This window comes from Mercenaria mercenaria, chromosome 7 (genome assembly GCF_021730395.1).
Source record: "Mercenaria mercenaria strain notata chromosome 7, MADL_Memer_1, whole genome shotgun sequence".
Lineage (NCBI taxonomy): Eukaryota > Metazoa > Mollusca > Bivalvia > Venerida > Veneridae > Mercenaria > Mercenaria mercenaria.
In genome coordinates, this window is record NC_069367.1 from 79,727,327 (window position 1) to 79,799,415 (window position 72,089).

The following is a 72,089-nucleotide window of genomic DNA, read 5'->3' on the forward strand; positions in this document are numbered from 1 at the left end:
AAGCGCCGAGTGTGATCCAACCTTGCAAAATTCACGAGAGCCGAATACAAAGTCCCAGATCTAGCTACTGTTATAATGACCCTTTTATTATATACCTTTACCATTTTGATTCTTTTTTTTTGTTCTTGAACGAAATCTTCAATGTTTATCGATATTAAATGGAACTTAGTGAAGTTTTTATGTGCACTATTTATAGAAATGTGCCGGGTCATGCATATTAATGAAAATAGTCCGGCAGAATACAATACGGAAGGTACAATACGGAATTTAAAAGGTACAATACGGAATTTTTGTCTGTCTGTTCATATTTAATTGTGAAATACAAGCAGATTTTTACAGAATTTATACAGGTATATAATAAATATAATGGTTGGGCAGTTAATGATGTATGTAATATATGTGCAGGAAGACAATACATTTAATATTTTGGAGCCATGTAATGCATACAATGTCTGTCCAGCTTAAAAAGGTATATTGTCTTCACAGCCAAATGATATAAACTATCAGATGAGTATTAATACTGTCTAGCTAGATTTAAGTACAATTTCTATGCAGGTAAATGATATATGTTAATTTAGTCTGTTTTGTAGTTTGGAGTGATAAGAGTCTGTAAAAGCTTTATATACTTACAGGTGTATATTTGTCTTGATTGTGCATCCATATGGTGCATACATACAATGTTTATGCAGGTGAAATATACATACAATGGTTGTACAGCTATTTATACATAAATGTTTATGCAGCTAATTTTATATATATCAGTGTCTGTGCAGCAAGTAAATCATATATTGTTTGTGCAGCTAATGTTACATATATTGTCTGTACAGCTAAAATACATGTATTGCCAGTGCAGCTAATGATAAATATAATATCAGTGCAGCTATGATGCACAAAATGTTTGTGCAGTTTAATAATAATATAATCTTTGTGAAGGTAGATGGCAAATTATAATGTCTGTGCAGCAATTGATACATATGCTTGTGCAGCTAATGATACATATAATATAAGTGCAGCTTATGATACAAACAATGTCTGTGCACCTAAATGATAACATAATGTTTGTGCAGGTTGATGACACATTATAATGTCTGTGCAGCTAATGTTACATGTAACGCATCTGAAGCTAGATGACACCAATGCTTGTGGATCTAGATGTTTCATATACTGTTTTTAAATAAAAGATACATAACAATGGTTGAACAGCGATTTATTCATACAATGATAATGCAGCTTATTTTACATATCTTTCTCTGTGCAGCAAGGTGATACATATAATATCAGTGCAGCTAATGATTCAAATAAATGTTGTGCAGTATATGATTCAAAAATGTTTGTGCAGGTAATGATTCATAATTTATAATGTTCATGTAGCTAATGAAAGGTACAGATATTGTGCAGCAAGATGATATATGTATACAATGTTTGCTCAGCTACTGAAAATAAAATACATGTGTAGTTATTGATACATATAATATTTTGGCTGGCAATTGCAATGTATGTGCAGCATGATAATACTTATAATGTTTATGGAGCTAGATGATACATATAATGTTTGAACAGTTGATGATAATCATTATTGTCTATACAGCCTGTTTGTAGTTTAATCTGAAAAGAGTTTTTCTTTATACAGTCACCTGTAAAAATAGTATTAACTAGCCAAATGACCCTCTTTGTGCACTAAATGACATTTATTATGTCTGAGAAGCTTAATGGTGCTAAACTGTCAAACTTGGAATCAAATGAGTTTGTATACAAAAAATGAACATTTGTATTTTTGACTTTTCAGCAAAATTATAAACTAAATTCCCCACTTTTTTTATTTTTTAAACTGGTTCCTGTAGATGTATTCAAGATGTATAATAATATAAGATCCTTTTTATTATTATTATTATGTGCTGGTGTGATTTACTCACTGATGATATTAAAATCATAATTATACAGTCTTACTATGTGAATGATGCACCTGCAGTCATGAGATTATAAATTTTGCATATATACTTGTAAAACATATTTGTTTTGCTAGTGCAGACTTATAATGAATTTAAATCATATATACTAAATCATGAAGATGTAATTTCCTTTATACAAACAATAGTAATATTTACTTATTCCACTGAATGTTTGTCTTTGAATACAACTGTATTTGACCATCACTCTATTCTAAAAATATCTCTGACATATTGTTCTAAAACATAACTTAGGTTTTCACAAGTCTAAATTGGTAATTAATTTGGACTGTATTAAAGAATCTCTAGACATTCTGTAATACTGCATCTGTCATAGATTACTGATTTATGAATTTTGAAACACATATATTGCTATGTACATAATCATCGAATAAGGTTCAAAACCATGTAACATGAAAGTATATTACACTTAAGGTTGCATTATATAGCAATAGGCAATATCAAAATCTTAAAGTAAACGTAGAAACATAGTAATCCTTTAGAAATGTCATTCTTCATAATCATAATATGCATCTACAAATTCTTAACCATAATTTACATCCATAAACCTAGATTGTTACAAGCCTTCTTCACGTCTTACATAATAGAACATTTTATATCCTTTACTGAATTCACTATACACACTACTTAACACTCATCCTTTTATTTCTTATCACTAATATATTAAATCATCACATCGACATTCTCTGAAATACTTTATATCCACCACAACACAAAAATTCACTTGATGAAAAGAAAATTTACATTAGATATCTTTGCAAAAATATCTTATAATCCCAATACTGCCTTTTGTTACAGAAATGGGTCAAATGGAATTACGGACCCTTAATTCCTTTGTCTAACTTAATTCCTTTGTCTAATAATTCTTTAGTTTGTCTCGTATTCCTCAAATCCATATCTCTGACTTCTTCCCTTCTCGCTCTGATTGTCACTCTAACTGTGATAATATCTCACCCGCTCAAGTTCTGGGTCCGTATTCATAAAGAATCTTAGAATCACCGCTAAGATATTTCTTATCTTATTTTTTTAGACTTAGTTAAGAGATATTCTTAAGTTCTTATTCATAAAGCGACTTAGAAAAATCTTAGCGAGGAAAAAGTATAAGAATAATTTTTTCTTAGTTTCATTTCTATGTCTATATTTGATAAGAAATTAGGAAAGCCTGTCACAAGTTAAATTAAGATTAATATTCTAATAAGTATATACAGTAAATATGCAATTCATGAATAACTGTTAATTGCGGTCATTGGCGTTCATTCTATTTTTGATTTTCTAAGATAATTCTTAAAAGTTAGATAAATGACCACCTGTCTTAAATTTTAAGAGAAAAATCACCTACTTAAGATAATTTCTAAAAACAAAGAGAAATATCAAACAGGGAATGCCACGCACCAAAAGCGCAGCCTCCTCAAAACGAACCCCCCAGCACGCAAACGCGTGCACCACACACACACACACACACACACACACACACACACTCAAAGCTTACACATCAGGACAAAACGAACAACACACACACACACACACCCAAAGCCAACACACGAGGACAAGACGAACAATAAGCATACACACACGCGCGCACACAAAGCCAACACACAAGGACAAAACGAACAAACAAAGGAATACAGTTGGGCACCGCCTTGGAACGGTCAGTGGCAAAAACACAACTGGGGAGCTTAAACCGGTTTATGGTGCGCACCCAACCTCACTCTTACCCCCACCATGTTCCAAAGACATGGGACAGTGTAAATAAAAGTAATCCCCTCCAAGTGAATCTCTAACACACGTAATGGAAACAAAAAGGCATGGCATGTAAAACACAAAAATGCTCGTGTATAAATATATAAAAAGCAAACCTTGAGAACCAAAAACGTATGTACTCAATGCCTTTTCAGAAGACAGAGCAACAAGAGAAACACCCTTAAGGGCCCGACGAATTAGGTCAGAAGACAAATATCAAAACAGTTCAGTCCTGGTAGGATTTAAAAACTGCTCATTATAGAGTCCTCCCCCTCTTCCATCAGACGCAATCAAAGAGGGAAGCGTAGTGTCCAACTGTAAACGGGTTGAACACTAAACATGCGGTATGTCTCAAAACAGTTGGGTCGTAACCTCTTTTAATAAAACGTTTGATAATCTTTCCAAATACATTTGGAAAATTACCATGACCCAAGATCTTACGAAGTTTGTAAACCAAATCCCCATAGAAAACGGGTTTAGAAATACCTTCTCGCAGAAGTGTCTTTAAATTACTATTGAATTTTAAAACTAAATCAGAATTACGATAATAAAATTTAGTAAAATATTTACGCAATTTGTAATAACTGTAGCCTTGCTGAAGAAGTTTACTTGTAATATATTGATTACGTTCATTGAAATGCTTGACATGACTACACGCTCTGGCAAACCGAATTAATTCTTAGGCAAACGTGTTTTTAAGGCAAATTTTAAGCCAAAAATGAGAAAAAGTTAGAAAACGTTGTCTTCTAAGAGATATTTCTATCTAAGATTCTTTATGAATACGAGCCCTGGACTTTGGAATAACATAATATTTGTAGATGTGAATGAATACAGGGTGAGAGTAGGCTTGTTCGTCACAAAACAGATGTGAATAAAAGGCCTACAACACTTCTCAAGTTTTGAACTAATTTGTTGGTTGTCGATGATCCTTATACTGGGCGGCGATGTCCATGAAAATCCTGGCCCCGACTCAACTTCAAGCAGTTCATGTACAGACTTTATTGACGAATTTTAAAAAAAATCACTCTTTTGTTCATTACAATGTTCAAATCTTCTATCACAAAAAGGAAATCCTTGAATGTGAATTGCTACAATTTGATATTCTTTCCTTCACAGAAACATGGCTTAGTAATACAATCGAGACCCGTTTCATAACATTTGAAAACTATTCAGTACCTTTTCGTAAAGACAGAGTCGGTGATTCTCATGGAGGAGTATTAGTTTACGCCAAGACTCACATTCCTGCAATAAGAAGATATAATTTAGAAGTACATGGAGTTGAACGCATTTGGACTGAATTAAGGTTTCGATGGAGGCCTTGAGAAACAAAAATCAAACAACACCAAATCATAGAAAGAAAGAGTTGTTTGACATGAAAATTGAACAGCATGTAAAACATGTATATTACTTTAAGAAACAAGTGTCAGTATACTGATATAAACATTGAATTCCGGAAAAGGGCTGCCTAAAGGGGTTCCACTTCCGGACAGTTAAACGCCTTTAAAAACTCACCATTTTCAAAGAACAGTTACACATGTTCGTTTTGATGCATTTGCAATAGCGTGCGAGTGGTGAAATTTCGCATAACAAGGTGGAACACAGTTTTCAGCAATTGTTTATCTTTATTTCTTTACAAATGGCATTCATTTTCAAAGGGAGACAACTCTTCCCGATTATTTTAAGTACAAATGGCATTCATTTTCAAAGGGAAACAACTTTTTCCGATTATTTTAAGTAATCTTTGAGAAAAAGTTGTCTCCCTTTGAAAATGAATGCCATTTGAAAAGAAAAAAAGATAAACAATTGCTGAAAACTATGTTCCACCTTGTTACGTGAAATTTCACCACTCGCACGCTATTGCAAATGCATCAAAACAAACATGTGTAACAGTTCTTTGAAAATGTTGAGTTTTTAAAGGCGTTTAACTGTCCGGAAGTGGAACCCCTTTAGGCAGCCCTTTTCCGGAATTCAATATTTATATCAGTATACTGACACTTGTTTCGTAAAGTAATATACATGTTTTACATGCTGTTCAATTTTCATGTCAAACAACTCTTTCTTTCTATGATTTGGTGTTGTTTGATTTTTCTTTCTCAAGGCCTCCATCGAAACCTTAAGAGTATCCAATAAAAAGTTACTTTTTGGGACATTCTATCGCCCTCGTAATTCATTACCAATAGTTCTTACTAACATAGAAAATTCAACTGGATTAGCCTACGATACTGGTATACAAGACATAGTTATAAGTGGAGAATTTAACCTAGTTATTAACAAACCCACTACTGGAAGAAAAATCAATGACATGATAATGCAATATAGTTTGTCGCAAATAATTACGCAACCAACTCACTTAACAGAATCCTCAAACTCACTTATAGATCTCTTCCTTCTTTCGTCAACATGTAAAATAGCTATTTGTGGTGTTGGGGAACCTTTCCTTGATCAAAATGTTCGTTACCATTGTCCTATCTTCTGCTTTCTTAATCACATAAAACCAAAGACTGTGAGTTTCAAAAGAACAGCTGTATGGCAATTTGATAATGCTGATTATGACGGTTTGCGGCGGGAAACTTCTCAAGTAGACTGGGACTCACTTTTTCACAATGACATTGACACATACACTGAAAATATATAAGAGAAAATTAGAAACATTTCACAACAGTTTATACCATACAAACAAATAACAGTTCGCCAGAAGGACCCACCATGGATGCATAATGAAATTCGAAAGCATATGAGGAAACGAAAACGTATGTATGATAGAGCTAAACGTACATAGAATCAAGAACACTGGAAACAGTACAAACAGATACGTAACAAAACTGTAGATCTGATTAGAAATGCCAAAACAAACATGTCTATAAAACTCTGTCACAAATTGAAATCCCAGCAACTATCACCCTCCGATTACTGGAAAACATTCAAACAATTTATCAAATCAAGTTCAGATAACTCTTAAATACCAGTCCTTAACAGAATGACATATACCATACTGACAATGTTGATAAAGGTAAGTTACTCAACACGTACTTTCAAGCACAAACTACAATTGATGACAGTAACAAACAACTTCCACCAATAAATACTAATCAAACTGCGCCACTTTTAGATTCTATCTCAATCACCCAAGAGGAGGTTGCCATTACACTTCAATCACTTACATTAGGAAAAGCTGTTGGTCCGGATAATATTAATAACAGAGTCCTTACAGAATTATCTAAGAATTAAACAAGACCCTCTGTGACCTATTCAACTACTAACTATCGATTGGCAAAGTTCCGACAGAGTGGAAGTTTGCGAATGTATGTGCTATATTTAAAAAGAATGATCCAGAGGAAGTCTCAAATTACAGACCAATATCATTACTTAGTACAATTAGCAAAGTGATGAAGAAAATCATCCACAAGCATGTATTCAACATTTTTGTTTCTAATAATGCTATAACTTTGCAATCTGGTTTCATTTCTGGTGACTCAACTGTTAATCAACTAGTATCAATATATAATACCTTCTGCAAAGCTCTAGATGAAGGAAAAGAGATCCATGCAGTGTTCTGTGACAGATCCAAAGCTTTTGACAGAGTCTGGCATCAAGGTCTTCTGCATAAACTTAATGCAAAAGGAATTTCTGGACAGCTCTTTCTGTGGTTTAATGATTACCTGTCAAATAGAAAACAAAAGGTTGTGTTTCCTGGAACTTCTTACGATACCATTTCTATCTCAGCCGGTGTCCCGCAAGGATCCATTCTTGGTCCCGTCTTATTTCTTGTATACATAAATGATATTGTCTCAGATATAAATTCCGCTATTCGCCTATTTGCAGATGGTACAAGTCTTTACATAGTCGTTGATAACCCACTAATTGCAGCTGACACTCTGAATTCGGACCTTAAGAAAATATCGAAGTGGGCTGACACTTGGCTGGTGGCTTTCAATCCAAATAAAGCTGAATCTCTTCTCATATCTAGAAAGTCAACAAAACCGTTTCATACTCCTTTAAAAATGAATAATATGACAATCTCTGAAGTAGACACACATAAACATCTTGGACTAACATTTTCTAATGATGGAACCTGGCACCAACATATTGACAACATAAAGCAGAAAGCATGGCAACGAATAAACATAATGCGGAAACTTAAATTCATTATTGACAGGAAATCCTTGGAAATTACTTATACAACTTTTATACGACCCCTACTGGAATATTCAGATGTTGTCTGGGATAATGTAACAAATTATGAAGAACTACAACTTGAAGCAATCCAGTTAGAGGCAGCTAGAATCATATCTGGTGCTACAAAATTGGTGTCTATTGCGAACTTTTATAAAGAAACTGGACTTGAACCCTTAAAATCTAGGTGACGCAAACATAAACTCATTCTTTTCTATAAAATGCAAAATAATCTCTCTCCTACTTATCTCTCAAATCTCGTTCCAATGTCGGTGACTTTTCTAATTACAATCTCAGAAATTCTCAAAATACTAGAAGCTTACCTTGCAACTCGCAGCTGTATTCAAACGCTTTCCTTCCCTCTTCTATTCTAGAATGGAATTCACTTCCACAAGACGTGCGAGATGCACCATCACTAGCTATTTTCAAAAGCAGGATCAAAGGCCCGACTCCAAACATTCCTGAATATTGCTATATTGGGGACCGGGTACTTCAAATCATGCACACACGTCTTAGAACTCAGTGTAGTTTTCTTAAAGAAGATCTCTTCCGTAAAAATATTGTCAAAAGTCCACTTTGCGAATGCGACGAAGTTGAAGACAGCAATCACTATTTCTTTGTTTGCCAACGATAACACTGAACGTACGAAACTACTTGATAGTCTTGAACGTATCACTACTGTCTCACTCCTTACACTGTTGTTTGGTGATAACAACTTAGAATCTGCCACAAACACTCTTATCTTTAAGTATGTCCAAGAATACATCGAGAAAACAAAGCGCTTCACTGATAGCTAAATTATGCCGTTCTTTTCATTTAATCTTAATTACACACAATTCAAAAATCAACAGCAACTGTCATTCTAAAATGAGTAATTCAGTTACACTGAAATATACACAAAATCGATGCAAACCTACTTTATTTTCAGTTGAAATGTGACTATCCCCTCTTCTTTTTCATGACTGATTATTCAATTGGCAATAGTAAAGTACATCACTTAATTATATCATACTAATCAATTCTAGTACAACAAATAGTACTGTTCTTTCTTCTCTAAAGCTGGCCGTTGTATATAATTATATCTATTTATGTCTGAATTTTCAAATAGATATCTCAATCTATTAACCAGTAATTATTAGAAAAGAACATCTGGTATAATATTTATATTGTTCCTAGTACAACAATAATTACCGTTCTGTTCTTTCATTCCCGTACTGATGTATATAGTTATGTATATTATTATTTCATTTTCTACATTTCGTGTTACAGTACTTTATTACCTGGTTAGAGCTACTGCTTACAACATCATGCATGCACTATCTTGCAATTAGTTTGAAACTTTTGTTTTTAATTAAATATGTATTAATCACAATACACAGGAAAGAAGTTTTTATATAAGCTTTTAGCTTACTCCTCAATCCTATTCGTCATCTATGATTGTATTATACTATATTTGGAAAATAAATATTGTTTAAACCAAACTTTGTTTGCGAATTACAATTACGCAGAAATACTACAGAACAATAAGAAACGCCGATAGTTTATAAATAAGCCACTCTCAAACAGGCGTACAGTCTTTTAACGAAACTCGCAAGCATTTGTACAGTTCTTGAGCAAGCATGCATACAGTCAGGAAATAACACGAATCTTCTTTCATTGACGGTTATAAACAAATAGGAGAATTTATCGATGATTATATTTTATTTTACCAAACTAGAATTGTTTCTTTATCCATGAAACAGTGGAATTTACATGTACGTAATTCTTCAAGGAAGAAAATATGTACTTTTGACGCCGACAATTACAATTTCTGGACAAATTCAGTGATCAATCGAGTTTTTTTTTTTTGCTATAATTCTACCTTTAATCAAACTAACACATTATATAAAGAAACAAATCATGTTCAGCTTGTAATAAAATATAAATATACATACCTTCAAAGCAAATCAGTCACTTTAAAATGCTGTTTTTTCAACTTTTAGCTGTCAGTTTATTGTTTTGATCACTCGCAAGAGGAAGACGGGTAGTACAGCCATTTATAGGCTGTGGTCTTGTATAAACGCACTCTATCAGTTAACTACCTGCACGTGAAGTTCCTGAACGAAGTCATAAATTGTTAAAGGTATTAAATATTTTAAAACTGCAAGGTAAATAAAGCTTTTTAGACATAACAAGAACAAATTATCAATTTCCACTTATAAACTGAACGGCAATGATAGCTTTATACCGCAGTCAGCATAAAACATCTGCAACAGCTGAGAATTAAAAAATAAGTGGGCCGCGCCACGTGAAAACTACGGTGTTCAGTTACGGCCAGCGCCTGCTCCCTATGAAGGCGAAGGTATGATTGTTAGATGACGAAGCGCTACAGTACGATTGCGAAGCGCGACAGTATGATGGTGAGAGTCAATCGTACTTTCGCCATCGCATCTTCGTTCTTCACCATCGCACTGTTGCTTTCCTGTCAATCATGCGCAGAACAATTCACATAGTTGGTATGATGTTAGACGGCGGTACGTGCTCTTACTTACTAATACTCTTGTGTAACGTAAATCTACAAGAAAAATCATCCAACAGAACAGAACAGTACAGAACTTTACTGAAGGAACACAGATTACAGAAACAAACCAATAAAACTTTACGGTCAGTGGTAAAAAATAGGGTCGGTCAGATTAGCGAAAACAAACAACTGTTTTCTAGACCTAATTAACACTTTTGTATAAAATTACACAAAAGCTTTGATATAAGCAACATTTAAACAAGAGTGTATTGTTTTAATATTTTATGTTGAAAATAAATATTTTTAATTTCTCACGAGCTGAGTAAACAACATTTATTCAAAAAACAATTTACTACAATTAACTACATGTAAATACACTTACTCATTTTTCCATAGAGAGGTTAACTTTAATACTATGATATTTTGTTTATGAATAACGCTCTGTCTGGTGATACAGTCCGTGTCTGATAACTTCGGAGTGACTATTTGGACGAGTCCAAGTCAGGAGGAGGTCATCGATGATTATCATTATCTAAGTGTACATTTTTATATTATACTACTAACTGGAAGGCTTACTGCGAATTGAAGATTAGTACCGGCCGAAAAGCATTAGCCTTACATGTGCAATTCTTTTTATTTCCGTTGTCGCGTTGGTTCGAATCCCACTGTGATTTATACTTTTTTTAAATCTTTGTTTTTTATTAATGTTTTAAATACATTTTTTCAAAGACAATTGAAAATATTCAAAATGCAGTAATACAACACTACGGTATACAATGACGAAATATGGAAAAATGATGTTGCTTGAAATAACCTTCAGAATATTTTGTAGTATGCATTTATCATCATTCTTACACTGAACAATGTTTTTTTTTTTTGCAACAACAGACGTGGACGCCTCTGACATGTTGACTACACTAATACTGGCAATATACCAAAGAGGACTTTAACCTGCACGAAATTTACGAGTGTTTTCGTGACTATACGATGTGTTTACACAGAGCTGATGGCTGGTCACCTTTGAACAGAAATTAATTTAATAATATTTTTTTCTAAATACATTAATATATTTCAGGAAAAATGAAAAAAAAAAAAAAAAAAAAAAAAAGACCTATCTTGATTCGATTCGAACCTACGACCCGCATAATTCGACATTTCAAGCATCAATGCTTAACCACTGAGCTACCGGAACTGACAGACGTGTTGTAATAAAATATATCTAATATTTTTGTTTATGTAAGCTGCTTTACCTATTTTGTTAGTTTTATAAGTCCAGAAAACATAAACAAACGTGACGTCACTCCGAAGTTATCAGACACGGACTGTATTCGTTTGAATATTGTGTTAGAGATACACAAAGGTTTAGTAAGGGTGACATTAGAGTGTAATCAATGTTAATGTGAACCAGGCACTCACGATCTTTAAAGAACATTATGTACTCAGGTGAACTTACTAACCATTCTTATTGTGAGCCTACTTAGCTCACTTTACCTCTTGCTACCTTTTTGGTTTAACAGGCCTTTAAAAAATATTTCAGGTAAGTGTTTTTCTAACAGGTATAATAGACACCTTTTACGAAGTCCGAGATAAAATTTACAACAAACCCCTATTAAACTGTAAAAATGTAATATATATAAACAGATAAACTATATCGTACCCCCATAACAAAACGACACACCCAGCAACAGAGCCCCAATGCCTCAATGTTAACAGTAAGGAGTGATACTAACAGGTCTAGGATTTCGTCTTGTTCGTTCGTTTCCATGTCAAAAAAAGCGTCTGCCATTTTTTTTTACAGCTTGTATATCACGCATGTACAAACACGTGTACAGCCACCCGTTTGAAATCTGAATGCACGAACAAGCTGATTATTTAGAAAGGCACACGATAAAAATTTAATGTTTATCTTTCGAAAAAAAAAATCTATTTATTCATTAATGTATTCAGTTACTTATCGTCGTAGAAGTCAGATACAGTTAACTCGTTTTTCTTCGAAAAGTGTCCCCTTACAGACGTAAGAAGCCGTTTCGCTAGGACTAACACCAATTTTATCCTCAGCTTCGCCTCGGACAATACTGATTTTCGTCCTAGCGAAACGGCTTCTTACGTCTGTAAGAGGACACTTTCGAAGAAAAACTCGTACTGTATCTATTACATAAAGTGCATTTCCTTTTTGTGATTGTAACAGTTCTATAAATACCACACTAGGTCTAACGAAATAATATTGTTTGACAAATCCTCTTCCTAAATCAAACAATTTCCTATGATTGATTTATAAATATTGTATTGACATCGCCTATGAAAAAATCAATAACCGCCAAGTGAACAGGTCTTACTTTTTATGACAAATTCATGTGGTCTGATAAACTTAATCTCAGTCGAGCTATATGGGTGTATATCATTCAGGCATAGCATATATGACGTTGTCTATATTTACAACATGGCGGTGATTAATTTTGATACAACTTAGCGGAAGTTTAATTATACTTTTTGGACAGAAATATCACATATACTTATAGGAATATTTCCACGACTATTTAACAAAATTAGATATACTTGCAGGTAAGTGTGATTTGTTTAAAATAATATATAACAGAATCGAAACAATACGAGTTGCGATATAATTTCACGAGATTCGTATTGTTGAAATATGTTAAAACATGGTATAGCTACATATTACTTCATTTCCTATATGTCTCTTATGTAAACAAGTAGATAAAACAAATAGATAAAACAAAAATGCTATATATTATTTCGATGCCAGTATGTCTTTATGTAAAAATGTAACTTAAAATTGCTGTTCTTATCAGTTTGGGTAGTTGTTTTAACAGGAGAGTAAACGTGTTCGCGCTCATCGTACCTGTATCAATATCGGTCGTAACGTTTATGACCTAGACGTTTTCGGAAACTGCATTGAAACCATAAAATCATATAGATACTTTTTTTATAACAACTTTTATTAGCAATATCGACAATTACATGTCTTTGGCTAACGAACATTAAAAATATGATAGATATGGTTTGTAAAACATGCGTAAACATAAACAAATTACTATCTCAATAAATATACTTCCTTAAGAAATTTACAAATAATATTTCTGAGTTCTTTCTGTCAGAAGAAATCAGATTAAATTTTTTTCTTAGATTTGGCCATGTTATTTTGGCAAGTGATTTGAGGGAATATTCACATATCTCGGACAAGTCAGAAGTATATGGTGTTCTGATTCCACTGCATTTAAGTGACAGTATGTACATAATCTTTGATTTCTTACTATACCACTATACCTACCAGTTTCAATAGCTTATCAATGGGAATACATTCTAAAACAACTAAACACCGTTCTCAAGTTATCGTTATCAATATTATTCAAATATGATTCAAAACTAAACGAAGTTTTAAATCTGGCGTAGTATTCTAGTTTAGGCAAACTATAGTTACCTTGTTATGCCATTCTTATAGAAATTGGTCTCGGGGTTTTTAACATAAAGAAATAATTAACTAACTAGTGATAGTAGTTGGACATATTTGAGTTTCTTTAGCTGTGTAACTATGCATTCAAGACGTGGAAACAGAAGTGAATCTTTAGGTGGATATTCTGTTAATACGGAATTAAGTAAAAAAGAAAATAAAAGTGACAGATTACGGAAGGAGAGTGAGAAAACTGACAAGCAAGCTAAAATTGATGAATTGATGTCTCTACGGACAAAAGGAGATATGAAAGCGTGTAATTCAGATGTTCAGGACAATCATGATGAAGATTCAGGGTTAAACTTTAAGGTTCTGATGAAAATAGTGACAAGATTAGAAGAGAAAGTTAATGAGCTTGCCTCAAAGGAATACATAAATACAGCTCTTGATAAACGGCTAGAAGGTCTGGGGAGTGAAAAACTCTTTAATGATAAGCTTGATGTATTAAAATCTGACATTGGCAATGACATTAAATTAGAGATCGATAAAGTATACGAACATGTCAGATCTGTCAAGTCAAGGTTGAAATCATCAGAGTCTGAAATAGAACAATTAAAAAACTCTAAAAGTGATCTGAGAGAAGAAGTAGAGAGAGTTAAAGGAGAAAATGATAAGCTTAAGGAACGGAACAAGGAATTAAATAGTAAGATAAACTATGATCACGACAGAATAAAATACAGTGAGTTCCAGTTGAACGAGTTAGAGAAGTATACCAGAAGAAATAGTGTTCGTATTTATGGTTTGGACGATGCAGACAAGAACGAAAGTCCAATTCAAACTGAGGAAAAGGTCGTGAAACTGTTAAAGAACAAACTAGACATGTCAATAGAGGTCACAGACATTGACATAGCACACAGACAAGGGAAGTTTAGTGTCGGTGGGAACCGACCAGTGCTTTGTAAATTTGTACATAGAACACACAAACTAAACGCGATAAGTGCTAGGAAAAAACTAAAAGGCTCCAGATGCGTAATCAGAGAAGATTTTACTTTGAAAAACGCTAAAATGCTAGAAAAACTGACGTCAAAAGAAGAAGTTGCCAACTGCTGGTCTGACGAGGGGAAGATAATTGCCCTGTTAACAAATGGGAAGAAAATGAAAATAGACATGTACGTTAACCTTGATAGATCATTGTTAGCATCATGATTTTGATAGTACATCTTGATTTAAAAATCAAAAGTATGACATATCTATAGAAAGTGCTAAAATGGTATGAAATGTTATTGTTTTTGACTGTCAACTAACTGTAATGTAATATATATAGGTGGTTTTTTGTTAATAGACATGTACGTTAACCTGGATAGATCATTGTTAGCATCATGATTTTGATAGTACATCTTGATTTAAAAATCAGAAGTATGACATATCTATAGAAAGTGTTAAAATGGTATGGAATGTTATTGTTTTTGACTGTCAACTAACTGTAATGTAATATATACAGGTGTTTTTTTTCTGTTTTTTTTTGTTTTTGTTTTTTTACAGCAAAGTTTTGTTTCCGACACTGAATTCGGCACATTCGGAACATGCAAAAGTTCATTGAATAAAAAATGTTATATTTAGAGTACAAATATAAAAAAAAACAGTATAAAAAGTCACTCTCTTTGCTGTTAACTGTCAAATACCGACGCCGTGTATAACACGTGCTTCTATTTATTTATTTATGCAAATTAGCTGTCTCGGTTATTGAAGTACGCACTATCGAGATAAGCGGAAGCTGATTGGTTAGTTTTTGTTTTTCGCCTTGGTTTGGTCAATGATTCTATTAATAGAGAAAAATGTTATTTTGATTTTGTATATATATTATAATATGAACTAAGGCAAAGCCTCAAAGCGAGCTCAAAGAAATCGAATTTATCTAAAAAAAATATTATGCATCATTTATTTGTCACATAGAAACTATTCACTAGTCACAAGAATTCAGGAGAACCTATTCGCTTGAGCAAAAAGTATACATTTAGTGTCACCATGCCTATAACAGTGAATATCATACGTTGCAAAATTTATGGGAGCCGGTCTCACGGTGACGTCATTACCGCGTTCCCGTTTCTTTCTGCTTATTAATGACATTTTTTCCATTTTCTGGCCGATGCTTGATCTTTTAAATGCAAATAATATTTTTTTCAAACAACTGGAAATCATTCTTTCATTCTTGTTGAGTGATGAATAATTTTTAGCAATTGAATGAAGTTCTGTATTCACTCCGGAAAGAAGTACTTCCTGTGAGCACCAATCCGCTAGGGTGCGCTTTTTTAAAACTTCCGACGAAACTTTTCAAATCCATCACTAAGTGTGAAAGTATACTTGCGTTACCGTAAAGCTCGATTCTCGAGCAGGCCCTTCGGGCCTGCTCTTCGAGCTCGCTATAAAATAAACGACGTAAGTTAGATTAATTGAAAGGTCAATTAAATCAATGTAGCCGTGATAGTAAAGAATAAAGGACATTACATCATAACTTTGTTTTAATATATCATAAAAATGTGTTTTTGGTTTAAGCGGCGTACATGTACACAACAAGTAAATTATCCAAGTCATAAGCGGCCAAACCAGGAAATAAAACGAAAGTTACATGTAAAAACACTACTACATGTTATTTGCACAATGTTTGTTTGATGTATTAACTGTATTTAAATAGTTCAATGTGCGAGATGTAATAACAATTTATTTCTTATAGTACAGTTAGCACATGCGATGAATTGAAAATGGGGTTTAATACTCATTATCTTTTTCTCTCTTACACGTTTAGATCTACATGTATTACTTTTTATAAGTGCTACTATCTTGGTAAATGTCTTTTTGTTATGTTAGAGTCTTTTTTCCTCGACTCAATACTTATGTAATTAACACAGCCTTCAACAGCTAAAGCAAACACAAATGGAAACTTTGCTTAATTGGTCATTTTTTTTTTGTTTTGTTTTTTCTTTGTAATTTTTTTTTCTCAAGTGCAGCACTGGAAAACTCAGGTTCAGATTCAAAAGAAAATGATATTATACTTTTTAATACATTTTCCATGTATATTATACTTTTTAATACATTTTCCATGTATATTATACTTTTTAATACATTTTCCATGTAAAATACATGCTTAAAACATGACTGAATCTATAACATTTGTTTCGATGAATGTACAAGGGTTAGGGGATAGTAGGAAAAGACGGGATGTTTTTAATTACTTAAAAAGGAAAAAACATAATATATATTTTATACAAGATACACATTTTACAGATAAAGAAGTGATATATATTCGTGCACAGTGGGGTTACAAATGTTATTTCAGTAACTTTAGCAGTCAGTCTAGAGGAGTTGCGATACTTATAAATAATAATTTTGAGTTTAAATTTAAGAGTATAGAAGAAGATCAAAATGATAACTTGATCATTTTACATGCATTTTTAGCAAATAGTAACTTTACCATGATTTGCCTTTATGGCCCGAATACAGATGACCCAGGTTTTTATTTTTATATAAAAGACAAAATTGCACAACTGGACAACCCATTTATAATTGTTGGTGACTGGAATTTGGTTTTAGACCCAAATATAGATTGCTTTAATTACTTGAATATTAATAACCCTAAAGCCCGTAAAGTTGTTCTCCAAATGATAGAAGAGTAAAATTTAATTGACTGTTGGAGAGAACAAAATATTGAAGAAAAACAATATACATGGTTTAAGAGGAATCCTATAAAAAAGGCTAGACTAGATGTTTTCCTTGTTTTTGGGAATTTGTTTACTGATATGAATCATGTAGAAATTACACCTGGTTATAGAACTGATCACTCAATGATTTTATTAAGTATTGAGTTTGGAAAATTTATAAATGGTAAGTCATATTGGAAATTGAATAAATCTTTACTCCGAGATGCTGAATATGTAACACAAATTAAAAACTTGATACAAGAAATTAAAGTAAGGCAGGAAAAAGAAACACAGGATTCTAATGAACCATTAGAAGAAATAAGCAATGAAATCATAAGATTGAATATTGATGATAAATTATTTTTTGAGACATTATTAATGGAGATAAGAGGCAAAACTATTTCTTATTCTGCATATAAAAAGAAACAGGACAGTAAAAGACAAGACATTTTAATAAGTGAAATAAGCCAAATAGAGAAGCAAAATAACATTGATTATAATTTACTGGAGACAAAAAAAGCTGAATTGACTGAATTAAGATCAAAAATAATGCAAGGAGTCTTTATAAGGTCAAGAGCAAAATGGGTTTCAGATGGAGAAAAGCCTACTAAATATTTCAGTAATCTAGAGAATAGGAATTATATTTCAAAAATAATGAACTGTCTGTTTTCATCATCTGGTACTTTACTATCTAGTCAAAATGAAATTATGAATGAAGCAGTTAAACACTATATAAAAATTTGTATTCATATAGACACACTGAAAACATTGATTTAAACAACATTTTGTTAAATGATAATATACCTAAGTTAAGCGAACATGAGAAAGAAAGCTTAGAAGGATATTTAAGTTACACTGAAATGTTGGTCAGTCTAAAGAAAATGTCTAATGATTTCTCACCAGAAACCAGGGGTTTTACTGCAGCTTTTTTAAATTTCTTCTGGAAAGATATAGGTCATTTTCTGGTACGGTCTATTAATCAGTCTCTGGAAACGGGAGAATTATCTGTTTCTCTTAAACAAGGGGTCATAACTTGCATACCAAAAGGTGATAAAGATAAACGATATATAAAGAATTGGCGGCCCATTTCCTTGCTAAATGTATCTTATAAAATTGCTTCAGGCAGCATTGCCCAACATTTGAAAACAGTATTAGGTAAACTCATAAGCGAAGATCAAACTGGCTTTTTATCAGGAAGGTATATGGGTGATAATATAAGGTTAGTGTATGATGTTATGCAATATACAGAAGAACACCAGTTACCAGGAATGCTCTTGCTAATTGACTTCTCAACGGCTTTTGACTCTATTTCTTGGACATTTGTACACGGTCCTAAGATTTTTCAATTTTGGAGAAAATATTATAAAATGGATTAAATTATTTATACTGATATTGTATCAAGTGTAACCATTAATGGGCATTTATCAGATTGGTTCAGGGTCCAACGTGGCTGCCGTCAGGGAGATCCCCTTTCCCCTTATATTTTTATACTTTGTGCTGAGATATTAGCAATTTTAATTAAACAAAATGAAAACATTAAAGGAATCAGATTAAACAACTTCGAATTTCTACTCTCTCAATATGCTGATGACACTACTATAATGTTAGGTGGAACTGAAAAGTCTTTGAAAAATACCATGCAAACTTTAAATGTGTATGCTAAACTTTCAGGTCTTAAAAACAATGTAGAAAAAACTAAAGCTATATGGATTGGTTCAATGAAAAAAAGCAACTTAAGCATTTGCCCTGAACTCAATTTACAGTGGGAATCAGAATCTTTTAAGTTACTTGGAGTTATTTTCACTGTTGACCTGAATAACATTATTGAAACTAATTATTTGTTGAAAATTGAAGAAATTAAGAGATTATTTATTCAGTGGTCAAAAAGAAAAATCACTCCAATTGGCAAAAATGTGGTGATTAAGACTTTAGCATTACCAAAAATAAACCACCTCATTTTGAGTCTACCAAACCCTAGTGATGAAATTGTCAAGACAATTCAAAATATGTTTTTCAAATATTTGTGGTCTGGGGGCCCAGACAAAATAAAACGTAATATCATAACTCAGTCATATGAATATGGAGGACTCCGAATGGTAAATCTGGATGTTTTCATGTCAGCTTTGAAGATAACATGGCTTAGAAGATACCTTAATTACAATACTAAATATTTTAATCTAGTGAAAGATATATACCCTTTCCTGGAAGATTTGACAAAATATGGAATGATTTTTTGAAAAATAAAATAACTACTGTCAAAAACATGTTCTGGAAAGATGTGTTCATAGGTTTCACACAATTGAGCTTACAATGCCCAAACTCATGGAGTGAATTATGCTCCTTACCTGTCTGGTATAACAGTATGTTTAAAGTTGGAAGAACAAGTATTTGTTTTCCAAGATTTGTAAGAAATGGCATTATTTTAGTTAATGATTTCTTAGATGGAAATGGAAATTTTTTGTCCTTTAATGACTTTATTAATAAGCATAATATAAACACAAATTTCCTACAATATCAAAATATTGTAGAATCTATTAGAAGTTTTCTTAACAGTCTGAGAATTCCTCATCATGCAAAAAAAGAAGACAGTCCTGTACAACCTTTGTCAGAAAGAAAGGTTGTAGATTTATTTATGACTCACTGCTAAAATCTAGTAAGTTTCCATGTTCTAATAGAAAATGGTGTGAAGAGTTAAACCTGAATGTTAACTTTAATTGGTCATCTATATATAGACTCCCATTTATTGTCACTAAGAATTCAAAGTTGCAGTGGTTCCAGTACAGAATAAACCATAGAAGACTAGGAACAAACTCTTTGTTAGAAAAAATGGGCATTAAAAACAATAATTTGTGCAGTTTTTGTAACAGACAAAGTGAAACTATAAAACATCTGCTATGGGACTGTGAATTTACTACTGCTTTTTGGAATGATGTAAAAAGATGTACCAATTTAAATACAAACTGGTCTATTGTGGATGTGATTTTGGGAAATGAAAAATTTAGTCAAGCTACAACAAATCTAATTTTATTGGCTAAATATACAATATTTAAATGTAGAATGAATAATATATTTCCAAATATAGTGATGTTCAGAGCCGAAGTGGAATTTCTATTGAAGACAGAGATGTTTAATGCCAAAAAAGATAATAAATTAAATAAATTCAGAGAAGTATGGAGTGAATATGCTTCTTTGCTTTTGAATAGAGATTAATTACATATTTAGAGTCTATTATCTTTTTCCAGCGCTGCACTGAACTTTTTCTGTTCATTTATTTTTTTCTCCCTTTTTTCACCGCCAGTACTTATAGTTTGCTTTTTGTTTTCCACCTTGTTCAAGGCTCCATTTTACTTTGTAAATGAGTCTTGCAACAGACTCTCACTGATCTTGTCTCCTTTATAACATGTTTTTTATGTGTTTTTTTTTCGCCCTTATATGTTTTTCTATATCATAAATTGACAGAAGTAGTGGTATCCTTTTACTGTTGTAGATTACTGTCTTGTTTATGTGTGTACGTATGTTGTCCGTTCTTTTTTGTGTAAAAATTGGGTAGACATTTATTCATAAAAAATTAACATTAAGATCTGTCAAAAGTAACATGGAAATTGCCTAGTTTGAAATGCTTTACTATTATCTCTTAGATAAAAGCAACTTTAATGTTTATCATTCTCCTTTCACCATTTATAACAAATTAATGTCTAATAGTAAGGAACTTATTTTATAATTTAGTATCTCCCTTACTGGTTGTTTGAAAATACATATTCTTGGTTTACATCTTAACCATTGCCTAGCTTGGCGCGGTTGGTTTTACCTTTGCTGGCTGTGTAGAGCATTGTCGGACTGCATGGATGTGCAGGCTGATTGTGATCTACACTGGTTGCGGGAGTGGAGCCAACAGCGTCCAGCATGGTGCAATCTGATGGGCGTTTGCATTGATCTCTATTCAGCCAGTACCTTTTTTTTTTGGTAAATACCCCTTAGAATATGGTGCAGTCTGATGGTTATTTGCATTGATGTCTATTCAGCCAGTACCTTTTTTGATAAATACTCCTTAGAATATGGTGCAGTCTGATGGTTATTTGCATTGATCTCTATTCAGCCAGTACCTTTTTTGGTAAATACCCCTTAGAAGATGGTGCAGTCTGATGGTTATTTGCATTCATCTCTATTCAGCTAGTACTTTTTTGGTAAATACCACTTAGAATTTGGTGCAGTCTGATGGTTATTTGCGTTGATCTCTATTCAGCTAGTACCTTTTTAGGTAAATGCCCCTTAGAATATGGTGCAGTCAGATAGTTATTTGCATTGATCTCTATTCAGCCAGTACCTTTTTTGGTAAATACCCCTTAGAATATGGTGCAGTCTGATGGGTGTTTGCATTGATCTCTATTCAGCCAGTACCTTTTTTGGTTAATTACCCATTAGAATAATTATTAATATGGTACTCCGCCCAAGATTGGAGAATTACGTCCATATAGAAATTTAGCTGTCTTTATATAAAAAATTTAATAAGAGGTAGTATGTAAGGTTATGATATTTTAAGTAGTTCCATAACAAACATTGTTAATGTAGTCTTTTCAAAACCCATAGAGCTTGTATGTTATTATATGTGTGTGATTTGTGGAATAAAATATATGCCCATAAAAAAAAGAAAAAAAAAAGAAATAATTAACAGTCAATTCAGTATTGTCCCATAGATATCCATTTCTAACTGCTCTAACAGTATTTTAACATGTTTAGCCCCAAATTTACACCCTGGCGAGTTTATATGGTTGTAGTGTTGAAAATATCTGCCATAACAGAACCCAGATTATTTATAAGTTTTAACCAATATTTCAAAACTCTCTCCTTGCATAAAATCGAAATAGGATATCTTCTTAACTCTCCAAGGACTGCCATTTAAAAAAAGTGCTTATATCATCAAACGAAGTTCATACTGCTGTATATAAAGTCGTTATTAGATTATATAAAGAGGTTACTTAATTATATATAAAGAGATTACTTAATTATATATAAAGAGGTTACTTAATTATATAATGTGATTATATCATTATGTGTAGTCGATTGTTCATTATATAGAGTCGTTATTTCTTTATATAATAGGTCCATTTATGCGGGTGTCCATCCAAGTTTTTCTTCTGTAACGTTTATGAAATTGTGTCTCTGAGATAAGTAATATTGAAGGAATGTGACCGGTACACACAATCGAAGATAAATTACCACCTTTTTAATATTTAGGTGAGAAATGCGCGATTGAAATTGGTTAGTATATTTTCCCCTTCATGACCATGGTTCTTATAGTATACCTAGGGGTAGGGTACAATGCATGTGCCCTGGCATATTCTTTCTGGTCTGGTGCCAGTGATCCATTCTCAATTTTTCAATTTTTGACCAAGCCTTACAGCTAAGGTAAGCTAAGGTACTATCAAATAGCCTTTTATTCAACGGTATTAAATAATGTTATATATTCTTTTTTCAGGGCCTAAAGGAATTGTGGACAATCTTGCTAAGGAAAACAACATGCCAACAAGGAAGAGTGCTTTTGCTTTAATATGCTGTGTAACTTCCGTTTTGATGATCATGATTAATGTGGTTATCGTGAATATAGAACCGTCAGTAAATATGCATGTCACATATGATAAAAGAAATTTTTCACAGCATATTGTTAAGCATAACACAAACTTCTGGAGAAAAAAAGACCTAAGGAAGATTGTTGTCTGGACAACGTTCTTTGATTCTTGGGACTGGGTAAAAGGTATACAGATTGAAACAGAAAATTGTCCGATGCAATGCGAAGTCACAAAAGAGAAATCTGAAGTGGATTCTGCTGATGCAGTGCTGTTTCATGTAAGTGACATGTGGAAGTATCGCGGCTTCGCTGGAACAATTTATAATCGCGTTAAACCAATGCCACACACCCGAACACACGAACAGGTTTGGGTTCTGCTAAGCTGGGAACCAATTACTAAATTCTATGGCAAAATGGAGCATACTTTTAATTGGACGATAACATATAGGAGAGATTCTACCATAAGAAGCGTATATACAGCATGGGTAAGAAACAAAACTTCCGATTTAAAAAGCAGTTCAACTAGTGATATGACAGAGAATATTTTTCAAACCAAAACAAAGTTTATAGCAACTGCAATAAGCAACTGCTTTGATAGAGCAAAGAGGTATGAAATAATACGAGAACTGGAAAAATATGTAAAAATAGATAAATTTGGGCGGTGTTATGGTGAGCGCTTTCCAAATTTGGATTTTCTGGGAGATTACAAGTTCTATATAGCAATAGAAAATACTTTATGTCGTGACTACATAACGGAAAAATATTGGAATACATTAAACCGGAAACAGATTCCAGTAATAGCGACAACGAAATACAATACTGAACTTCTCCCACCCGGCTCATTCATAAATGTCTTTGATTTTGACAGCATAGAATCGCTTGCAGACGAACTGATAAAAATTGAAAATAATGAAACACTTTATAATAGTTTTTTTGAGTGGAGAAAGGAATATACACGAAACAGCGAGGGGATAATGTGCAAGTTATGCAAAGAGCTACACGCAAATAAGTCTGCACAAAGTTACGTTGATATGGAAGAATGGGTTCGTGATGATATATGTTCCAAAAGCACGGTAAGGTTTCAAATTCGCTAGATGAAACTTTTAATCAGAAATCATCAATTTACTTTCGTATTTTAAACGCCATGGGCATCACAAATGTTCGTTAATACTGTCACAACTTTAAGCATTGTATACATTTTTATCATGAATACAGGTAAATTGTGCTTTTGTGTCGGTCGTTATGCAAACATTTATACACAACAGTCACGGGGAGTATATATAGGGTTTAGGAAAATTTTATAATACGCTTCGGTTACAGTACATGGTCTAATAATTGTTGAAACCTTTAAAACATAGTTTAGTTTGCTTATTACTTACATTCATGATATCGCATAACAACAGCTGTCCATGTACTCACATATATAAAAACAATTTCGTCGTGCAAAGAGCTGTTGCAACATCAGTAAACGTCCCATCCCAAAATATATAACACATAATACTTAGGCTGCAAGAAAACAAACAATTAATAAATAAATATAATAAGTTGTGTTATTAATAGCAGAGCTACCGAACAAGAAAACGAATAGAGAGATCTAACTGTGTATACTATCGAGATGAAAATTCGTGGTACTTTTTGGAATCGGTGTTGTTCGGATTTTTTCATGTGCTCTATGCACATAGTAATTAATCAGTAAAGACGTCAGTAGACGCTTACTGTTTACGGTTGACGAAAAGCGTCTCGCTTACTGCTTTGAATATTGTATAAAAATGTAAATGCGTGCTTGATAATAAAAAATTAGAGCTAAATACATTTTCGACGAAGAAAAAAGAAATAAAATACAATATTTTCATCTTGAAACGACTTTCGTCACGCTGCCATTACCGAACTTTATTATATGTACTTATGTTTGAAATGATGACGTCATATCTCCACAGTGATGTAGTGGTTAGTGAGTTCGCGTTGAAAACCAGAGGTCATGAGTTCGAACCTCACCTAGACCAGATTTTTTTTTCAGTTCCTTTTTTTATTCAGTTTTTCTTCTATTACTATGAGTTTCGAAAATATTGTATAACTAAAGTCATTCATGTGAAAATTAACAAGTGTTTATTTTTAATGTCTGGTTCCAATGTAGTGCCTGTGCAGTAGTCAGTAGACATAACTTTAAAAACAAAAAAACAGCTTTAGGATCAATTAGAAGTTCAGTAAATAAACAGGGTTCTTCGAGAATTTCGGCAAATACTGTTTTTCTCAGGTAAAATTCTGATCATTAACTTTTAAAAATTGTTAGTCTTTTGGGTTTAAAACAAGCTTTGTACAGTCATGTAAATGATTGTAATTTTCCCATACCAGGCTCTATTATAGCAGTATTTTTGACTGAAAGTTGGACACAATCATTCTTCCTTACAGAAAGAACCAAAATTTGACAATAATGACATTTAAAAGAATTACAGTAGTCATTTCCAGGATTACGTAAATTCTAATTTCTATTAACTTTGGAATTGAAACATTAACATTTTACATTTAGTCCTTATTGCCAAACATTCACATGCAAAGAGACAGAATTCCTTCGGCTACTGGCCTAATGAGATTCTGTTAGGTTTGAAGCTTTTCAATTTGAAGGAGTTATCATTTGTGACTGGTTTCCAGTATAATAATAATTTATGTAAAATTGTTGATGCAGTACGTTTTAATAAGAATGACAGAACTTATTCAAATACGTTTTCTTCATTATCATTCAAATACGTTTTCTTCATTATCTTGGTGCAGATTTTAATTTATATCGAACTTTCTTTTAATTATATACAGAATATCTTTCGAGTATTTCACATGTCAAGAATTAAATTTGATGCAGTCTAAAACATACATTCAGAAATCATGAATTATCATTAATACTTAATATTCTAATAGATCTAATAGAACATAAACTTCCTAAACAAATCCATAATTCCAGACAATTCCAACACCACTCCTTTAATTTTAAAGGGGCACTGTGATTTTTCAAGGGAGCTCTGCCTTTTAGGTTGCACTTAATTTCATATTATTTACAATAAAAGAAAATGTTTTGCTACGTCATTTTTGTACGGTGTTCCGTTCGGGCCAGCGCCTGCACCCTATGGACGCGAAGGGCGAAGGTACGACGGTACGATGGCGATAACACGACAGTACGATGGCGATAACACGACAGTACGATCGCGAAGCGCGACAGTACGATGGCAGAGCACGACAGTACGATGGCGGTAACATGACAGTACGATGGCAAAGCGCGACAGTGCGATGGTGACAGCCCGTCGTACTGTCACGTTTCGCAATCGTACTGTCGCGCTTTACCATCGTAATGTCGCGCTTTGCCATCGGACTTTCGTGTTATCGCCTTCGTACTGTCGTGCTTCGCCATCGTACCGTCATATCTTCGCGCTTCGAGTTCAAAGGGAGCAGGCGCTGGCCTTAATGAAACGCCGTAGTACGGTACACCGTATTTTCGTGGCCACATTCGCACAAAGAATTGTTGGAAAAGGATGGCACATTTGTGTATGCGTTATCTTATTTTTCTCTTTATATATCATTAAAGGTGGTAAATCAGATTTTGATCAAGTATTAGATTTGTTCGAAAGTATAATAAATGACAATTAACCCCTGTTCGTGTTCATCGAGTGATATATAATGTTATATTTTCACTGGATGTGTTTTCAAAATTTGATTTCCCCATCCCAACATAGGATTAATCTAGTGTAAATTTGATAAAGCAAAATTTGTCTAATGAATGATATGAATATAAGAACTGTTACAGTGACAGAAATATGGGAAAACCTGTGTTAGAGACATGATATAATAATTGCATAATAAATTGTTTAAATACTAGAAAATCATTGTTTTTCTCATATTTATACAGAAACAAATAACGATAATAATAATAATAATAATAATAATAATAATGTATCTAGTGCAAATCAAATTCTGTCATATTTTGCAAATAAATGTTATTCATGTTTAATGGCAACAGAAATTCCAAAGCACACATGCACCATGAAAATATAGAGGTGTCGTGATGAACCAAAAAGTACACGGTTACGTTATTTTTCAGTATGTTTCGAAATATTAAAAAAAGGATTATGTTTAGCTAGTGATACGCTTGATTTGTCGCAAAAATGACATTAAAAAATACACGCCATGCACGGCGACGCCATACTGCTTTTAGGACGTTCTTAGCTCTCCTGAAAAGCATTGTAAGTCTTGTAATAATAGAGGTTAAAAGTAAAAGGATATTCTTCATGCATATTTTGTTGTCTCAGTTTTGATAGTTTTGTCACTAATACAGGTTTCATCATGAAATGGCACATATAACCGAAATGCATTAGAAAAGCAAGTTTGTAAGATTATTCTTACCTTTCTTTACCTATCTAGGTTGTGCAAGATAGACTTTTAATAAATGAATTCGAAAGCTATGCCCTGTTTAAAAACTTGTCTTTTGGCTTATATTGTGTATCAAATATCAATGTTAAAGTAGAAATTACATTGACATCAAAAGGAATAGTTGACTTTCTGAAGATTTTAACAACAAAAGCAGTAATTACAAAATAAAATGAAAAACAAATAATGATAAAAAAATCATTTCTAACAGGAATCTAAGATTTATTGTTATTTCTGTTCATTGAATAAACCTGTAACAGAACATGCTAAAAATGCAAAAATGTCATAAAATGTTGCTTAAATGTACTTGAACACCTTTAAAGCTGCAACTATAAGGTGCCTATTGTGCGCGCGGACAAGAGCAAATATGCGCCATTTTTAGGGTAGCAGACCACAACTGACTGGCATTTCACTAGGAACTATTCAACCACCTATTTTCTTTTCATTTTTTCGTTGATTTATGATAGAAATTTCATGAAAAATAGGTGTAGGAAAAAGTGATGTTCTATAAAGATACGTAAAGACGACCCGAAGTTTTCGGGTTTTTTTTATATGAAACAAAGTATTTGAATTACTGAGAACCTATTCACCTGAAATAATAAGTTTACATTTAATGTCATCATACCCATTACAGCGAATATCATACTTTGCAAAATGTACGGGAAGCCGGTGTTACGGTGACGTCATTTACCGCGTTCTCGTACTGGCCAAGGATTTTCTGGGTTTGTTTTTTTGTGTTTGCACTCCGCGTAGAACTCCTTGCTGTTTAAAAGATATTTTTCAGTTGCATATACATTTTCAAATCGAAAAAGAAATAAAAGAACGTGTTGACACGGTTTACGAATTTCTGTGACTGATTTGTGGTGCTCTGTTACTCATGCAGACAACCTCTGCGACTGTACATAAAACGGAACCGGAAGACATCGAAAAAAAATGCCTCGGTATATGCAGACGAATAACTATATACGGACGTTACCGTCTCGGGGATTTTCATCCCCTGTAAAAAGTGCGTGAGCTATTAAAACAACCCAAGACATAACAAAACAATATGATGCTACAATGGATATAAAAAGGGTAATACCACAATACCCATAACGTGGAAATTATCAGATTAGTGTTTGCGTTGCTCTAGTTAATATCTTCGATTTGTTTTACGAAATCTTAATATTGTTAATAAAGGCTTACAGAAGAGGAGGTATTAAACAACATACTGAACTAAGATAAATCTAACCTCGTTATTACTGATTAAAAGAAAAGTTTAAAATTGGCTTTAAAAGATAATATTAGATAATGAGATTAAATACAACCGCTAATTCGTTAAATTATATGCTTCCTTACATGTTTTTCAGACATGGTCTTTGATAAATGAGGCCTTTCAACGTCTACTATTCAACTTGGGAATGACCTAGTGCGGTATTGACGTGATAAACTATTGTATCATTCAGGTATGTTTTATTTTGATTGAGTCGTGGAGTTAAAAGATAAAAGTTCTTTGACAGATTGTCAGGGTTCGTCACAACTGAGATCAGTAAAATGTCTTCTCATCAATGCCTTTTTCTCCAGAAAGCAAATTCGTGAGTCGTTCAAACATTATATTATTTAGATGAAAGCTTACAATTGGGATGGAATAAATTAGTATGAAAACTAATTATCATGCTGTAATGTTGGAATGTCTGATTATTTCATTACGTTAATGTAACATTTTAGCTCGAATATACGAGGTATATGGACGGCGTCCGCATCGGCGTCCATTCCACGTCCACAGCTCGGTTAAAGTTTTGGTGCACTTTCTCTTTATCTCTGTAATTACCCTATGGATTTGCTTCAAATTCAAATTTGTCGAATCTCCTAGTTGCCGCTATATTATGGATGGGAATCTCCGCCAGGACATGCATGCTGCTAAATGACATTGCTATGTTATTTACTTACATATGCGTTCTGCAACATTGAAACTGCATTTTAGTTTCTTACATTGGCCTTACAAAAAATTCATCTTTAATGCTTCTTAATGCTAAGAAAACAGTCCTTTCATGAATATCGGTTATTCTTGCATGTAATTGACAAGTGCGTTCAACCTTTCAGTTGTTTGCTTACTGCAATATTGAATTGTATACTCATGCTATTACTAACTGTATTCTATGTTTTCTTACGCGTATTTGACGTTGTTGCTACTGAATGTAACGAGCTATTAACAACGTTGTGACTTGTGAATATTCCGAAATTTTCATAACTTGATTGTTACTGCTTTTTGGATTTAACATTAGTGATGCTTGCAACCACTTGGTTCTTGTTTTTATTACAGTTTCCCGGCAAAAATAATATACTAAAACACATGGCTTTAATAGATATTTAAACTTGCAGTAAAACAAAAATTTAGGCACCGTAGTGCATTACAGCATTACAGGGAACCAACAAAAAGCAAAATTTTTAGCGCAAATTAGTATACACTGGAGACCACTCTCAACAGCAAATTTACGTGTTCGGTAGTTTCCGTAGGTTAAACGGTGAGAGAGTCTAAACTTACCCGTGTATACTTGTGTTGTTTTCGGTGGAAATTACATCGCTGGACAGCTGGAAATTATGAGTACTTTTTTACTAAAACACCATTCATGGTTCACTGATTTTACGGAAACTGCCGGAAATTCTGGTTCCCAGCTTTCTACGAATTTCATATTACAAATGTTAAAGTCGCATTTGATTAACTTCGTGCTGCTTAGTGCTTACTTAGCACTGTTTTCGCCTTGCATAAATTTCAATCATTGCAATACCAAGAATCCATGAATTTAAAGTAGGGGCCTACACAGAAAAGGTCTACAGCAGGGACCTATATATCAAAAACAAAAAACAACGGACAACAACTAAATGTTAACATGCATGTGTTAGTTTTAAATAATTGGGGAACGATTAAATCAATTTCAGAAAGTAAAACGTACAAAACACTTAGACCTTGTTCACATAAACATTTTAATATGCCACATAATGGATGCATTTGCCATTTACACACAAGAATATGCGTTTTACATACATGCAGTGACGAAAGATGCAAGGTATGTGCCACTAACGGATGGAAGGTAACACAAAGACGCATGGATGTTGCATTTAGTTTAAAACGAATAACACAAGGCAACATGCATTTGTCATTTAGCAGCATGCATGTCCTGGCGGAAATTCCCTAAAATGCAGTTGCAGTGCTGCAGAACGCATATGTAAGTAAATAACATTGCAATGTCATTTAGCAGCATGCATGTCCTGGCGGAGATTCCCTTCCATACTATTTAGCTATGAATTATGTTCCTTTTATACTTAGGAATTATCGTTTATTTTTATACAGTTTCAATCTATCCCTGTTATTATTAAGATTACTGAGATTTGAATCAATCTTAACTGATATTAATTACTCCAATGAGAGGTCTAGTGTCTTCAAGTATGCCCTTTTAACTATCAAGCACCGAAATAGTAGAGCGCGCTGTTTCCTTTTATAGCTCTTTAACTATCGGGATGCACTATTTTTGTTGATATATGTAAAGACCCACAACAACCTAGTAACCTGCCACAAGAGTAGGAGGTGTGTGTGTAGTGGTAGTGGGTGATGACAGGATATTAAAGGCCATGCAAGAAACTAAATAAAAATAGGTGTGGTGGTGGTGGTGGTGGGGGGGGATGGGTTGTGGGGAAGGATGAAGCAGGGTGGGTGACTTTGGAGGTGGTGGGGTGGGGTGGGTGGTCGGGGATATGAGAGGGAAGCAGGGTATGTGTGCGTGCGTGTGTGTGTGTGTATGTGTGTGTGTGCAATCGTGATGATGATAGCATACTAAAGGTTAAAAAACTAAATGAATCCTGTTTTTTTTTTGTGTGTGGGGAGGTGGGGAGGGGGAGTGCGGTAATGGCTGGGGTGTGTAATGTAGATTGTTGCACTGACAGGATACAAAAGGGTAATAAACAAAATGAAAACATTTTTGTGCCGGTTAATGGGTGGGAGGAGGGTGTTATGCAGATTGTTACAGTCTGCACATCGTCTCCTCATCGCTTGCCTTTAAAGTTTCAAGTCAATACCTCCAATAGTTTTTATGTTATGCCCTGGACACAAAAATATGATCGGCAGATTTGACCTTGACCTTTGACCTACCACCCTGGTTTATGCACTCTGTATATCCACTCGTCAACACCTACCTACATTCCAAGCTTAAATTGTTATCAAGTTATGCTCCGGACACTAAATATGACGGAAAAATTTATCTTTGAGCTTAGTTTGTGATCTTGACCTTAAACCTACAGACCCCGTTCATATGTTCTGCACATTGTCTTATCGCAACCTGCCTACAGACCAAGTTTGATGTCAATAACTTGCATGGTTATATAGTTATGCTCCGGACACGAACTATGGTAGCCAATATTGACCTTTTAGCTCAATTTGTGACATTGAGCTTTGACCTACAGAACCAGTTCAAGCACTCTGCACATCGTCTCATCACCACCTACTTATATCACTGGTCAGTACCTTAAATAGTTACAAAGTTATTCTCCGTACACGAATTATGCCGGCTGGACAGACGGACAGACAGACGCACGCGCTATCACATTTTACGTTTATATATTTTAAATAAAACGTAGCTTAGTAATTATTTTACCTTGTAGAAACAAAGTGTGATTTATGCTGAAATTAATACATGAAATGCCTGTACATACTGCTATATTCATTCAATAAAATCTTTAAACATTAAACGCATTGTCTTAGCCTAATATATGTCACTGTCAATTTGTGACGAGATACATATACTTGTATTTCTCTGTTTTTTTCGTGCAAATCCTGTATTATTAACATCATGGAAATACAAAAGAATATGTTAATCTGTGGCATGTCTCCTTATCATCAATAATCTATATAGATAGGCGGCCTTTATATGAAATATTGTTTTATCATCATTGATTTTAAATCTGAAATTGTGTTATTATTTTCCCCAGTGACACGATTCATACAATCTGTATACAAAAGATAGAGAAGACAGTTACACGGCGAAGTGAGGTACAAGAACGAAATATGGAAGACATGATAGATGGGTATTGGAATAGGCTTTACTTGTAACGATGTGGAAAGATACCATTGGCGTGAAGCAGATAGGAAGAAATTGTTGGGAAGTTATTAGTTTTGGCACATAACATTGTATCATTTAAAGCCAAGATATTGTTTTACAGCAAGCACAAACATACAGTGAATCTGTTAAAGACGACATGAAAGACTTAAGAGAACTTCAGAGGAAGTTAAGAGTTATAAATTAAGGAAGAGAACATTTCATATCCCATACAGCTTGGCAATAATATTTACAATAAACACGGCAAAAAAAGCGAGTACTGATTAGAAGTTTTCAATTTCAAGAAAGTAAAGAGGACAAGGAAATACTTATGATGAAACTGTCTTACAAAGTTTAGAAACAGTACATTGTTTAACAACTTGGCAATTAGTGTACCATCAAACATAGAAATAAGTATGGATATTGACAAAAACTATAATAGCAAGAATTTCAAGTAGACAAGTTAGAAATCTGGGCTGGTATTCATAAAGCTCCTAAGGGATAATTTTCCTTAAGGGACTAACTAAGAGAAAAGTTCCAAAGCATTTTATGGACAATTGTCGAGATAGTTGTAATGTCTAACAATATTGTCACATACAGTGTGGCATAGTAATGAAGATTATCAATAAATTTTATAAAGTCTACACTTTTCTTTTGTGCTATGTTGTTCATGAAATTTTAAAAGTTAAGGATTTTCTCCTTAAGGAATAAAGGAATAGTACAGCATTAGATTAGAAATAAAACAGGGACATGGGACATGAACATTTGCTTTCTACAAAAATGATTTAATGATATCGAATGTGAAACAAGAAATCGTTTTAAAATTGTTTTTCGTTCAGGTGAAACCAGTTTTAAGGGACATTAATTCGAATTTATAAATTAACATGTTTTAATTTAATACTCTCTGTTAAATTCTGTTTTATTTTACCAAAGAAGATAATGTAGCAAAATTACTCCCTTTCTGTATTTATACACATATAGTGTGTTGAATAATGATGAATGACCTTCTACTACCTTTGTAAGATACGTTTTCAATTTTCATTTACTTGGAAATTAACCGAAGACGTCAAAATACAAAGTCAGTGTAAGACACACAGTTATTTTAATATTTAATGTTAAAATGTGTGTTTTAACTTTTGAGAGCTAGATTCATTTTTATTTTCATAATATTTTGACAACAAGTATTTAACACTCAACATGACAAAAGGGGAAAGTGTTATAATGCGTAAATCTAACAGTAAGACAGAAATAAACAAGGAACATAAAAGGCACCACCTATGCATTACTGGTTCCAAAAAGTAGTAGATACTTTTAAGTATCAGTTTAAAGCATACAATAGTTATATGCTTGAAATCTTTCTTAGAGTTATTCAAAATGCGTGTTCGTCACATCGATGTTCAAGTCAACATTCTCGAAAGTAAAAATAAAAAACGCTTGGGATTGTAAAAGGGGACTTCAAAAGCTATTTGTATCAGTTTTCAGAGGGATTTTATGTGTGTAACTTAAAATATTTATTATTAGAAAGATTAAGACGTATGTATATTTTGAAGTTTTATATACATCGACAACCTCGATACAGTGATCAGTTTTCTATAGTGGTCACTTTGATAGTCGCTATAAACACGTAAAGACTGTTAGATTATTGTTTGCGAACTTCAAACAGGTACTATGTATTATAGATACGTATTTAGTTAACTGTATCAAAATTCACAATCTGAAAGATATCATTAAAGAAAGTCATTTTGGCCAAAAGCAGTGATCTTGGGGAAAATGGAAACAACCTCGTTTAAACATTATTGAAGGCTTAGGTTACCACGTGCTATCCATATCATGCAAACTATGTACGTTTTACCTTTAGACATGGAAACAGCATACATCATTCCTGCATATGTGTTTGAGTCAGATTCATAATTGGTCCATGATCAGAAATTTGAAAAAGGGAATATGTAAAGATAAGATTAAGAAATATATTGGGAAAAGTGTTACATTTTGGTAATGAAATTTATAAACAAACAGACGAGTTTGTTTTTAAAAGTTAAACCTACATAAGTTTACAAGGTAAACTATTTTGATAATGCTACTGATGTTTTGATGAAACTACTGATTGGAAAAAAAAGTCTCTGCTGTCTACATAAATGCGTCAAGAAATGCAAGAAAGGTCAAGAAATATGATAATATCAAAGAAAACAGTTTGAGAACTGCCAGATACATGACTGTGTTAACCTGCATTGTAGGTAACTTAGATAGAAACTCTTCCATTGCACTGATATAACATAAGGTAGCAGGGTACACTTAGATTCGAAAATTTTGGGCACGGACAGTCTTACATGTAGCGAGTCGCAATATTGTACTTCTCTTATGAGCAGAATCAGGATGGCCATTTTATAAATTGCGTGCACATTTTGTGCTTTCAATTAATGGCAAGATCAGGATTCTCATACAAAAATTAAGAAAGTTGTCGAAACGAAAGTTTTACACCATCCATGAAAAATAGCATGCCAAAATCATCAGTTTTGCACTTTTTGAACAGCCTGCAATGATCCCGCTGCAAGAACAATGCCCAATTTTATTGCATTTCTCAATTTAATAGTCCTTATGAACTTCAGGATATAAACGGAATGGGGTCCCATCCAGCTCGTTTTTTCACAAAATAGCGAAAATATTCCTGAGTATCAATCAACAAGCACAAAACCCTTCCGTGATTTGAATTTTTCCGCGAAAAGGTGTCTCATTGATTCATACAAAGCTACCAGCAGTTAGTTTTACAACTGACATCAGAATGAATTTTACATGTGCTTTTCTAAAGAATTAACAATCATTATCTCTCACCTTAATTTACAGACATACAAAATCACGAAGTTCTAATTATAATAAATATTGACGGGGGCCAAAATTCGAAGTGTACCCTGCTACCTAAACACAATTAAGATTGATAAGCGATGTTCACTTAACAATTTACATTCTGTGAACTTGTTTTTTCCTTGAGTAAAGATGGTTCAGGGTAAGTCTCTATACATGTTATTTAAGGCTTTATATATTTAATAAATGTATACTATTACCCACACAATACAATTATCCATTATGATTTTAAGAATCTAGCTTAGGAACTTTACTTTACAGTTTATTCTAACACGATCCGCAGCAGCTGCTATATAAACATATAGCGAATTCGCCTATACATGAATCTACGATAAAATATAGCTCTTCCATTCCGCCCTACGATTGTAACATGACTGTGAGATTCTACTCTGCTTCCATTATATACAGTATAATACCGACTAAATATTCGATTTTTCAGTGCTAGTAGTAATAAAAAGTACATCAAATTTTCTGAAACAAACAATTTCTAACTGATGAATTTATTTGTTGATATTTTTACCGTAAGAAAATGTTTCAGCCCGGTAAGTTCCAACTTCAACACCAGTGCATCTATGTCTGGTCGTGTGTGTAGTGTACAATTCCTGCGTTGTAGCTAGGCACCACAAATGTCAACTAGATTCTACTTTGACAGTAAATAAATCATAATTCATGTTCCAATCTTCCAGACTCAAGTGTTTACGTGTTTATATGCCGCCGCAATGTCCTAGCGTGTATGTTTCAGTGCCATCATGTAGGTGACGTGTACTATTTTTAGAAACTGCATATATAAACACTGCATTAAGTATTTATCTCTGATTTCTATATCCGACCTTTGATGTTATTAAAAATAACATTTTCACGGCAATAACTACTTAATAATTTAATTAAAATTTATTGAATATCGGAAAATTCCGTTTGATGTAACGCTTTCCATTCGTGGGGAGGTTTTTATAATAGCATATGGCCAACCGAATGACATATCGCGCTAAAATGTAGTGCTGTAAAATGCGAAGAATTTGCGTGGTTAGAATCGAAATAATAAATATGTTCCAATAACTTTATCAGTTGATAAAATATGGGCAGTCGTTCGGACGCGAATATTAAATCACTCGTGCTACGCACTCGTGATTTAATTATTACGCATCCGAACTCCTGCCCATATTTTATTAACTGATAAAATATAGGCACATATTTATTATTTCTTAACTAAAATGTATTTATTTAGATGACTGTAACGTGCTCATCATTTACCACATCCATACGCACACGGCTGCGGAGTTTCGTTTTGGTGAGTCTGCGTTCTTGGAACATGGCTGTTCCTTTTGGATTTTTACGAGTTATCATTTAAAATCTTTCCCACCTGCATCTACAGTCAAACTATTCTGAAGTTTCATTTTTGTTTTAACTATCTGAAATAGAAAAAAAATTGAAAACTACAGGTCGCCTAACACGGCATAAACGAAAATGTTGCAGGCTCGGTTTGATTGAGTTCATGGAAGGTAGTGAAAATGCAAGCTTCCGTCTACGCCATCTAGCCCCGGGGTGAGGAGAGCTCAATATATACACATGTTATAAGTACCAGAATATAATTTAGAGAAATCCACAGATGTACATACGGCGATGCACACGGAACCTTCAATTATGCACAGAGTGCAATTCTATGAAAAACGTTGTGTGGTTCCCGAGTTAAAATAATGGCTCTGGCTCCGTTATGAGGCCTTCATGAAAGAGCGGGTAAGGTCGCCGACTTTGAATCACTTATTCCTCATCGATGAGAATTGGAAACCTCGCTTCTGTGTAGAATTCTTTGGTTTGAGGAAGCCATCCTGATGTCTTACGGACGGTCAGAGGGTCAGGAGGTTTTAGCCAAGTACTGAGGCTTTCCTCCAACATAAAAAGCTTGAAAATCGCCTTATGACCTATAATTGTGTCGGCGTGACGTTGAATCCAACAAAATAAATCTTTGTGTAATACATACGGCTGTCCTAATATTCCATCCTTTTGTGTTTATAAAGTCAGGTCTTTCTGAACTTAAGTTTTTTTTGTTTGTTGTTGTTTTTTCATCGTTATTATCATTGTACAACATTGAATTACAATCGTTATGTTACTAATCATGTGAAAGTTTAATCACTGACATTTGTACTTAATTTTGTTTGATTTATGTAAGCTAACTGCATATTAAAAATATCGTATTACTTATTTGAGAAATGTGAGTACATATACATGCAAGTCAATCAATATCAATGTACTGAGAATTTTGCGAAATGTGGATTGCGTAATTATTTTTTCAAAAGGTGCTTCACCTATATACCTATGTAATAAAATCTGTAAAAAGATCTTTTGGGAGCTCAGAACGCAACCAAACATCATAATAGCAGACTCGGTTTGATTGACATTCATGAAAGATAAGGAAATGTGCAACACCCCTCACGCCCCCTAGCACCTTAGAGCGGAATTGTAATATAGTAAGATGAATGTACATGTACTCCATGATCCCAAAGGACCAGAAAATATAACAACACTGAGTACAAGTATCTCATCTAAATCATATAAAATACTCGTATAAAGTATTTTGGGCAATAATTTGATTGTACATGTACATATTTATATGCGAATTACATTTTTAAGAGGATCTGCATGGTTGAACATCTCAACTAGTCTGAAGGATATGCTTTAAATAGTAAGTATAGAAAAATGTGTTTGCTTTTGCTGTTGGGTTAAGAGTAATACCGATACAATTTAGGTCATATGGGGAATTGTTCACCTTCTTCTATGGTGGAGGCAGGCCATAGGTATAGCTTCAGGCGTGGCCGGGCAACTTGGATGAACCACGGATTTTCCATAAGTCAGCTGGTTGGTTTTCTCACATATAGAATTCTACACGCCAGACAAAGTTTCTACTGGCTTTGAATTACTTGCCAATCACCGCTGTGGGTTCTACACGGGTTCTACACGCCAGACAAAGTTTCTACTGACTTTGAATTACTTGCCTGTCACCGATGTGGGTTCTACACGCCAGACAAAGTTTCTACTGACTTTGAATTACTCTCCCATCACAGATGTGGGTTCTACACGCTAGACAAAGTTTCTACTGACTTTGAATTACTTGCCTGTCACCGATGTGGGTTCTACACGCCAGACAAAGTTTCTACTGACTTTGCTTTACTTTACTTGCCTGTCACCGATGTGGGTTCTACACGCCAGACAAGGTTTCTACTGACTTTGAATTATTTGCCTGTCACCGATGTGGGTTCTACACGCCAGACAAGGTTTCTACTGACTTTGAATTACTTGCCTGTCACCGATGTGGGTTCTACACGCCAGGCAAAGTTTCTATTGATTTTGAATTACTTGCCTGTCACCGATGTGGGTTCTACACGCCAGACAAGTTTTCTACTGACTTTGAATTACTTGCCTGTCACCGATGTGGGTTCTACACGCCAGACAAAGTTTCTACTGACTTTGCTTTACCTGCCTGTCACCGATGTGGGTTCTACACGCTAGACAAAGTTTCTACTGACTTTGAATTACTTGCCTGTCACCGATGTGGGTTCTACACGCCAGAAAAAGTTTCTACTGACTTTGAATTACTTGCCTGTCACCGCTGTGGGTTCGAACCTCGCTGAGGGGGTAGAATTCTTCATGTAAAGAAACAGTTCACGGAAAATCGCTGATTAATGCTTGAAACACTTCCCGGAGGGGCACCTTGTGTCTTCCTCTACCATCAAAACCTGGAAAAGTCGCCATATGGATCGTTTCGGTGTGATTCTAAACATACACCTAACAAAAAATGAAAAAAGGAAAGAAAAACTTTGCGATGCTTCTGATTATAATAAACTTCAACATATTTAGAACATATGAATTTTATCAATGCATAATTTTATGGTACATTGGACACCAAAAATTCAGAATGCCGTTATGTTGATCCATACAACAAGTGCAAAACATTTAAAGATAGAAGTTTCCGTGCTATTGGTCCAAAAATGGTGGAATGAACTGCCGTTAGCATTACGCAAAAGTAAATCACTTGATACATTCAAAAACAGTCATAAGACTCTGTATTTTAGAGATGTAAATGTTTTGATAATTGCTTTATATGCGATAACAGCAGGTGTTAGTTTTTCATATTTTGTGAGTTTTTACATTTAATCATTTATATTTTTAAGGTTTGTTTAACTACATGTACAACGCCATTGAATGTGTCATTGTATAGAAATAGGCGTTTAATCAAATTAATCAGTTTCATTTTCAGTTTGATCGCATTTATCTTATTAAGTGTCAACGTATGAAAACCGAAGACATAGATAAATATATCTTCTTTCTATTAGGTCACATCTTAATTTATAACGATAAGACAATGTTGAAATAAAGGTCACCATTTCCATTTGAAAAGCTGGCCGTATATGACTTGTTTGAAGTATGGAGAAAACTTTGATAACGTTGTTTATTGTATGCTCCGTTATAATTGGTAAGTAATAAAACAAAAGATATTAGAACATAGTAAAAATACGCATAAAAAGTTGTTTTAAATTTCAGAATGCGATGATAAGATGCAGATGTACAACAGAATGAAATAGAATTCATAATTATGTCACACAGTATCAGGCATGTAATTCACTGGAAAATACGTTGTCTTATATAAGGTAACATATCTGTTTATTCCAGTATATGTGTGGACGAGACCAACACCATCTACTTATATGAACAGACAAAGATGACCATGAAATTTTATCTAACTTTCAGCATGCGAAGCATGTACATCCGGTTGGGAGTCATTTGACGGATCATGTTACAAATACTTTGCTGACAGAAAGAAGTGGTCCGATGCAAAGGTAATATACGATAACGGCATTATATCTTCTAGACAAAATAGTGATATTTTCTATTTCTGGAAACTTCCCTTAATTCTCCATTGTGTAGCACGAAAACGTACATACCTGTTTCATAATTAAAACGTAAAAAACTTCCAATCTATTGGTAAGTATCTTGTACCTGAGTCCATTGTGAAACTTTTGAAACCCGTCTTACAATGTAATCTTACTAGGAAAAAATTAATTCTAGCAGATGTTTGAGTCTTGGGGTTGATGTATAATCTTTTTAACATTGTAAACTGGTTTGTTCAGTTTTTGCTCAACACACAGGACTGCTCATAAGTATTGTCTTTAAATAAATGCTTATTCATTATATCCTGCAGCGTTTAAATGCTTACAGAATTTCAAAAAAAAGAAAAAAAAAAAAATACTTTGAAATTTGTTTATTTCTGTAACCGAATAACTACCCACAATGACTTTTTGAATGATCTCTTGCATAATTTCAAACCATTTAGTTTTATGTTTTTTTTAAAGAATGTTATTCCTCATTTCCAGACGTATTGCGAATCACAAGGAGCACATTTAGCGATAGTATTGAGCAATGAAGAAAACGCATTTTTAAAAGCACTGCTAAGGAGGTCACATATAGGTAACGTATGGCTTAAGAGAGCTATACCGTTTAAATATCGGATCAAAATATATCATAAATATAAAGACAGTCAGAGCAAATAGGAAATGCTTTCTACACTCTAGAAATGTTTCATGCTATGGTTTTGTAAATATACTCATTTTGTATTTAATAACACATACTTTTCATGGCAAATTGTATACATCCTAACGAACAAGACATTTTCCATACAAGATTGACAAAGTTTGTTATAATTGTGTGTCTTACATACTTGTCAAAAGCATTCCGGGAAATCAAATATCAATTTTGATTGTTCTACATTAGCCTGTAGTTTGAAAATTATCAAACAGATGAAATGTGCATTTTTGCAGTCATTTTAAACTCCTGGACTACCTTGAGAACAATACAAGAAAAAACAATAAAACATTATGAAAACGTATGTTTGGAAAAGAAGTTATATGTTCTCTACCAAAAGACAGTGTACACTATTAGGTACATTTAGCTTTATTCAGTGTCAAGATATCTACACAAAACCATGCTGTATTGAAATATAAATCATTGTTTATAATTAATACAGATCTTGAACCATTGGCGGTGACCAGCCATGTGCTATACAATAATCAGCAGAATATTGAGCATTAGAAACAAAGTTATCACTTTTTTTTTTTAGAATAAGTGAGATTCCATAGATATAAAACTATTTGCTGAAGAGTTTTCTTTTCAATATAGTAGTTGCCACGAATTGTCGAAGAGGTCATAACAGTCACTAACAGACACATACAAACGAAATCCGCCTTGTTAACGTAATTTGATGTTAACAACGTTAGTACACGAATTTGAGATTGTATTATACACTTCTTCCCTAATGTCTAGTCGAAAAAAAAAGATGCATATTTGTTTGTGAGTTTCAATACTTTTAAAAGGATTGACCCAATATATGAAACTATTTTTTGTTTTTGTGTTCAGGTATAAAGTTTGAAATCAGGCCTCAATAATTCACATTGAGTGAAAGTCGTCTAAGCTGTAAATGTTTGAACTTAAAGATGTAGGTCTTTCTGTTAGCTTTAAACAGTTATGACGTATTAAAGTCAAATCTTATCTGGTATAATTACTTTTGATTGACCTACGTTCACAGGGGATTTACTAGGTTACATGAGGAACGGTTGGACGACGGATAATGTATCGGTTTGATGGCGATAAATATCACGGTTTTATACGTTTTGTAACCGTTACGGCTGAAGTTGAGTCTATCAGTTTGGCAGACTTTAAAGAAAACAACGACGGTCCTAATTAGAACTAAGCTTTCTGGTACAACCGTGTTCGAAATGCCCTGACTGTCTTTAACAATAACTTTTTCATATACAGATATGCACATTCGTAAATAACTAGATACATTTGTACTACTTTTTGTACATTGTTTTCAATATCTGAGAAGGATATTATCTCAATCGATTTATTTGGTTTTTAAAAGATTTATAAAACTGGAAAAGGGTTACGTTTTCACTTTTAAGTACCAGATGAAACTATTTAGAACTACATGTAAAATGTATTTGTTTCGTGTAATTTAGTACAATGTATATATACTGTTGTTTGGACATTGGCAATATAATGTCACACAAATGACTACTATTTTGCCTTTTAATTTTTTTAGCAATGTTTGAAAAGGTAAATGAGATAGATAAAATCAAACACTATTAATCAAAATGAATCGTCTTTGCACGGTAATCAGGAGTTCCACAACATCAGGAACTTCATATCATCCGTTACAAAACACCGAAACATTTATCGTCATCAAATATTCAGCAACGCGCCATTTTCCAAAAATATTTCCTTTCTTTGTAACGACGATGAGTTATGCTAAGGGGTGTTCGTAAATCATCTGAATAATGACAAAAGTCATATTGTATCTTATCAGTCTATGAAACTAGACCTATTTCTGAGCTACAGTTTCTGAGTTTACATAACTAAATAAGTTCTTTCTTTCTGCAGGATCAACCGATCAGGTTTGGATGGACGGTGATGACTTGAAAACAGAAAACAACTTTATCTGGGAGAATACTGGTCAAGGGTATTGTAACGGTGTTTAATTAGAGCTGTCGTTGTATGGCAATACCGGCCTTTGAATTGGTAAGGGCAAACATACGACGCAAGTAGACGAGAACACATCAAGATGGCACGAGAATAAATTTAAAAGTACACTATTAATATCGCGACTTTGCACTGTGTTCATGCGTAATCAAATCTTGTTCTCGCATCGTCGCATCGAAAACTTGCCTCTACCAATGCATAGGTGGTCGTTTTGGTACAACGATGGTCATAACGGTACACCGTAATTTGTAAATTTGTTTAAAAAAGAAAAACGTTTTTATTATTTACTAGAAATAATCGTTATTCTTGATGGTCGGCTCGAATCACATCTCTAACTGTATGATTTTCTTTTCTTCGTTTACAAAACTGATTACATATCTGATTAACGTTTTTGATATATCTCAAAGATAAAATCAGAACTTCGAATAAAAGAAATAGGGAGAAGTGAAATTTAGTATTGGGCCTGGATCATCGCTGTTGATATATTAGGTGCCCGCCCGCTTAGCCCAGTAGAGAGAGCGTTGGTCTACGGATCGCGGGGTCGCGAGTTCGATCCCCGGGCGGGGCATATGTTCTCCATGACGATTTGATAAAAGACATCGTGTCTGAAATCATCCGTCCTCCACCTTTGATACTTCATGTGGGGAAGTTGGCAGTTACTTGCGGAGAACAGGTTTGTACTGGTACAGAATCCAGGAACACTGGTTAGGTTAACTGTCTGCCGTTACATGACTGAAATACTGTTGAAAAACGGCGTTAAGCCCAAAACAAACAAACAAAGGTAATAAAACTTGAGCTAAGCAGTCCTAGTGTTTATTATTAAAAATATCATCTGATAGTGTACAGTTATAAAGTATTAAACTTAAAATTTGATTGAATGTTAAATGCGAACGTAATCATTGAATATTTGATATTCATTGTTTTTTTTTAAAATATAGACTAAATGTAATGTAAACCCATCAAATTCGATTGCAAGCAAACATTGAGACATGAAGAATTTCGAAATGTTTTGTTGGGTTTAATGTAGTGGTCTGTTAACCGTACTCCTCGCAATGTCATCTACCATATATAACATTTTTATACACCAGTTATACACAATGTTTTAAATAGATGATTATGTTACTCTATAGCATTAATAAGAATTTAAAGATATAACAGTTATACAAGATTAGTGAAATCTTCATTTTACTACAGTTTCAGTTTAACGGTGATTAGGCATAAGCTGCAATATATTATACTTGTAGCGTTTGTCATTGTTTTTGTTTGTTCTTCACTAGATTCGAAATAACCGACTGGGGCCCTAATGAACCTAACCAGAATGGAGGTAATGAAGACTGTCTTTCATTTTTTGGAAGATACGACTTCAAGTGGAATGACGAACACTGTGACAAGCCCTTCGGCTTCCTGTGCGAAAAGGAGTAAGATAATTTAATGGTTAAACAGGATAACATAATCTTATTTCTATTCTATTCACATTTCAGTTCTCTGTTTAAGATCAATATATATATATATCACCTTTGTTACGGCCGCCGTGACCGAGTGGTTTTGATGGTTTACTTGGAGTCACATGAACCTATCCACCATGGGTTCGAAACCATACTTTAAATGTTCATTATTTTAATTCAATGAAGGTTCGCGTGTACTGCCTGTGTGTGAAGAGACGCTTGTTACTTCTTCTACCACTAATGTTTGAAAGTCGTCATGTCAATAGGACTGAAAACTCAAACAACAATTTTAAGGATGACTACCCGTAACAGGCCTCAATATCACCAAAAGCGTACATACAACTTGATAAATGTAAGCTTTGAAATTGTCAAACGATAGAAATAAGGTGCATATTGACAAGTTATATAGTGATAGAAGTTCTCAAAAATTGCCTTTAAATTATCTCCCCTGATTTTTTTGGTTTTGGTGAGTTATCTCCCCTGAAAACCAGAAAAATATAATTTTCTCCCTTTCCCTACGCGTAATTTTAGATTTCTTTTTGATATTTGTATCAGAATCATATAATGCAACTCAAGCTCAGATTCTCATAATCAAAGAAATTATATATTTTCCATAGGCATCAATGTTAACTTCAATACCGATTATCTCCCCAAAAAATGATTAAATTCGAAAAATCTCTCGGTGAAACATTTTTAATTTTGAATGTGATTAAAGCGACCAAATTTCATTTTAATATTATCATCCACTTACATGATATGAAATATGGCTATTACACCATGTTATCCTTAAACATATATAACTCATGATTTTTGTACAAACGAAGTAAGAAATTGCATCCATATTCATATTATCATATTTTCGTTTCTTTCTTCAGAGCTGTTGGTACCGGAGGGGTTATTGGTTAGAAATGGCTATGCATGTTGTATTAAGTTTTATGCCAAATAAAGATTACAATGTAATGTAAATATCATCATTTTGTTGAATTTTCATATCAATCATAAGAAAGTGTAATTTCCCTGAGTAACAATTTTAGATATAAGCAGCGCAAAACAAGCCAATAAATAGTCATTATAAGCAGACACAATGAAATCAAGAAACATATCAACAAATTGCAACAATATATCCCTTTGTCTTTTCTTGACTACCTCTCTATCAAAAATTCGTAAATGATTTCAATTATGAGCTAGATAATTTCAGGGGATCAGACAAGTCAGTCAATGTTTCAAACTAACAACCTGTAATTAATGATAATGAGCTCAGACTCCTATAGGCTGGAGGTACTTTACTTGGCTTGGCTGGTCGTTTAGTTGAAGTTCCTTTGAAGTAACAACATACGAGTCCTATCGCATAGATGTTCAGACAATGTCCTCTTAATCAAAGCCGTAACCCAATGTGATTGCCCAGACTCCTGGATACTCAACGCCTAAATGCTATAAGAATAGCATTAAACTACCATATAGGTATGACCCAAATGCCTTGGCTGTACTTCACCAATAACGCTGAACCTCATCTGTGAGCTGGAACTATCCTACTGTCTCAGTAGATTACCAAAACATATGTCTCTGTCTCAGATTTCAGATGCTCAGCCTGTATTTGCTATCGTATAACCCGTAAAGGATTAACTTCTATGCGCTGGCCCTAAAGCTCGAAACCTAGTTCAATACTGCAATACTGAAATACTGCTTTAGTCTATGAACGTCAAACGCCTTCTTTTTAATAATGTATCTACCCTGACAGCGTAGCTGCAATAGTTTTCTCATTAAGTTACTGGGATAAATTATCAGTTGAATCCTCGATGTGTCACATCAAATGCAGGATGCAGAATGACTTCCCTGTCATCTGTCTACCTACCTATGTATCTTCCAATGCTGTGAAACAGGAACATTTATTTAACAGGAATAATGATGATAAATGATCAAATCGCAAAACTTGCAAAAACAACAACTTCATCCAAGTTCTTTACTAATCCAATGATGAAAGTTTCGGTGAATTTCCGTACAATGTACATGGAACATAAATTTCAAATTTTTACTTTAGAAAATATTTAATTTCAATAATCCGGATATATTTCATAACGTGTGTGGGTCTAGAAACAAAAATTACAGTTGAAACATGTTTTTTTTAGCAGCAGGTTTTGAAGAGTGGAAATGGGTGGGAAATTTGAAAATACATTCCTCGTTTTCTAAAAAATATCCATGACTTTCTTAAATACCGTTTACTCACAGCAAATTAATGTTGACATTTGTAAGCTTTTAGACATTATTATATATATTGCATTGTACAACGTTTTGTCGGTCCCACGCCGTTTATCTTTGCAATATGTTCTGCAGACTTCTGGGATTCAAACAGAACTATGGCATTTGCAGACTTTCCTGTACCTGTTTTCCTAGGCAAAGCTATATTTAATGATTTTTTTTTTTAAATAATTATGGTCTGTAACACAATTATATAATGTAGCATATGCTCAATATTTGATCTTTTGACAGGTGAAAGTGGCTTTTCAGCTCATATATTCATAAAACGTGTCATCATATTGAACCTGAAAATATGAAGCCAAGCCTTTTCTATTGTAACTGCTTTATCTCGATCATGGTAGAAAGCTCAGATCCAGTCCATAGGTGTGACCACTTAAAAACAGACTTAGCACATTTTTCGATCGGGGTATATTACATCACCCCTATCGGGGCAATACGATGTGCTACAAAAGTTTCAGTAATTCAAGAAAAATACTAGGCCTAACATCTTTCTTTTATATAGTTAATTTTACCTGATAATTATATCATCAGTACAAACAGTGATAAGTGACTCACATTACCCCGATCGGAGTTTATTGATCGGAGTATATATCCCGATCCAAATTATACACCCCAGATAGATGTGACAATCTTGCTACAGCTATTTTACAAAAAAACATAAACAAGAGAACAAAGTCACGTGCAGTCCAGACCAGGTAAGTTAACTGGGTTACATGTAACGGGTGTCATAAATTTCTTTAAATAATATGATAAACTTTTTAAAATACATGTATATGGCAATGTTTATTCAATTTAGAAACAATAAAAGCTAGACTAACAGTTTCTTCAAGATTTCAAAAAAAAAAAAAAAAAAAAAAAAAAAAAAAAAAAAAAAAATACCATCCAATAGTCAACTTCTGACAAATCTATGTTATGAAAAGATGTGTTTTAACAACTGACTGGACACGTATTGCTGACCTAAAAATGGAGTATCATTTTCTCAGTAAATGTTGTTCCTCCTATTATTTTTTTTTTGCTTTTATCTATACATACATAGCGTGTTACAAATCGGAAACTGTTTAAAACGAAGGAGCAAGTAGGTAAGTCAGTTATCATTCTCGGAATAGGTCTGCATGCTACGCTCGCTGGTTCCAAAATCCCGCACAGGTCTATAAACACCATGCAGACCTTTTCCTCGAACAATAACCATAACATTTAACACAGACCCTGCTTGCCAAATATGGTTTGACAAACTTTGACACGGAATGTACAATGCCTATGTTCAACATATTGAATCGACAATGTACTGCATACAGTAATGAAACCCGATGCTGATGACATTGTTAAACTTTTGCGTCACCATGGAAACACGAGCCCTTCGGCATGTACATTTTAGTTTTATATTAGAAAGCTAACGAGCGTACTAATAAACTTATAAACTACGCAGACTTCTAATGATAACAGTGAAACCGAAATATACTGAAAAGTGTTGAATATCCGTATTTCCCTTCTTCTTTCAATATAAAATACCTTTGAAGGGTCATGTGTTTCAAACCAGGATAAAAATTGTACTTGAAGAGACAGAGATAAACGAACTTTTTATTGTAGCAGCTAAAACATTAAGACACAAGAAATACAATATATTGCTACGGTACAACCATACTGAATTTACCCTGGAAACAAGGTATACTACCTGCTTCGGGATACAATAAGCTTGCTTAGGTCGTAGAGTAAAATTCTTCATGTGAGGAAACAATCCCTACGGAAAGTCGTTGGTTCTACCCAGGTGCCCGCCGATGCTTACACTTGCATCTTCCTCCACCATCAAAAGCATATGACTGACATTGTGTCGGTGTGATTCTTAACACAACAAAATGAACAAATGGAAAGCAAAACTTCCAGATGTTGCTGCTTCTTAAATCTTTCTCACACTTTGGACACATGATTGTTATTAATGTATACCTTTATGGTATTTTAGCTATATATTTTCTTTATAAATGATGAAAGGTTTATTGTTACAGTATATGTCGATACCCCAAATAATCTGAAATAGAAACTGTTAACATACTTATTTCTGACCGCACATTTGTAATTAAGTATAAACATATGAAAACCGAAGCCATAGATAAGTTTATCTATTTGCTTACAGGTCACATCTGAATTTGTACAAATTCTACATTTATAAATAAAAGGTCACCGGCCGTATATGACTGGTTTGAAATATGGGGAAATATATGGTAACGTTGTTTGTTGTATGCTCAGTTATTATTGGTAAGTAATGAAATAAGAGATAGTAGAACATTTAAAATGTACGCCTAACAAAGTTATTTCATATTTCAAAGAGAAAAAAAGGGGAAAATGTGATGATATGATGTAGATTTACAACAGTCTGAAATAAAATATATAATTATGTCGAAGCTCATTTAAAAACATTGTCACAATATCTTAAAAACAGATAAGCTATCAGTACAAGTATCAGACTCAGTATTTATCAGCTAAATTAAGCGACAAACAGCTATATCTTCTAATACATTCTGCTTGTTTCCCTATATTAATGTAATTCACAGGAAAATACATTATCCTATGTAATATGTTCGTTTCTACTTACTTGAGCAGGCAATGATGACCTTAAAATTTTATTTAACTTTCAGCATGTAAAGCATGTACTTCCGGTTGGGAGTCGTATGACAGATCATGTTACAAATACTTTGCTGACAGAAAGAACTGGTCTGATGCAAAGGTAATATGAACGGCTTTACATCTCCTGGACAAAATTGGTGAACTTTCCTATTTCCGGACATTATTCTTGAAATTCGTTCTTAATTTCTCCATTGTGGAGAAATTAAGCATCTACTGCTATGTAGATGCGAGTAAATATTTTATTATTAACACATGAAAAGCTCCCTTCATATCGGTACGTACTTCGGGCTTGACTCTGAAATTCAACGAAAATTGTTTCAATTGTTAATACCAAGCTTACAATGAAATCTTTCTCAGAAGCCATAAATTCTAACAGATTTTTTAATCCTGCAAACTAGTTTGTTCAGTTTATGCTGAACTCAGGTTCACTGTCTGAGAATAAGTGCTTCATTTTTTATCATACAGTGACTAAAGGTTTAGAGAGGCTAGATAATTTTCAAACAACAAAATCCTTTGACATTTGTGTATTTCCATTTATTTCACAAAGATACAACTTCAAAATAAAACCGTGAGCTCGACTATAATGACTAAATATAAAAGTAAAAAAGGGGCATAATTTTGTAAAATTGCAAAACAGGGTTATGGAACATGTACAGTGCATATCAACTCATTACAATGGACAAGTGTGTGAAGATTCAAACATTTCCCATTAGTAGGTACTGAGATATTAGCTTACAAAAAAAAAAAATAACCAAAAACAAGTAAAAAAGGGCATAATTTTGTATAAATTCAAAATTGAGTTATGGCATGTCAAATCATAACTGAACAAATGTGTGAAGTTTCAAATTATCCACATTAGTGGGCACTGAGATAACAGCTTACATATATTACCTTAACCAAAAGTTTCTAAGTCCAAAATGTGGCATTATTTTGTAAAAAAAGCAAAACAGCGTTATAAAACCAGTGCAGTGTAAGTCAATTTATCATAGTTAATAAATGTGTGCGGTTTCAACCCATTCCCATAAGTAATTACTAAAATACCAGCTTACATACAAACACTTAAGCAAATCGGGACGCCGACGTAGACACCGACACTGACGCCGACGCACGGATGAGTCCAACAGCTCTACCTATTCTTTGAATAGTCGACCTTGGGATAATGTTGTAACTGAATATTAATCCAAATTGCCTTTTTGAATGATATTCTTCCATAATTTAAAACCGTCTAGTGTAATAATTTCAAAATGATTCTTATCCCTCCTTTCCAGAGGTATTGCGAAACACAAGGAGCACATTTAGCGATAGTTCTGAGCAATGAAGAAAATGTATTTTTAAAAGCACTACTAAGGAGGTCACATATAGGTAAAGTATGGCTTACATTGAAAATCCTATTCAGTTTAAAACATCAGATCAGAAAGACAAATATAGTAAAATGTTAAAAATAAGAAGAACGTGCTTTCTCGTCTCTACGTTGGGCATTGTGTTCACTGCTACAAGTAGAGACCGTCGTTTATATGACTGAAAATTTGTTTAAAAAGACGTTAAACGTGAACACACACACACGCACGCACGCATGTACGCACGCACGCACACACACACACACACACACACACCTCGACTTTACAGCTGTTGCTGTAGAATATTAATATCAAAATGTATGTAATTAAGTACTTAACAAAAAGTATAAGGAAATGGCTTTTAACAGATTATTTCTGTGACCTCAAACGCAGATAATATCAAACAACAGAAACTTTTGAAAAAAGCTTGTTCAAAAATTCATACAAAAATCAAATAATAAACTGAATAATAAAGTTTGCTTAGCATAACAACTTCTTACAAAACAAGACACTTTGATTTTCTATACAAGATTTACAAACTCAACATTGTGTTTCTTACATTCTCATAAATGCAGTCCAGGAAACAAAATTGTATAAATTTTTACCTTTCTACATTCACTTGTAGTTTGAAATTTAATGCGCATGTTATACAGTCATTTTTAACACCTGGACTACCTCGAGAATAATGCAAAAAAGAACTATACATTTTTATGTTAATATATGTTTGGAAAAGTTGTTTGATGTTCTCTACCAATAGATGGTTATTTAGCATATTTCGGCACATACTGCGACGCAGACAAGTACCAATTCGAAAAGTCGAGCCGAAAGGCAGCGTCCGAGTTTTATTCTATGCTCAGTTTTCTAGGAGAAAAATGAAAAGAGTTAGACACGATTTCATCTTGTAAACGTAGTACAAAACATCCAATCCAATTAATGCGAATACACAACCGCCCGACAACTTTTATCTTGTAGCTAACATGGATATTCGTCCAATATATCACTTGTTTATATGATTGGGCTGACACATGTATAGTAGTCGCAACTTGACCGCGATGGTTGACCTTAGGCTGATTATTCATATCGATTTTTTCATTGTAGAAATAATGGGTGCTTAGGGTAGCCGTGTATATTTATATGGAATTAGTTTGTATACAGCGCTTTACGTACACTCCTTTTCAATAATAGCTTGTGCCTCATTATGTAGTAAAATACAAAGGTCAACCATCGGGGTCAAGTTGCGTCCACTATACTAATGCGAAACTCTGCTGGAAGAAAACAACAGTTGTAGAGTGAAATTATTTATCACACAGTAAACTTACAATCCAACTTGCTCGAGAGACCACGTCTATTTAGAGACCACTTGCATTATGGGACCAGTTTTACAGTTCCTTTTTGTGCTGATAAAGAACAAATTATGTTGTTTTATGAGACCATTTGTGTTTTGTCCTCCCCTTATGTGGTCTCTTTATGCAAGCTGCACTGTACATGTATTCAGGCACTTCTGTACATAGTTTTCCGAGTATTAACATACTGATTCTCAAAGATCTAAGAACTACATATTAAAATTAGAGGAGATACCCAAACACATACCGCTTTTTGTTTTAAGATATCAACTAAAAATCATGCTGTTTTGATATATAAATTCTTTAGTTTTATTTAATGTAATTCTTGAGCAATTGTCGGTGATCAGTCATTTGTACCCCAACAATCAACAGAATATTGTGTAGAAAAAAAGTTACTTTTTTTATTTAAGAACCAGCCAGTTCTCAGAGCTATATTCCTAAAGATGTTCACTATTTACTAAAGAGAATTTTTAACATATTTGCAAATGTCATCTCTAATCTGCAGTCTGGGACGTGAAAGGTTGTTGAGTATTACATCTCCTGCCACTAACAGACACATACAAATTGAGTCTGCTACTATTTTGCTTGGTTGCGTTTGCTTGGTTTTGCTTTGTAAGGTTCTTATCGTAGGAATGGTCGTAAATATTACACGGAACGTTTATTTTGATTACCGATATAATCAAAATGAATCATCTTTGCATGTAATAAGCAATTGCACAACCTCAGGTCTTAAATTTCAACCGTTACAAAAGGTACAAAACCGAAACATTTATCGTTGTCAATCCAGTACTTGACTTGTCGTCCAACAGTTCATCGTGTTACTTAGTAACACCCCAGTTTTTATTTCTTTTTTGTAGGACGGGAAGTTGTGATAAAAAAGTGTCCCTTTGTGATATTAATAATGACATCAGTTATATTGCACCTTATCAATTAGTCCCAAAATGTTAAATAAAAGGAAACAATAAATAACGAAAATGATATTTAGAAAGAAACTAACCTTATTTCTGAGCTGCTCATAGTAAATACATAATTTCTGTCTTTCTACAGGATCATCCGATCAGGTTTGGATGGACGGGGATGACTTGAAGTCAGAACACAATTTTGTCTGGGAGAATACTGGTCAAGGGTATTTGTTACAGTGTTCAGTTAGAGCTGTCGTTGTTTGGCAACATCGACATTTGAATTGTTAAGGACGAACCTACGACGCGAATAGGCGAGAACACGACGAGATGACACGAGAATAAGATGCAAACATGCAATATTGATATCGCAACTTTGCATCGCGTACTTGCGATATCACATCATGTTCTCGCGTCTTCGCATCGAACACTTGCCTCTGCCAATGCATAGATCTATTTGGTAGGAAAACGATGATCATGTCGGTACATCTTAATTTGTAATTTTGTTTATATATTAAGAGAAAACTATTTCATTACATACTAGAAAATTAACGTTATTCTAGATGATTGGTATCAGCTAGAATCACATTTTGTATTGTATGATATTTTTGTTATTGACAAAAGGTTTAAATTATAGATTAAAGTTTTTGATATACCGCAATGATAAAATCAGAACTTTAAAAATAAAATGTATTGTATCACCTGATGATACAGTAAGAAAAGGTAAAAGATTGGGTCAGGATCACTTGTGTTGGACAGTTCACCTTGCTCATCGCAATGTCTACAAACAAAGTGACATTTTATACCAGTTATACATAATTTTTAAATAGATGATTTTGTTATTCTAGAACAATATCAAGAGTTTACAGATATAAACGCAATAAAATTCCAGATTAAGGAACACATCATTTAGCGGTTATTACGAAAATCATATTTTTCAGCTGAAAAATATTTGACTTGTAGCATTTGTCGTTGTTTTTGTTTATTCTTCACTAGGTTTGAAATAACCGACTGGGGCCCCAACGAGCCTAACCAGAGTGGGGGTAATGAGGACTGTCTTTCATTTTTCGCTTTATATGACTTCAAGTGGAATGACGAACACTGTGACAGTGCCTTCGGCTTCCTATGCGAAAAGGAGTAAGATTACATTTTGTAAACCATTTTTAATGGCAAAACAGGCGAATAAGCCTTGTTCATATTTCTATTCTCTTTTTAAAGTCAATATTTATTCGCGTGTTTCGTATAAATCAGCACTCCGCACTCAAATCAACTTTACCAGCCGCCCCTTTCAATGCTTTGGGCCGACGTGACCGAGTAAATAAGGTCGTTTACTTTGAGTCACTTGCACTCATCTGCCATGTGTTGGAAACCCTACTTGGAATGTCGATTGTTTTGATTTAAGGTATGACCGTAAGTGCTCCGAGTGCCTAAACTAATGTCCAGAAAGACAACAGTTTTACACGAAATAAGAAATTCATAATATTTTGTTTTCCTTTTTTAGAGCTGTTGGTACCGGGGGAGTTATCGGTTAGAATTGGCTATAGCATGCTATGAAGTAATATGCCAAATAAAGATTATGATGCTATGTTATGTTATGTTATGTTATATCATGTTGCATTGTAATATACAGGCTCTGTATCCTCAGATCCCTTTTCTAAAATCCAGTTTGTTTAGTTCTGCCCATTGTTTTGAGCAAACCCATTATTTTAACTGGGGTCCATACGCCGTTTTTCATGGAATTACCCGTTAGTGTACCATTGAAATGTACCGCTGTATGAACAAACTTGCCGATGTCTCTAACTTGTTTTTGGTACTTGTGACATGTGTAAATGTTGGTTCTGCTGAAATCGAGGCTAGAGGTCGTAGTTGGTAGCATGCATTTCCACTACCATCCATAAACAGGCTAAATCAAACCGAGCCTTCGACATTTTCATTTTTGTTGTGTTGAGCGACCTTTTTCTATTTCATATCAATGATGTAAGAATGCGTACATGGTCTTAAATGACCAATTAATAATGAAATAAGCAGCGACAAAAACAAATTAATAATCATGATAACCAGGCAAAATGACACCAAGAAAGAAAAACGCATTACAAAATCACTCTGCGTTTTATTGACTGCATCTATGCAGCAAGCTTTATTTTAGAGAACTAATACGGAACACGAATTTCCAAATATTGCAGTAGTTTCTGTACCTTTTCTCTTCGTTCGCGTATGAAAACATGCAGAAAAAGCGATTATTTTATACATGTAAATGAAAGGAACTCTTGGATTACATTTAAGTCAGGTATGTCTAAAATTACTAATTAAAAAAAAAAGAAAAGAAATTATCGACTAGAAAATAGCGCCAACACATTGCAAAGCATTTTACAACAAATAATGAAATTGTATTTCCAAGTAACGAGACATACTGATGATTGTTGATGTGACCATACATCCAAGCTTCCACCAAAGAAAATAAGTCTTTGCGAACGGGAGGGAATGTTACATCCGCATACAGTTAGAACCGACGCAACTGACGTAATTAGTCTCCAGCGGAACACCGGAGGTGACTATAGAGATGTCCTTCGTCCGTCTGTCTGTCCTCCGCAAATCTGGGTCTTTCAGTTTGTCAAGAAGTATTTGTGAGGTTCATAAAACTTAGTATGTTAGTAGAAGACAATATTATGTAGATTATGTACGAACATAAATAATGCTTGTAGGTGAAAGGCCAAGGTTACTATTGAAGTTCAATTAAAAGTTGTTTCAGCTTCATCACTTTTAACGTATTGATGAATTATCTTATTGTTACACATACAGGTTCCCCATGATGAGACAATGTATCAACACATGATCTATACTTGTCGGTTAAAGGTCAAATTCTTTGTTTGAGGTCAAGTAAAAATTTGTTTCTGCCCCATTACTTTTAATTGCATTTAAGGAGTTTCTATTATTACACAGCAATGTTCCCCATGATTAGAGTATGTGTCGCACATATGACCAAGGAATGTCTATGTCACTATTAAAGGTCAAGTAAAACTTTTATGTGTATTGATGGATTATCTTAATATTGCACACAAATGTTTCCGATGATGAGACAATGTGTCGCGTACATGATCTATGTACCTCTTGGATTTGAATTATGGGATTATACGTTGCGGTACAAACTAGGTCATAATGGAACATAAATGGAAGAATATTTTTAAAAAGGATTAATATATTAAGAAAAATTTATTGTCGCAGTTTAAAAAGTCAACACTAGCAATGTAGAGCCTTTCGGCGATCCTATTTTAAGACCAGTTAAAACAGACAGAGACATATGGATTATGTGCACCTTCCAGTTAAACATCATAATGATAAGTGCACAGTGAGGCTGTCAGCTCGTTCTGTCAGTAGAGAAATTGCCCTATAGGTGAGTACTCCAGGTTTCAAGCCTCGGAATGTCTATCAAAATTTCCGGTTAAAAACAAACTCTTGTTAACTGTCCTGATTACCAAACAAACGGCTGAAGAAGCTTTATTCGAAAAACTTTCATTAATCAACAGCAGTTTAAGGTCGTTGTAAGTTCAGTGTGATTTAATAAGCAAAAATTAAAATGAAAAGGTTCTCTGTAATATTTACACAGAACCTTAAAAAACCTAATATACTGTAATAGCATTATAACTTGTACAAATCAAAACGGTATTGTCATTAACATTTATTAAGTTTATATGTATACACGAATATATTCAGTTATACGTGGAAATATCTCATGTGTTAATGAATGCATAAAATTATATACTGGTATAAGCAATAAATGTCTTATTTTACCACCTTTATTTGGCTTGAAAGAAATACAATGACGCTTGAGAGCCAGCAAATACTATTTCATACTAAAATAAGTACTGAAATGTCATATCAATGAAATAATTTTAAAAATGTTCGTAAGTCTTCTAAGTCCAAGGGCACTTGTGAACATTACAATATTCCCATTCTTCCGCTGGGTCCATTGTATTGCACCAGGGATCATAATCTCCGGGTTCTGGTGTTCTACAATAATTGTTGGCAGCAGCTAAACTCTGGTCAGGATATAATTGTGGATCTGTATACGAGTGTGAGTGAGGTGACTGAGAGTCCCATCTCTGACACAGTCTTCCGGATTTTGTTATGTTTGTTCTACCAATGTACTCCTGTGGCGTGGCAGGGTAACAGTCTATGATATAAATTTCAGAAAAAATACAGATTGCATAATATTGGCGATCGATTTAATTTCGCAGTCAGAACAGGCGATTTTTGAATTAAAATAAGAGCAATTATTTTACTGTTTCCCTTCGCGAATTCAGGAAAACGCAAATAAATGTTTGAAAGATCTACAGCCTCAGTTTAACTAAATTGCATTTTTAATTGATATGTTATTAAATAATTGTTTTTAATTGTTTATTGTTAGAAATGTATTTAAGCTTTATAATAGATCACTTAAACTGAAACACACGCCCCGTTACTTCTGTTTAATTATCATGAATGTTGGTAATTGTAATGTTATTGTTTTCGTGTATTTGATGTGTTTACATGCACCATCTGTACGCTTGGAAGAAAACTGCTTACTTTGTCTTTCTCCAGTTTAAAAGCATGTTTTGTTTATGTTCCTCCTAAAACTTTGGTCTACAATTCGTATTCCTCGGCATTTTAAAGACACTCGCCGATCACTATAGGCATTAACAAATTTTATAGTGTATTTTGATGAATTGTGAAATGACTGTGACAAAGGTTCTCGACAATTTTCAAATTGCACTCTTTGCTACCAAAATATTATCTAAAACGTTTGACTCCAACTGTCGTTTAATCCATATGTTACTTTAAGAATTATCAGTTAACATAAAATGAATACATGTATGTAAAAAACGTTCATACAATTTTGAAGTTATCTTTCGATATATTCATGAGCCAAATATTTACACAGGTACATGTACTCTACGATTTAAGGATTGCCCGTACAATTTGAATCCTTCTGGATATCTTCAATATTATAAGAATTCGTTCTTGCATAACGTAAGAAATATAATATGATGTATAAGTTATATCAGGATCATGCCAAGTAAAGACCAAATCAAAGGAAAACCAACATAGTTCCTACGATATAGACCCTGCTTACCAAACAGGACTTGTAATAGTTGTATATGTACCACCTAATGTCTAAGCATGCAACATTTTCTTTTTAAGGTATTGGACCCCTAATAGTAATGTTTAAAAAAATGGCATTTGCTTGGTATATTCTTAAAGCTGACAATGTATCGCACTGTGTTGCAAATTTTAAACAACTTTTACCGTGCGGTTTTTTGTAAATTTTGTATAATTTATGGAATTTCCTCAAGCTCAAGTAGAGACAAATTTCAATGTGATGGCCACTATCTAAAACGTTTGCAGAGAATTCATTACAGCATTAATTTTGATAAAAGAAACATCAAACTATTGTTAAACAATTATAAACATAAAATAAAACAGTTACTGTAAATATCATTTTTTTCTAGGGTGCCTCAAGTAAACAGATTTAATGAAACAGAATTCTAACTCCAACATAGAAAAATTAAGATCGAATCTAGTGGGTCTGTTTAGAATTTTGCTCACTTCATTCTAAACTAACCTTCGGGCAGAAGTAAAACCTACCTGCATTTCTTCCAAAATGTGTAATCTAAAGAATGAAGGCAAAATAGAGAACTTTTACCGCATGTAACTCGGTCTTTTTAAAGATGTCTAACTCTATCCCTCCTGATTCAGAGGTAAATTCACTTTGACCAGCAAAAACATCGCTTATAAAATGAAAATTTTTCCACTTTTGTACAATACATCCGTAATAAGTCTTAAAAAAAGGAAAAACTTACTAGAAGGAAAATATGGAGAGAAAACATTGGTCCCAGTGGGGCTTGAACCTACGCCCCCCCCCCCCCCACCCTGAAAATTGCAGTCAATGTAGGTTTATGGTAGGAATTGAATACTCTTCAAAAAGGAGGTACTCTATTACGGGTCCAATACCTTAAATATCTTTTTATTGGTTTGGGAAAAATGCCAGATGCATGTGTAAATCTTCGTTGTAAAACCTACACAAAATGCCGCTTCCTGTTTGAAAAAAAAAACATGTGTATGATAACTGCTTACAGTTCAACCCCGCTGTATGTTAAGTCATTTGGTGTGTTAAAGATATGCAACTGTCACTTTCGATGTGTAAAAATAATTGTATATGCAAAACTTTGACAACGACTTTGCGTAATCATATTTCGTGTATAGTGACTCACTATTTCTTGTGGTTAAAACTATTCTATGTGTAATACCTATGCAACTTGCCGTTTCCCACGTGCCTGCGATTGTACATCTGATTGTGTTTGTTTCTATCTGGTACCAGTCATTGCATGTCACAGTTGCTGTATCGGTGTAATAAAAGCTGTTGACACTATCAAGAACTGCATTTCCATTGGCTATTGTGGGCAGATAACCGCACGCTGAAATGAAGAAAACAAGTCTCACCTTTTTAAATTAATGAATCAGACTGAGAAATTGTTACCTAGTTAGTCATAGGGCAAAACTGGAACGTAGAATAACGGCGGTGCTCAACCTTTAGCCTGCTAAATTTCTAAAATGGACTAGACCATCATTCAATTTAGACAGTACCTTACTAGTATATTATTCGAAGGGATGTTAACTGAAAACTTACTGACTGAATAGCAAACAGTGCAGACAATGATCAGACTGCAAGGATGTGCAGGCTGATCTTGGTCTGCACTGGCCGCGAAGGCAGAATCACATGTCACCAGCAGGCTAAAAGTTAATGTATTTGTCCAGTAATTAGAATAGACATTATCCGTCAGATTTTGATTTTTCACCGCATGCGATATCGGCATATTTCGGAAGGCCATTTTCTGTTACGGCGGATGGATACCGAAGTAGCATTCGAATAATCGTACAGAAATTGCCGAGCGTCGTCGCGGGTCTTATACTGTAACATCATTTATCCAGATACTAGAAAATAATCATTGTAGTGTACATCATATATATAATTTAATTTTATTGTTCGTCGATCGTTGTTTGCATAGACACAAAACACCATTAATAATGAAATAATAAAAAGTTTTTACAAATAAACGTGCAAATTGTAATCTTTTGAATGGATGTTTCGTACATGTTATATTCAATTCTATTTTGTATTTTACCAAACGTGTTGCATCTAGAAATCGTGTGAAGTGTTTGAAATAATGTATTATTATAAATCTTGGTCATACCAGAAGAAAAATAGTATTACGCTGGAGTGGCATTTTAGAGTTGCACGGCCAGAATTAATATATGCAATACAATTGTTCAATTGTTAAACGAGTAAACATTTTAACCTAAAATTAATTTCTAAAGTCCATCAAGACTGCTTTTTTTAAGCATAAACTGCAAAATGTAGCAGTTTGTTTTGTTCAGATGCTAGCATTAATTCCCATAACACAGACAGACTGTCAAAGTGTAGCAGATAAGCTTAATATATTCTACTGTTCAGAATCCTTACTTTACTCTACAGGTTTTTCTTTATTTCATTTGAGGTAAAAAAAAGATTATGCATGTTTTCCTTATCAGAACAAGAATAGCAATTCTGTGACTGAATATAAATTATATATGTTTAAACGTTTTTGTTTCCTGTACTTTTCGTTACCTCCAATAAACAGAGTCATTCAAACCGAGTCTGCTATATTTTGCTTTTTTTTGCGTTCTAAGCTTTAATAGGATCGTCTTATTCGTCTTATAACTTTTATCATAGTCTTTAAATACTACGACGTGGCGGCTGTAAAAAGCATTACCAGTGTTCCGATATTTTCTGGCAATTTAATCATTGAGACCAGGCAACTTTTATGGAAAAAAAAAGAGTTCCGCTTTTATGGATAATGCAGTTTTACTTAAGTCATTGCTTTGGGGTGTGCAAGTTTGCACATTTCATTACTTCTGATGAACAGACTCAAATAAACCATGTCTGCAAATTATGTTTGCCTTGCTGCGTTCAGTGTATCCAAATTGTAATCTTACAAAATTCATTTTATTTTGTGTATTTCTGTGTAGTCATAGCGTCAGTTTGATGCATTGGAATGCGGAGGGTGTCTTCAATAAGAAGGCTGAACTTAAGCATATCCTCCATGAGAAAGACATCAATGTCTGTTGCATTCAGGAAACTCGCCTACAACCAGAGAAATCCTTCAAAGTCAGAGATACCAGTGTTTTCGGTGTGACAGAACTGGCAAACGAAAAGGAGGCATCATGACATCATCAGTGCTGTACAGACATACATGCATATGGTTGACTCCGAGTTCCAAGTTCTGAGCCTCAGAAAGAACCAGTTCAACTTGAAAATTGTGAATATATACTCTCCGAATGACAAAGCTCTGTCCTTGGACAAAGTTGCAACTGATGAAACCAGGTTCATCATTGTAGGAGACTTTAACAGTCTCTCACAAAGCTGAGGATATAACCACCTGGATAAACGTGGAGACGAAGTGGAGACCTGGCAAGATGATAAACTTAACCTTATTAACAAGCCGGGCGATCCCGCAACCTTTTACTCCAGAAGCTGACGAACATCGTCAAGCCCTGACGTTGCTTTATGTACTGATGACATACACGGACATGTCAAACGAGAAGTTGATGAGCAACTAGGAGGTAGCGTCCATCGCCCAGTCCATCTTACTACGGACCGTATAGCCTCTTCTTCACCTAACATTCCCAGGTTGAACTACAAGAAGGCCAGATGGACCCTTTACCAAAATCTGAGGGATGAGCTGTGTAAAGACATCATTGTGGAAGGTAGAGACATCAACCGGGTTGTCAAAGATTTCAACGCCAGTATACTAAAGGCTGCTTACAGCGCCATTCCAAGGGGAGCAAGAAAGGACTATAAGCCCTACTGGAGTGATGAGTCGGAAATTCTACAGGCAAAGCTGTCATAGGCCAGGGAGGAAGCAGAAAACAATCCCTCACAAGAAAGTAACCTTTCTCTACAGCGAGCCAAGACCTAATTCTTCAGGCACAAACTTGAATCACAGAGGAAGGGCTGGAGAAACAAAAGAGCCTCGCGCAACCTGGTCAAAAGCAGGCAATGGAGAGGCACACCAACTGGTTAAGCTAGGAGCTCAGAACAACCAAAAACACATGTGAGCTACAAGGAGAAAGCCACCATCATCAAGGCACTAACGAGACCAAGGAAAGAGGAAGATGCTTATCATCTCCTTAATCGGTCTGAACAAGTGATGCCGGTCATATACTCCAGAAATGTAAAAGTCATGACCAGGAGCGAACTGCGACTTGGCCGATAGATACATCAATCCGCAAGAAACTGTATGGAGGCATTGAGGATCAGCGGCAAACCACACGTTCCATCAAGGCTACTAAGTGTAGGGCGAACGAAGAAGAAGAAGTGTATTTCTGAAAACGAGTGAAACTGCATCCGTCGCTTCCTCAGACAAGTGAAAATATTCAACTTTGGGGTAATCGGAAAAACGACTTCTGGAGAATGGTTGTTACTGATTTTCTTTTGTTACCGAGTTGGATTTTCACTACTCGTTAAAATTTAATAGAGCTGTCATGGTATAAGGATGGGACATTTTATTCAGGCCCATTATGTTTTGCACAATAGTGTAATACACATGTGCAGATATATAGATGACTGACATTGCAAAATAAACGGCTAAATCACTAACCCTTTTAAAACATACATAGCAGTAACCTTATGTTTATAGAAAAATTTAGAAGCATCTGAAATGAAATCACTTCAGGATATACTCAGAAAAGAAGCGTAGTACTAAAAAAACTTCAATGCAAGCAGAAACAACTTTTATTCTTGACCTTGAACAATGACCTAAACCTTAACGGACAAGCATAGATCATGCGTTTTACTTGTCATGGGCAACTTTTATGTGTAGCACTAAGATAATCTATCAATGCATATAAAAATTATGGAGCAGAAACAAAATTTACTTGACCTTCAATAATGACCCTGACCTTTGACCTAAAAGCATTAGTCATATGCGTGCTTAATTTATATATTAACCTCTATACACATACTAAGTTTTATAAACCTAGCTTGAATACTTTTTGAGTTATCGCAGGATCCAGATTTGCGGACGGACGGACGGACAGCAGACGGAGGATTAGCAAGCATTTAAAATGAGATTCTAGCATAGCCTGTATAATGTATCCATGGTGGGTCTGGTGCGCAATTACGATATAAAAAGTGAGATTTTAACTCCAGTTAAAATAAAATAACAGCTGCTTTAAAAAGAGAAAGTAAAATTATATACCAATACGGTCACATGTCACGCTGTCCCATGAAACAGACTCGGCACAGTTAATTGTCGTCTTTGCACTTTCGTACCCTTGTTCACACGCTACATTTGCAGTATCCAAGTTGACCGCGATTACCTGACCATTATCTATGTCTGGAGGATTCTGACAATCTAAATTGCAGGAGAGAGAAAAAAATGATAGTAAACTGATTTGTACAATTTACGTTGTAGACTTTGTCTTCAATAGTTTTAAGGTTAAAGTTACACTGAAAGATAAGGCAGGGAAAAGAATAGCCAGGAGTGAATAACAACTGACCGTGAGCAAGTCACGACTGCGCACCGACAGTGCTCGAAAAAAAGTGATTCAAAACAATAAACAACCTTAACGTCTTGTTTGTTCACTCAGATACAGGTATTTCGTCCTAATATCATTCATGTTTATGTAAGTATTATTTATCCGTGTGAAGGATGCTCGTTAGTGATAAAAATCCGATCAAAAATGTTAACATTTATTCATCTATAAGTATTAGTAAACACGCTTAATGGGCAGATCATATTTTCTGTTTTATAATAGATATATTTACCCATTACACATATTGCAGACTCGTCCCATTGCCCTGTCTCAAGACAAACAGCATTCACCGTGCCATTCTGTTCTCGATATCCGCGAGTGCACTTGAATTTTAACACATCACCAACACTTTTTCGATTGCCATGTATTTCACCCTTTCTTGGTATGGTTGCATTTAAGCATTCTTGAGAAGAAAACACTAATTTAATACAAACATACCGGTACGCTAGATACATAAGTGATAGTTTCTTTTTGTCAGTTAGAATTTACAGAAACAAAAGTAGTGAATACCACGGCTTTTAAATAAAGCACTTCAAATTATGGTGTCATCAGACAATCAGTTAATTGACAAGCCACAATAGTTGTGTGCGACCCATTTTGTAGGCCAACTGGCTAGTTAAATTGAATCTACCGAAGCATTTGTATTGAAATATCATATATCTAAGTTTTAATTTTCCCCTAGCTAAACGTAAATTTCTTAACTTCAGTTTTTCACTGCTTATTATTATATTTGCACACGTATTTTTCAAATGCCTGTGTCAAGCTAAATATTGTTTTTGAAAATGGTACCTTATTATATTTTTTAAAGTGTCGAGCACACGTACGAAGTTTGAAAACAATGTCTGTTATTTTCAAGTATTTTCATATATTGTTGAAATCAGGTGGAACTATAGTGCACAACTAAGATACATATCGACAAAATAAGCCATATTAAAGGCTACATTGTTTTATTACAATTCAACGTGTCATCCACAAGTTAGCTGTAAAAGCAGGTAGTTGTAAAAAGGAACAACTGTTTGACTTATTCTACAATTCATCAAACAGCTTCAGAGAAGGTCATTTTCAAACTGTCCCCTTTTAAGATATAGAATATAAAGCCCTCCAACGACAGCCATCGTGTAACCGTAACGACCTAAAAATATTTTTAAAAGTTCTACATAGCTATATATTTGTAAAAATATACTACAGTCTGGCAAAAAGTTCCTTCTTCTTTTCACATTCTCCCTCAATATATATAGAGAAAAAGAGCCATACCCTTGGTGGCCATAGTTTGCAAATCCAAATGGCTTGAACATTTTCGGTTGAGAGTTATCTAGGAATGGTTTCTTCCAAATAGCTTTAAAGTAGGCATGCAACTTCAGACTGGAAGGTCTTCAAAGTTTTTCCAATAGCAATATTAGACATTTTTACTAGAATTGCCTCGTATATATTTACAGAATAGTGGCAAAGTACTCTTGTGACTATATATGTCAAATCAAAATGCCAATCTTGATATTTCAAAATTAGGCCAGTATCTTCTGATGATATCTTTGTTTTCAATTTTTCGTTGTAGTATAATCGCAGCCCATAACTAATTGTGACAGCTCGACTTAGGATCAGCAAAACATTAATTCTGTGAAATCATTTTAAATTTGTACATGATCTCTGATTTTTTTCCTAAATGTAAAATTATATCACCACCATTGCAATGGCAACTTAATTTATAATAAGCTGTTGCTAATAATTTATTGCACTGATTTCAAAATTATAAATTTTAAGAGATAGCAAACAGTAACTTACAGTTTTAATGAAATGTTTGTTTAAAGATCTCTAAAAGGTATCAATGAAATATTACCTTTTTGAACGCATGCTTTCAGAACTGGGTCACACATTTGACCGTACATGCAGTCATCGCATGGTACCTGAAATAAAGACAGAACAAATGTCTAAATGTTTCCAAGGTGAACATTATTGGATGCAACGATAAGATTTTAACTGTAATGACGTTTAATTATGTAATATGTACCGTTTGGAAAAATCTCTGATTGAATTCAATAGTTGACTACTATTTAACCGTTACAGGCAATGCCCAATTCACAGGACTATTTTCTTTCACAAGGCATAAAGAAGGTGCATTTTATAAGATCATGTAGCACATTCTTCCCCGCTAGGAGGGCAAATAAATATAAAACTGTCTTATGAATGTGAATTTTATTTTCTAAATCCATGATCATCGTAAGTTTATCTATAAAATATTTTTTTGCTACGATATACATTCTTACGCGTACTTCTTGACATTTATTCCTTTGCGAGTTTAAGCTAAATTCTTCAAACATTTTACCAGATAGTCTTACAACTACAAGAATGGTTTTAATGAAGTCAATATGTTACTTCGTATGAACAGTCAGTTTAAGAATAGCTCATTTTCATTTGCACAGACCACAATCCAATGGGTTATCAGATTACATCTGATTTATTATCATTCATGTTCACGCGCCTACTTGCTCGCCAATCAATGGAAGTCTTCCGTCGCAATAAACTTCAAAATTTATTTCCCAAAACAATCTAATGACAACTACTACAAACTAAAATGTCTGGACATTATCTCAATTTTTAATTTGTCCTGGCAACATGGTATTTCAGACTTGATTTGTGAGAACTCATCATGACTATTATGAATACAGACTATTACACAAGACAGAGTACAATAGTATTTGTTTAGTTTGATTTGGGTTTAACGCCATTTTTCGACAGTATTTCAGTCATGTAACGGCGGGCAGTTAACCTAACCAGTGTTCCTGGATTCTGTACCAGTACAAACCAGTTCTCCGCAAGTAACTGCCAACTTCCCCACATGAATCAGAGGTGGAGGACTAATGATTACAATAGTAGCCCCTCTCTTACATTATTAGTTTCTTCCCCTAAGGGCAAAATCACAACGCTATCCCTTTTGTTTAAAAGATTAACAGATATATCCAGCCTATATAAATTGTACATATACGCGTAATTTAGGATTTTCTCGTGATACTAGATCTACTGCATATACGAATTACCAAAGGTCAACTGCACAAGTGAGCCCATGAATAATATTTCTAACTGTTTTCTATTGTCTTAAAACAGCTATGGTAATGCAGTGAATATTTATTTTCTGCCATTACAAACTCCTATATTACTACAGTTTTTTTTATAATTATAATACACTGATGGTGAAACGTTTTTTCTCATCATTATTCACAGGGTCAAAGAGTAATTTTTATGACGAAAGGGCTTTACAAATTTCGTCACAGTTCCATATTGTATAATGTTTAATAATGCAGCTTGTAAAATAGCCTTATCGAAATTGCAAAGCGAGAAATGTAGCATTCTCCCTGGCAAAAGTCTTTTGAATTAGAGCTGTTAGTTTGTAATTTATTAAATTATGTGGTTAAGTGGTATACAAAGTAGAAAAATCGTATGTACTGACAGAAGATGCCTGGCAATTATTAATTTTAACCTTATCAAGGATTTCACTAGAAGTTTTAGTTGACCAAAATAAGCGTTTATCAGAGTTTCCATATACTTTATCGCAATATCTTTTCAAGTGAGTTTTTACAGAAGTTATACATGATGTTAATAAATGAGAAATATTTGTAGTGGTACACAAGAGCTTGAATTAACGATAAAACGAGCTTTTTATGGTTGTTTATGCAATTTAGGAATCCAGTAGATGGTTGGAAGTTTAATTCTGTTCATCATTTATATTTTCAAATTAGAAACTACAGTGATGTGGTCAGTGACCAAATTTTGTTCAACAGAAGGAGTCAATGTATAAGCTTTAGTGCTATTTAATTCGTTCGGTAAAACATTAATATAATGTTGGTTTCAAAGTATATGATGATAATATTGTTGGCCGCCTTGTCTGCTGGAACTAAGACATTTTTAAATGAAATGTTTGGATTTCCTTTTTTTATATGTCTTAAAGTATACCTGGGTTTAGGTGTAAGTAGGTGGTAATTTGTTTTATGAAATTTTATACGAGAATCGACAAAGTTAAAAATATTTCGTTTCCAAGACGTTAATGCATCTTTAGAATTATCATTCTCACGACGACACTATTTAGGCCTAACTAATCTAAAGGAACCAGCGTGGGAGCCATCTTGTCTAGTCGCGTAATGGCTGCCAGGTATTTGAACACTAATTTTTCACTTGGCATGGCAACAGAGGTCTAAATTGAGGCTAGTTTTTTGTTCAATTTCATTGTGGATGTATTGTTGACATTTTGGTAGGAAAAATGGGAGAGCAGGTTGTATTTGGTGAAGTCAAGCTCAATTTTAGTATGAGTAGTACTTCCAGGTCACAGCAGTGTGATTTTGATGTCTGTTTACAGTAAGTAAATGTGACCAGAGAAATCTCTCTTAGAAGATACATGACCCCTACTTTTCTCTTCATTTTATATCAGTTTTATCATAACTCTTTAAAATGAGGTAAGGATTTGTTCTCTGAAATGGGTCTAGCTATGTTTGGTAGCTCTTTGAAAAAGGTCAGTTTTATATAGAATATATAGGGAAAACTATTTAGGCTATTGTGACCTTTAACACACACACACACACATCGATGGATTCCGCAGTAAGTTCGAGGATGTCACCTAATTAGACCGGTTCATGATAGTAACTGAAGCATATAAGATGTCTTCGATGTGACTTACTGAAAAATGCCCTTCGGTCATCAATGCCGTAACTGGACGCATTTGGACTAAAATATCACGTAACGGGACTGTTTCTTAAATCCTTTATAAACATATCACACGATATTTAAAATTTTAAATAAAATTCATAAATATATCCTTTGGAACTTAGATGGACATTTTGATAAAATAAAGGCGTTAAAAAGACAGTTCTGAACACACAGGTCAAAATAGTTTCTACAAATGTATGCAATGTGTGCTTGACATTTTGCTAGACTAATTTGAAAAATTTGGACCTAATAAATAATGGCTAGCTATGGAGAAAATCATATTTTTTCAACATTTTTGCGAACAGTATTTTTCTACAATGTAGATTTTAATGCAACTTGTCACAATTAACCTTGGATACACACCAAGCCTTTAAGCTTAAAGATAAATATTATTTCTTATTAATGTAATGGTAAGTCTTATTATTATCTGTTTATGAATTTGACGTAGTGTACGTTTTGGAAAAATATTTATCTTATACTGGAGTTCTTTTTTTTTTTTTTTTTTTTTTTCCTGTTTAAGAGATCATGAAAAGAAATATGAAGAGATAAACAGCTTGGTCGCAGCTGTTATAATGAAGCAAATTATAGTTTGATCTAATGTGCTAATAAAAATACAAAATAATGATACTTACATCAATTATATGAACAACATTAAGTTTAAAAAATCATGTTATAAATACCTCAGTTAAAGCAATATCAGATACGTCGATTGATATACAGTCACCTCGTCTGACGATTACACCTTCCGTGAACAAAAATAGTTCGCATACACGATAACGTCTTCTGTAAGTGAGAGCCACACAATGTTTCCTTAAACCGCACTCTGCTACACAGTGAGAAACAAAAAAACCTCGTTTTGCAAAAAACATCCCAGTCTGCGAATGACAAACGTTTGGATATGTTATATTGTAATGAATTGTTAACCCATTCTCGCTCCTGTACATTAGTGAAGAAGTGTTTTGAAAAAATGAGATGAACAGGAATAGAAATAGAGTTTTCATTGCAGCTTCTTTCTACTTAACATTTTCTTCAAAGTAAGAATATTAGCATCCTGTCATAACAGTATTGAAATAATTCGACAACAAATACACATTTTTTCCAGATAGAGATAATGTAAAATATTTCAGTGTAGGATCGGCAGAAGCGCTTCGTTTGCATTACAATCTTATTTATATCAACTGTTGTTAACAGGAAACTGCATAGTTCTATGGCAACTCAGTAACAATGCATTAGGTTGAATAAATCAAACTTCAGAGATTAAAATAAACATCGTAAATAAAAGCAGACTGAAGTTTTAAATTGAAAAACATGTTACAGCTAAAACGAAGCATATTTTTTTTTACATAATTACTCTATCTAAACGTAACAAAAGTACATACAAATAGCGAACAATTACGTCGGATATTGACTCTACCAGGAACTCTTTTTTTTGTATGCTGTAAATTGTCCGTATTTGATTTAAGATAGAATTGATTTCTTTTGTTTACACTTCTTTGTTAATCAATTACAGACAATTAATCGAAATGCATGCAGTCTATCTAAAAAGCAATAGAAACAGTGGAAACCCCACAGGTCGCTCAACACGACAAAAACAAAAATGTTGCAGGGTAGGTTTGGTATGAATTTGTAGTAGTTCAGAAGTATGGCTTTCCTTCAATACCAGTCCATCATTCATGGAATAAGACCTTCGCAAAACACTAATAATACGTAGTTGCTTGAAATCAAATAGAACTTGGAGAATATTTTGCACTGTCAGTTTTCTGATAATAGTTAGATGCCTTTGTAGTAGTATTTATTTTGTGTGTGTAAACTATTGACTGTGTGAGTTTGAGTATCTGGTTTATCTGACGTGTTGAAAATCAGACATACTGGGACAGTCATCAATCCATTTTCATTAAGAGATTATTAAGAAGTTGCAGGAAAAATGGTAATGAGGCACTTTCCTACTCTTCTGCCATCGTTCACGACTTGCCTTATGCTAGTAATTTGTAAAATGCACTCGTGCCTGAGCGTTAAATGCCACAGCCTTGATTCACTTGGATACATCTCTGTCGATTTCAGCTTCTCACAGGATGTAGAATTATCATATACTAGGAGGACATCCAACTTTTGTCAAACTGACTTAAAGCTGACAAATTGCTATTTCGGACTGACTTAAAATCCAACATCAAAGAAAAACAACAAAATGATAATCTATAATGCACTGCTGATTAAACATAAACCATACGGGGCGGTTGAAATTTAGTTTCCTCCAGCAGAGTTCTGTTTTGTTATTTTTATGAAAACGGCGGACTGAAAAATGGCATAAAGACGAACTGTTAAGTATGTTTAATACAAACGCAACACCCTTACTTAAAAATTGTATAATTAGATTGTTTTTTTTTTTTTTGTTTTTTATTTGCACTGGTATCAAAACGCCTCTCCAAAATTTTAATTTTGGTCTACGTCCTAAATAACGACTGGACGAAATGTAGGCCATATTAGTAGTCTGACATCATAAAAATGTCATTTATTAGAGGATAGTGGTAATTGATTGAATGGTTGCCGACATTTAAAAGGCATGCCTGCACAGTAATGAGCATTACATCAACGGCATTCTCTGTCTAAATCTAAATTTAACATATGATTAAAGTAACCATATTACAATTGGTATGGAGCGTTTTCTTATCGATTCATATGAAAAAAAAAAAAAACAGGGACAAAAGTCCAACATGAAACATTTAACGAACTTGCATGTCGGAATATTCCGATTTTTCAATCAAAAAAGGTTAGTTCCATTTAATGCGGTGCTAGCTGGCGTTAGAGGTTTGCACATTTCATAACCTTTCATGAACAGTTACAATCAATTTCAATTTGTGCTATTATTTTACTTAGTTGCATTCTATGCTTCCCAATGATCTCTTTCTAGTTAGCCACAACAACAGTAATAAATAAGTGCTTTGTGGCCCCGTACCTGGATGCAGTGGTGTTATAGTATATTTTCTATAGAATCTATTCAATGTTTACACATATGAGGGAGTTCCGCTAAAGCCGGTGCTAGAGGCAAATTCTTTTAGCTCTCATGAACAGGCTCAGTCGAACAGATCCTGCAATCATCTTACTTGGTTTAATTCTATGTTTCGAAAAGTGATATTTTCTTAGATTTCACCATGATATTAAACAGAAAAAGGGGAAACTCCATAGGTCGTTCAATACGACAAAAGTGAAAATGTTGCAGGCTCGGTTTGATTGAGCTTGTTCATGAACGGTAGAGGAAATGCACGCTACCGTCCAAGGCCTTTAGTCCTGGGTTGAGCAGAACTAAATATTTACGCATGACACTAGTACCAAGAACAATTTAGAGACATCCGAAGATGTTTTCATATGGCTGTGCACATGGAACCTTGAATGATACATTAGTGTGCAATTCGATTAAAAGCGGCATATGATTTTCCTAAACGAGAAGATAATGGGCAGAAAACAACAAACTGTAATTTAGAAAGGGGATCTGAGGTTGCGCAGCCTGAGTATCACAGAAACTGCCAAATGACAGAATTAAAAAGCAGATACCATAGCCACGGGGTGATTTTACAATAATCAAAGCTATGAAAGCGGGGTTAATGGAACCACCTAAGCCGAAATATACAATCTGAAACACTAGACAGTACCACTTATAAGTGTCATTCCCGTTTTCAATAGCTGTAGAAAATTACTATTTTAACAAGAGCTGTCTCATGACACATGCCCCCGATGGCACTTTGAATGAATAGTTATGACCGATGTTAGAGTTTATTAGGACCTTTGACCTACGGACCTGGGTCTTGCGCGCGACACGTCGTCTTACTGTGCCACACATTCATGCGTAGTTATTTTAAAATCCATGCATGAATGACAAAGATATGAACCGGACACGCCCATCAATGCACTATCATGAAATATGACCTTTAACGTCTAAGTGTGACCTTGATCTTTGAGCTACGGACCTGGGTCTTG

General features: G+C 34.0%; 5 protein-coding genes and 1 long non-coding RNA gene across 10 annotated transcripts in view; 4 read left to right on the plus strand and 2 right to left on the minus strand.

The window, feature by feature from the left end:
• Window positions 1-1,190: 1,190 nt before the first annotated feature.
• LOC123527374 (uncharacterized) lies at window positions 1,191-6,382 on the minus strand. The gene is made up of 2 exons (XR_008371843.1): window positions 6,080-6,382; window positions 1,191-4,949 (listed from the first exon to the last, which is right to left on the minus strand). It is a non-coding gene; the product is annotated as an uncharacterized LOC123527374 (long non-coding RNA).
• A 6,399-nt stretch (window positions 6,383-12,781) lies between these two features.
• Window positions 12,782-35,887, plus strand: LOC123553826 (alpha-(1,3)-fucosyltransferase fut-6-like). 3 transcript variants are annotated; one of them, XM_045343491.2, is made up of 4 exons: window positions 12,782-12,942; window positions 22,961-24,123; window positions 28,810-28,905; window positions 32,423-35,887. In XM_045343491.2, the coding sequence occupies exons 2-3, from the start codon at window positions 23,002-23,004 to the stop codon at window positions 28,867-28,869; spliced, it is 1,182 nt and encodes a 393-aa protein (XP_045199426.2). In that variant the 5' UTR covers window positions 12,782-12,942; window positions 22,961-23,001; the 3' UTR covers window positions 28,870-28,905; window positions 32,423-35,887. The 3 variants fall into 3 exon arrangements, with proteins under 3 accessions (XP_045199426.2, XP_045199428.2, XP_045199427.2); XM_045343493.2 differs by lacking the exon at window positions 12,782-12,942 and adding an exon at window positions 15,857-16,225; XM_045343492.2 differs by lacking the exon at window positions 12,782-12,942 and adding an exon at window positions 16,303-16,417.
• On the plus strand, window positions 13,913-14,995 carry LOC128558357 (myosin-13-like). The gene has a single exon (XM_053547297.1). The coding sequence runs from the start codon at window positions 13,931-13,933 to the stop codon at window positions 14,993-14,995; it is 1,065 nt and encodes a 354-aa protein (XP_053403272.1). The 5' UTR covers window positions 13,913-13,930.
• A 3,818-nt stretch (window positions 35,888-39,705) lies between the features above and the next one.
• LOC123555283 (lectin-like) lies at window positions 39,706-45,331 on the plus strand. The gene is made up of 6 exons (XM_045345942.1): window positions 39,706-39,856; window positions 40,132-40,220; window positions 40,755-40,848; window positions 42,817-42,895; window positions 44,193-44,333; window positions 45,236-45,331. Exons 1-6 carry the CDS (start codon window positions 39,808-39,810, stop codon window positions 45,264-45,266), a joined length of 483 nt encoding a protein of 160 aa, XP_045201877.1. The 5' UTR covers window positions 39,706-39,807; the 3' UTR covers window positions 45,267-45,331.
• A 3,384-nt stretch (window positions 45,332-48,715) lies between these two features.
• On the plus strand, window positions 48,716-54,399 carry LOC123555285 (lectin-like). Its single transcript, XM_053549051.1, has 6 exons — window positions 48,716-48,866; window positions 49,247-49,335; window positions 50,504-50,597; window positions 52,963-53,041; window positions 53,811-53,951; window positions 54,316-54,399. Exons 1-6 carry the CDS (start codon window positions 48,818-48,820, stop codon window positions 54,344-54,346), a joined length of 483 nt encoding a protein of 160 aa, XP_053405026.1. The 5' UTR covers window positions 48,716-48,817; the 3' UTR covers window positions 54,347-54,399.
• Window positions 54,400-56,469: 2,070 nt separating this feature from the next.
• Window positions 56,470-72,089, minus strand: part of LOC123555286 (putative macrophage stimulating 1-like protein) — an 18,339-nt gene continuing 2,719 nt past the window's right edge. Inside the window, exons 2-8 of one of the 3 annotated variants that reach the window (XM_053548747.1) lie at window positions 68,798-68,943; window positions 65,260-65,326; window positions 64,680-64,796; window positions 63,658-63,828; window positions 63,089-63,244; window positions 59,099-59,266; window positions 56,470-56,985 (exon numbers count right to left, since the gene is read on the minus strand). In XM_053548747.1, coding sequence (XP_053404722.1) covers window positions 56,726-56,985; window positions 59,099-59,266; window positions 63,089-63,244; window positions 63,658-63,828; window positions 64,680-64,692 — 768 coding nt within the window. In that variant the 5' untranslated portion in view covers window positions 64,693-64,796; window positions 65,260-65,326; window positions 68,798-68,943 and the 3' untranslated portion in view covers window positions 56,470-56,725. Of the gene's footprint in view, window positions 56,986-59,098; window positions 59,267-63,088; window positions 63,245-63,657; window positions 63,829-64,679; window positions 64,797-65,259; window positions 65,327-68,797; window positions 70,807-72,089 lie in introns of those variants that run through there. The other 2 variants (XM_053548746.1, XM_045345944.2) reach the window with 2 other exon arrangements.

Bases quoted from the DNA above. Each gene is read 5' to 3' on its own strand.
- LOC128558357 (XM_053547297.1), top strand. From the start codon at position 13,931: ATGCATTCAAGACGTGGAAACAGAAGTGAATCTTTAGGTGGATATTCT.
- LOC123555285 (XM_053549051.1), top strand. From the start codon at position 48,818: ATGGGGAAATATATGGTAACGTTGTTTGTTGTATGCTCAGTTATTATT. The intron at 48,867-49,246 runs GTAAGTAATGAA...TTTAACTTTCAG, and splicing joins TGTATGCTCAGTTATTATTG to CATGTAAAGCATGTACTTCC. The intron at 53,952-54,315 runs GTAAGATTACAT...TTCCTTTTTTAG, and splicing joins GGCTTCCTATGCGAAAAGGA to AGCTGTTGGTACCGGGGGAG.
- LOC123553826 (XM_045343491.2), top strand. From the start codon at position 23,002: ATGCCAACAAGGAAGAGTGCTTTTGCTTTAATATGCTGTGTAACTTCC. The intron at 24,124-28,809 runs GTAAGGTTTCAA...CATGTTTTTCAG, and splicing joins ATATATGTTCCAAAAGCACG to ACATGGTCTTTGATAAATGA.
- LOC123555283 (XM_045345942.1), top strand. From the start codon at position 39,808: ATGGAGAAAACTTTGATAACGTTGTTTATTGTATGCTCCGTTATAATT. The intron at 40,221-40,754 runs GTAATATACGAT...CCTCATTTCCAG, and splicing joins AGAAGTGGTCCGATGCAAAG to ACGTATTGCGAATCACAAGG. The intron at 40,849-42,816 runs GTAACGTATGGC...TTCTTTCTGCAG, and splicing joins GCTAAGGAGGTCACATATAG to GATCAACCGATCAGGTTTGG.